The sequence below is a fragment of the Dasypus novemcinctus genome (genome assembly GCF_030445035.2).
Source record: "Dasypus novemcinctus isolate mDasNov1 chromosome 12 unlocalized genomic scaffold, mDasNov1.1.hap2 SUPER_12_unloc_1, whole genome shotgun sequence".
NCBI classification, from domain to species: domain Eukaryota; kingdom Metazoa; phylum Chordata; class Mammalia; order Cingulata; family Dasypodidae; genus Dasypus; species Dasypus novemcinctus.
Genome location: NW_026688129.1, coordinates 726,503 through 798,591, shown reverse-complemented (window position 1 = coordinate 798,591; position 72,089 = coordinate 726,503). Strand labels below are relative to the sequence as shown.

The window sequence follows — 72,089 nt, the reverse complement described above, 5'->3', positions numbered from 1 at the left end:
GTGCGGGGTGCCTTTCCCGCATCGCGGGCAAGGAGTGGAGGGCGCGCGGGGAGCGGGGGCTGCTGATGGCGGCTCCATGCCCCGAGGGGCCGGGCGCGGCGGTGCCGGGAGGTTAGGGCACTCCCGTGCGAAGTGGCCTAGCTCACCACAACGGAAACATGTATTGGTGGTTTGGACGGCGGCAACAAGGGCGGCAGCGAGGGCGGTGGTTTGGCCGGAGACTCCGGAGCAAGCAAGGACCCAGTCTTGGAGGGGCCTGTCATGAAGGGGACGGATAATGGCCTTGCAGGCTGGATTAGCTCCCTCTTGTAGGAGATCTTTGACGAAGGACTCCTTAGCAGCGGCGCCAGTGACGCGCCTTTCGGCTGCGCCTTGCACACGTGCGACAAACTCGTTGAAGGGCTCGTCAGGCTTTTGGAAGAGTTTGGCGAGGGGTTCAGGGGCGGCTGCGGCACAAGAGCGGAAGGCTTTGAAGACACAATCGCGAAGCTGGATGAAAAATCCGGGAGTAGCTGTGTAAGCGCTGGGGTCGCCGTAGGGGCCGAGGCCGAGGAAGGCGTTTGCAGGGTAGTGCACACCCTGACGAGCATTGTCAGCAATCTGATTGTCGATTAGGACACCGAGATGGGCTCGCCAGTCAATGAATTGCCTGGGGGAGAGAACCGCTCGGGCTAGGGAGATCCAATCGTAAGGGATGCAGCGAGGGATGGCCATACGCTCGAGAATGTCTTGGGCATGAGGGCTGGCAAGGCCATCCTCTTTGATCGCGTTGTGGAGCATTTGGATGTCTTTGGGGGAAAAGGGGATCCATGCTTGTGGGTTTTGCGGAGTGCGAGCAGGATTGAGGGGGAACATCTGAGCCAGAGGCAGAGTGGGAGGGGTGAGAAAGGCGGTGTCGTACGCTGGTGGAGGAGGATTCACGACGCTCCCGCTATTGCTGGGGCAGGCGGGAGGTGAAGCGGGCCATGGAGGTGAAGCATTGGCGGTGCCACCGGGCGCCGGCCAGGAGGGCGCGGCGGCAACGGTGTTTCTGATTGGCCAAGATGGCGGCACGGTGACGTCACGCCTGACATCACTTCTGGCCTCGGGCCAAGATGGTGGAGTGGCCACGTCACTACCGGGCACAGGCCAAGATGGCACCGGAGGCTCTGCCGGTTTAGCCGAAAATGGTGGCCGGCAGGCATCCGGGACGGGACCGGATGGCGACGAGACAGGAAGAGGTGGGTAAGGGCGGGAAGAGGGCGCCGAGGAAGAAGAAGGAGGAGGTGTGCCATGTTGGCATTGTTTGCAGGGCGTGGTGGGGGGGGAGAATGCGGAGGGTCGCCATGTCGGTTGGGGTCCGGATCGGAGGCTGTGGGGGGATCCAGTTCGAGCGCGGCCTCTAGCTGGGCGGACAGAGAACGAGTATCGTCGTCTCCATCAGGATCGCAGGTGAGAGGGTGGCTAGGCTCACAGGCGAGAGCGGAGGCAGGGGAGGGCACACCTTGGAGACAGGCGCGGATAGCGACGAGGGTCGGGATAAGGCTGGGGGGAAACTGCTTGCGATCGCGCTCCATAGCGGACGTCACCCGCTGAATTAAACGTTCATAGGTCTCTGGACTCCAGAGAGCACAGGTGACGAGCCAAGGGTTAAAGGGTAGGAGAAGGTCCCAATACCGCTGTAGCTGACGGAGAGAGACCTTGACGTGGTGAGTTTCTAAAAGGGCCGCGAGTAAACGTACTTGAGGGACTTGGCGGGACGAGAGAGAGGCTCCCATTGTGACGGAGGGTTCAGGAGGGGGGTAGACTCGCTGTTGCTGAGGGCCGGGTTAGGTTTACGGATGGGCTGGGATGGCAGAGAGGAAGGGAACAGCGCCGGAGAGTCCCTACCTTGAGCGGCGGCACGGGAGGACGGCGATGGGTCCCGTGCGGGAGATTGAGCGGCTGGCCAGCCAAACAGGAACGCGAAGATGTCGCTCCACCGCATACAGAAGGGAGCGGTGGTCCCTGTGCGGTGGTCCCTGTTCGGGCGCCACCTGTGGCCGCCGCTGCGGTACCGCGGGCGGGTCGCTGCCGGGAGTCGGGCCGAGCCCACGGCCGGACTGGGGCGACAGCGGGCGGCTCAAGGCTTGGTGGGGACGCGCGGTTCGATGGAAGAAAAACCACGGAGACGAGGTCTATGCGCAGGTCTGATTTTATTAGGGAAGTACATGGGGTTTTATAGTCTCATGGAGGCGGGGAGGTTGTGGGAGGGGCATGTCCGCGGGGCAGCTGAGGATTGGCTGCAGAGGCAAGGGCGGACCTGCGGTTTAGGACGTAAGCCATTGATGGCAGAGGGGGTTGTGCCGGGGCGGATGCGGGATGAGGGCGGTTGGAATGAGGCGGGAAGAACAGCGATCGGCTGGGAGGGGGAAGATAACAGTGGCTGGGAGGAGGGGCGGAGGGAGGCAGCAGCACAAGCTGCTGCTGAGAAGGGCCATAATACAGAGAGGTTACGAAGAACAGGCGGGTAAAGTATAAGGAAGTGAAAAGCAGGGTGGGAACAGGGGACAGTGGGGCAACCTGAAACTATAATGTAAACTATGGTCACAGTTAGTAGCAGTGCTTCAGTATGTGTTCATCAGGTGTAACAAATGTACCACACTAATGGAAGGTATTGTTCACATGGGAAAGTGTGTGAGGGGGTGGGGCATATGGGAATCTCCTCTATTTTTTATATAACATTTATGTAATCTAAAGCTTCTTGAAAAATTGAAAGATAGAAAGAATCAAGCTTCCATAGTTTTAGCATTGCAGAGAAATAACAGCGTGAGAGACAGGTTTGTGAGGTTGAGAAAGCTATCCTGAATCATACTAAGGTCCAGAATTTCAAGAAAAATTACATATATAATGACGATAATAATACATATTCAGGCCTATTCCTGTCGAAAAGTAATATAGGGGAAGAGGAATGAGTAATATCTCTGCAAATAAATGAAAGCCCTTGATCTTGATACATTTTGTAAACTGGAATATACTTTTTCAAAAGTAATGTAAATGAAAGTAGATATAAAAGGTTACAATAAATCAGATAAGAAACATTAAAATTCTGCATGATGTTGCAGTAATGGATTAAGGCCGTGTTAAATTTTATCACATTTTATAAAAATATATAGTCCAAATTGTAAACCATAAGGTGAATCATTGACAGTGGTTAGTTAACTATGTTTAGATATAAATTTGTGTATCAATTGTATGAAGTGTACTTTCCACACACAAAATCCTATCGTTGTGGGAAAGAGAAAAAGGGGAAGAACGTTGGTTATGTGGGAATCCCCTATATTCTGTATGTGACTCTACTATGTCCTAAAATTTCTTTGAAGAAAAAATGAAAGAAAATATAAGACACTGGGTGCATAAATTGAAGAAAATGTCACTGTACATACAGAATAACTGTCTTACCATGATGAAAGGCAAAATGCAAAAAAAGTTACTTTTTCTTCAAATATTTTTTCAGTATTTTTTAACATCCCAATTATTAAAAATATTTTTACTTTAAAATTTTTCTTTTATACTTATGTATAAAACTACTTCACTTTCTTAATGATTTTGTTGTAGGAATAATATAGGCCCTTTTTTTCTGAGTATCAGACTTCTTTCTAACAGCTAGAAACTAGAAACAGTCCTAATATATATCAGCAGGTGAGTAGATGAATGCACCGGGGTATATGCATTTATTGTAACACTAGAAATACTACTCAGCAGTAGAGTCATGAATGCTTGGGATTCACAATATGGATGGATTATCAAATTACAGCGAGTGAAGAAGGTGAAGAAATAAAGCACGTACATTATGATTCAATTTTTATAAATTCTGGAAGATGCATAGTAATATAGGGTAAAAAAGATTTGTCCTAGCTGGGGACGTTTTGGGAGGTTGGAAGAAGTATGATGGAGGAATTAGAAAAGGAGAAGAGAACAGTTGTAGGGTTGTTGGATTTGTACACTTTCTTGATTGTGGTGCTGGTTGCATGAGTGTATGCATATCAAAGTACATCAAGAATTTTATAATTTAAATCTATGTCATTTTTGAGATGTCAGTTGTCCCTCAAGAATCTGTTTTAAAAAGTAGATATATTGGTAATGAAGGTGATACGGAGACATAAATGAGGATCCATGATGTGACAGAGACTCCTGAAATACAATTCCTGAACGCTGGTCCTCTGCATGTTACTCAGGTAAACACTAGAAAGCATTCACAACACAATTGATTCCCACTACAGAAAGGCATCTGTCCAGGATGTAAACATCAGTAAGTTTGTCAAACTGCGTCTTGTTTACGTAGGAATTCCAGTCCAGTGTTGTAGATTTGGGGTCACATTTACCAAATATGTGTTCATAGGCATGTCACTTAATTGTCTTTTATTCTTTTTGTAGTTTTACATCTGTGAAGTGGAGGTATATTGATACTTACTTCCATATCTGATGTTCTTTTGTTAAAATGAAATGATTGGTATCAGTTTTAGCTTAGCACAATCATATAATATGAAATCCCATTTTCCTGAATGCTACCTCTACTAACGCCACCAGGACACTCATATCTGCTCTAGGCACTGTCCGGTATCCAACACTAGACCTTGCTTTATGGTGCGAGGAAATGACAACTGGGTCCCTAACCCAGCTGATTGAAACCAGCCCAGTCCTGAACCTACAACTCTGGGAGAGGAGAGCCCCAGCCCTGGGATTCTGAGGTCTTCACATTCATTGAGTAGAACTGAAAAGCAGCAATTTATCATGGGGTTTTAGCTTAGCTAGGTTCATAATATGGCAAGTTTAATAGAATTTTTTTTTGTAGAAAAATAAATATATTGGCTTTGTGAGTGAATGTGATTGAGAGGAAGATTGACATTGTGGGAGCATTTTCTCAAGGTGTTGAATGTTGGGTGCAGATGGTGGAGTCTGGGGGAGAGTTGGGTAATGAGTGGGGAGTCTCTGAGACTCTCCTGTATCCTTTGAGTTCACCCTCAGTAACTAGTAGATGGGCTGTTTCCAGCAGACCCCCTGCTGGGGTGTCTGCTGATTGATTGGGGTTCAGGATTGATGGAATGAAGAAGCACTACACAGACTATGAAGGGCAAGTCCATCATGTCCAAGAAAAATGCCTAGAACCTACCATGTCCTCCAGTGGATAGTCTGAAAGCCAAGAGTATGTCGGTGTATTACTGCATGAGATAAACTGAAGAGAGGTAGTGTGAGCCCAGATTCAACTCTCCCCTGCAGAGGGGCTTTCAGGGGTTGCTCATGGCCCCACAATGCCAGAGTTGTGCAAAGGCAGGAGAGGTTGATTTTGTCATCTGGAATATTCCCTAAGGGTCTGTGTTTCTCCTGTACCCTGGACAGCTCTTCTTTGAAGTAATGAGTAGCTCTGTGGACACCTGTAGGGTCCAGCAGCTGAGAGCAGAGTGTGTAGCTTTGCTGACCAAGGACTGCATTTTAACCAGAGGAGCCTGCCAGGGGCTGCAAAACTTGGCTAGCGATAGTAGCCATACTGACTCACAGCTATAGCTCAGCCATCCCAGTCCAAGATGCCTGCCAAGGACAGTTCTAGCTGTCACCTCCATCCTTCAGCCTGTATGCTCAAAACCAATGAAGATACGCTGTGTGGACACATATTAGAGAGAAGAATATAGGACATCAGACCTACAGCTGTACAGGAACAGCAGGACTGACTGTAAGGTTGTCTCAGTAACACCAAGCCCATAGTTCAAGGCCAGGGTTTGTGCTTGTGGAAGTCAAGAAGATGCACCTCAGGGATCATGTCAAAGAGAAGGTGAGGGGAAGGTCAAGATCACTGAATCAAAGTGCAGGTGCAGGGCAGGTGCAAGGGACCTCAAGATCTTCGAGTCCAGGAATGTGAACTATGGTGAGGTGGAGACCAAGGACCCAAGGATAAGTGCAGGGGACCTCAACATTACTGAGTGCCAGGGCAGGACCTGCTGCAGGTGGAGGGAGCATATGGAACCATGGAGTCCAGCTTCTCTAGTCAAGCAGGTGAAAGGGGGACCCAGCCACATGGATTCCAGGGGCCAGGATTTTATCAGTGCCAGGGGAGTTTAGGAAGACTGAGTCCAAGGCAAGATTCAGGAGAAACTGAGGTCCATGGAACCAAGGGCTCAGAAACAAAGTAGTCGGAAACCAGAAGCATTCATGCCAGGGATGAAATTTTGAAAATCCAGTCGGGAGATGTCATGAAATCACAACTTACAGATTTTTAGGCATACTTGTGCAGCATCTGAATTTTTCTGGAAATTTAGGAATTATCATGAGGAAATATATGGTCCTGTCCTTTAGTCAAATCATCCAATTAGAAATGGGATAAAAGACACAAAACCATAATCACACTTACACATGTACCAATGTACAGCCACATAAACACATAAGAATGTAGACATTAGGATCCATAAATGACATATGTTCATTGCCGTAAACCACTAATACAATCACACGCTAACCCACACTCAGACACCCAGTATAGAAGCACCCCAGCCTAACACGTATGGTAAGATTCATGTATACCACTACACCCAAGTTAATACACACTCTTTCCCACTTAGACACACACAGACACAAACACATCATTTCCCACACAGTATAACGTAGCTACCCACATGCTAATGCAAACACACGAACCCATGAAAATGTGCATAGAATAACCTGTGTTACGTACATATTGATGTAGACTATCAAACACATTATCATATATACTTAGGTTAGCACCTGCAAACATACCCGTACATTTTAGAAAGGTACACGCTATTGGTAAGATGTTTTCTCTCTAAGGAGAGGAAATAACCAGGCTAATTCAAGAAGGTCCTACTTAAGCTCTCTCTGCCCTGGTTCATCAGATGGGCTTTAGTGATTCATGGATCCTTCACTCCACCTAGTGGCCATCCCCATTGTGCCAGCTGTGGTGGGGGGGGCATTGGTGCCTTGATTCCCACTACATTTTTCTCACAGTGATTCTTTTTTTTTTTTTTTAAAGATTTATTTATTTATTTAACTCCCCCCCTCCCCTGGTTGTCTGTTCTTGGTGTCTATTTGCTGCGTCTTGTTTCTTTGTCCGCTTCTGTTGTCGTCAGCGGCACGGGAAGTGTGGGCGGCGCCATTCCTGGGCAGGCTGCTCTTTCTTTTCACGCTGGGCAGCTTTCCTCACGGGCGCACTCCTTGCGCGTGGGGGCCACGCGGGGGACACCCTTGCGTGGCACGGCATTCCTTGCGCGCATCAGCACTGCGCATGGCCAGCTCCACACGGGTCAAGGAGGCCCGGGGTTTGAACCGCGGACCTCCCATATGGTAGATGGACGCCCTAACCACTGGGCCAAAGTCCGTTTCCCTCACAGTGATTCTTAAACAGTGATACACTGCTCTTTCCAAGACAGTCCTGGAGCTCAGCTGAAACAGGAGCTGGTTCTTCGGCGTATCTCTGGCATTGATATTCTGCTCTGGTAGAAAGGTTTGGAGTAGGCAGTAGAAGTGAATGCAGTGCCACTCTTCCACCGTGATGGTATTCTCAGGACTGAAGGATCCAGACTTAGCTGGAACACTGGGCTGTGATGAAGAACCTACCAAAATATGAGGTGACAAAAGGGTCTTTGAGCGTTTCACCTGATGTGGGCCTGACACCCCCTGCTGTACCTGACATAGGACACATGAGGACACGGTTAACCACAGTAAGTGAGATGAAACCTCACCATTCATCCATCCCCACCAATCCCTAAGACACTTGTGAACTCCAAGATTTCCAAGTCCATGAGGTGATCTCCCTGAGGACACACCCAGTTCACAGAGAAGAGAGTCATAAACTTTCCCATTCTGAATCTGTCCTTACCCTGGAAGCAGGGGTCCTCGTGTGCATGTGGGAGAGCCCTTCTTCTAAGCTATGGGGAAGCTCAGTAGGGACATTGTTCCCCATGGGCTGACAGGATATCTACCCACAGTGGGCATACACCAGACTAACAGAGGCCTTCTGCTTCAGAAGGTGCCCTTCCTGTAAGTTCTTAATTATATACTTCCAGATTACAAACATAAAGAACAGCAGTACACTCATTTTGAGAGGCCCAGATGGATCACATGTGTGCCTATGAAAAATGATTTAAACATCAAAGACAAACACACACACACAATAACACACATATTTACTGTCCACTAGAAAATAAGATGACCACTGAGAAGGTAACACCTGAGGATTGGTCCACCAAGGCAATGTATTAGGCTGAATATGTAGCCCCAAATATATCTAGGTCCTTCAACAAGACACTTGCGAATGATGGCTGATATGCATGAGGGTCATTGCAGGTATGATTCAAGATTTTGAGATGAGAATTCCTGGAGTTTTCAGTGGGCCCTATACATATTGACAAGTGTCCTTATTTGAAGATGAGAGGGATATTATGTTGCAGGACAATGAGAAAACAATATAACTACTGAAGTAGACTGATTACATCAGTTTTCAACATGGCCTAAGAGGCGATGAGTGAGAGAATTCAAGAAACCCTACTCTAGAATCTGAAACTAGATTCTCTCCTAGAGTCTGTAGAGGAGATGCATTCCTATAAATACCATGATTTGGCGCAGTGAATCCTATTTCAGACTTAAATACCAGAGTTCTAAGGATGGCAATACGTGTTGCTTTTGTTGTAGAATTAGAGAGAGGTTTAATAATTTGCGTATAGAGAGGCCAGGACTCAGGAATGATTTTGAGAAGGAAAAATTGTTTATTGTTGGCTGGCTGGAGGAACTTTGTGTTTCAATCCCAAGCCCTGAAGAAGATTTTTGAATCCCTTTTATACAGAGAGGAAAGGCTTCAATTAGCATATGTATCTTTCACATCTTAGGTGAGCTTTTAGCATGGGCTTCATACATTCTAGATAAGCTTTTAGCATATTTGGTTTGCATTTACCCTAAATACTTAAAGTTTATAGACCTTGCATTGTTAAACTGTTTCCTGGGACTGGAGTCCTTGCCATTGTTACCAAGGGCAGGACTGCAGCCTCTTACCTTTCCACACCCACAAGTCAAACAGCTTAGGTTATCTCTGAAGAGACAAAGAGCCTCCCACCCATAGCCAACATCATTTCCTCCTTTTGCTAAAGTTTAACTTGCTAAGCTTTGGCATAATTATTGTTGGAGCTATGAGGTGGATGGCTGTTTGTTCTTTTGATTGATTATCAGTTTTTAGTGCAGCATTCAGGACTTTTTAGAAGTTTAGAACTTTTTATTCTGGACAGCAGAATCTTGGTTCAAGGGCTTTCTGGAGTTATTCTGCTGCCACCGGCACTCACGTGGATTTTTAGTCAGGTTCTAAATTTATTTATTATTTTTATTTTATTCTTAAGGAGTTTTTACACCTTTGGGAAACGGACTTGGCCCAGTGGTTAGGGCGTTTGCCTACCACATGGGAGGTCTGCGGTTCAAACCCCGGGCCTCCTTGACCTGTGTGGAGCTGGCCCATGCTCAGTGCTCATGCGCGCAAGGAGTGCCTGCCACGCAGGGGTGTCCCCTGTGTAGGGGAGCCCCACGCACAAGGAGTGCGCCCTGTAAGGAGAGCCGCGGAGGGAAAAAAAGTGCAGCCTGCCCAGGAATGGCGCCGCCCACACTTCTCCTGCCGCTGAGGACAACAGAAGCAGACAAAGAACAAGATGCAGCAAAACAGACACAGAGAACAGACGACCGGGGGAGGGGCGGTAATTAAATAAATAAATCTTTAAAAAATAAAAAAGTTTACACGTTTAATTTAAAAGGGGTGCTGAAGGGAGATGGTTTCTTTTCTGTAACTGTTTCTTGCTGGCCATGGGCTGTAGTCATTGCCTAAAAAGGTGTAAACTTTTTATTTTAACTGGAGGAAGATGGATTCAGCATTCTGTACGAAGTTTGGTGAAGTTTTTATATGGTTAATAAGATGTTCACTCTGAAAGGAACAAACTTAAAAATTTGGAATACCTGTTTCTAAAAGAGGACATTGGATTACAGAGGTAGACAAGGTTAGGTGCCTATAAAGATGGCATTCCTTCTTAAAAGCTGGTGGGAACAGCATATTTATTCTTTTTTAAGTTATTTATCTTTAGAGAGAAATTGCAACAGCACTTAGCTTTGTCTGAAGACACATTCTAAGCTGTTTAATGATTGGCACTCATTCGCTCCGTTAGATGCTTCTGGGGAACTGGCACTCCTTGGGCAACTGGCTTTATTCAGGATTAGAACACTAAGTTAGAAATTTTCTTGGTTTTTAGCTTTGCTACACAGTAGAGTATAGCAGAATATAGTTAAGTTGACTGTGCCTGGCTGAGACTGCCACTTTATTTTATAGACATGTTTATTAACTGTTTAGAAAATGAATTTACTAGGAATTTAACATGTTTAATATACTTCTGCACTTGATAGTATTCTGGTATCATGGCTCCACTTGGCATGTTTTTTAATGCAGTAAGCAAGTTGTAGCATCCTTGATCTTAGAGAGATTTTTTAGTATTTTGCTAGCCTGGTGCATAGTGCTCTCTGGCACTATGAAACAGTGCCAGTTTGGAGGCGATATCCATTGTACACTTGGCTGTACCGAGTTATTATTGGCTGCTGCAGGAGCTTGAAACTGCAACGTAGTTTCCGTCGACTTCAGGAGCAGAACCAGAGGCTGACATAGCAAATATTTTTGAGGGGTTAGTGACTAGCTTAGCCAGTAACTCACATGGAGAAGTCATCTGTAATGTATTCAAGGCTTGGTTTGAAGGCACAAGAGTTTGACAATGTTAAAGTTTATTCCTTGTTTTTATATATATTTTAAACAATTTAATGCAACACATATATTAAATGACTGTTTATTTACACAATTTTACTATGACGATAACAGTAGGTACTTTAGTAATAGAGGAAAAAATGTTATTTTTCTTTGTTAAAATGAAAACAGAATATTTCCAGTAGAATCAAGGTAACTTTTTATTACTGTTTACTTAAATATGTGCCTTGCGGTACCTTTCAGAGAGGTTTTATTATTACGAAGTTATTTTTTTGCAACCAATACCAATCTAAGTTTTAGTTAACAATGACTTTTAGAACTAGAATTATTTAAACGTTTTTAGTTTGGAAGATGTTTTACAAACTCTTTATAATTGACTACAACTACATTGACTAGCTACCTTATGTTTAAATAAACTTATTAAATTACAATTACCAACCAAAGAAATTTACTCTATTTATTTGAGAGAGCATATCTACAATTTTTTTCTTTAGCCTAATTTTACTAATGTGAACTTATAATTTTTATTACTCTAAAGATTTTGTACATATAAGGTTAATTTAGTTTATAAATTAACTATGGGAGATTACACTCAAGTTAAATAAAATTAAACTATTATAGTTTACGCAAGGAATGTTCTCTCTTTTTTTTTTTACAGGAAGCTAAAAACTTCTTTAAGTTATGAAAATGAATAATTTAAAAGCATACTGACTACCAGGTTTTAAAACACATTACACAATTACTTAATTTGTTTAATTATAACCCAGGAAAGATTTCTCTGTAGTTTTTATGGACTTTCCTTTACATACTGAAATTTGTTAATAGAGCCACTAATTACCTTTGTTTTGATGGAAGGAAATATTTTGGAAGAAAATAAGGCTCATTAGGTTGTGGAGAAGAATTTATTCTTAATCGTGCAAGAAGGGGCACAGAGGCAGATCTGGCTGGTGCCCCGAACAAAAAAAAAGGACACAATTTATACCTTTAAGCCTAGCACGCAAGCTTTTCCTCTGTTTTTCCATAGATTGGATACTTTAGAAGTTACAGCTTATCTGAGATTTAACTTTCCCACGCAAAAGTTTGTGATTTAACTGCTTCCTCTATTATATTCTAACTATTTTCGTTTTTACCTGCTCCCCTTAGTCAAATAAGGAATAGAATTTAGTGCTGAAATGGCACCGACTTAGCTTTTTTTTGGGCATCTTTTTACTGCCCATAGGACTGGCCTAAGCAGGTTTCTTCCACTGCTGTCTAACTCTGGAGTGGGAGACTGGGGCAGCAGGCTGCCAGGTTACAATAATCAACTTTTTTTTTCTCTTTATGTGAAAACTAACTTAATCTTTGTTTTTTTTTACATTAATGGCTGACAAAAGGTTTAAAGTGGGAAATTACCGGGCAAACTGATTTTTAATTCCCTAGCCTAGTAGATAGGTTTAATCTGCTACACCTCGTCTTGCCTTTAAAGCTCTTGCAAAGAGGAGGCCCTTTCCCAATTGTTTCAATAATCAGATTTTTATATGACTTTTTTATTCTGCTTAGTTTAATTTGGGCTTTAAGAATATTTACATATATAACTGCATATTTAATTTTTAACAATTTGAATAGAGCTTTTTTAAGAATTTTGATTTGTTAATTTGATATTATTATTCTGATGTATGAAGATATACACTGAGCAAATGGGCAGACACAAAGAGTTAGACACAGAAAGACAACTTACTGATATTACTTATAGTTTGCATTATTTTATATACTATTTAGCTTAATTTGGGGTTCAGAAATATATATTACTTATATAACTGCGTATTTAACTTCAACAATTTGAATAAATAGGCAGACATGAATAGTTTAATACAAAAACATAACTCTAGTTACTTTAAACTTTTAATTTTTACAAAACAAGTGTGAATGCAAAACATTTCAAAGACTCTTGAAACTTCTTAATTTGCACTATGGCTGTGCAGTTTTACACAAGAATTTTTTTTTTAATTAATCGATTGTAACTAAAATGTTCTCAATGCTTTAGCAATATTTTTTGTTTTAGAACTTTGTATTTTACTTTGAATTTAGCAGAATTTTGGATAAGAAACGAGATTAATTTTATATATATTTACTGAGGCTATTTGAAGCCTCAGGGAGACAGACTGGTTTCTCTCATGAATTGCCACTCTTAGGAACTCTGACTGTTAAGGCAGGAGACTTCTCCCCTTCCACACCCTTTTTTGATTTTGGAGATAAAACTCTAGTGGTCATTTAACCTTATTCCACCAGGCAGCAATTTATTTAGTTTACACTTGAATTCATGAGAGAAAAGGTTGCTAATACCAGGACAGGAGACAGCTATGTCCCAGCTCTTCTCTGGCCTGTAGGGGCAGAAGCTATTATGAAATAACTATAGGCAAAGGCAAGGGGTGAGGTTAGGCTTGAAGTAACCATAAACAAAGGAAAGGTTAGTTTAGAATTTACACTTAAATAATAGTTCAGGCTAAATTCACCTAGCTATAATTTCAGTTATTATCTTTTCACTGTTTTATAATATAAATGCATTTATAAGTGATTTTAACTCTTAGTTACAGTTTTTCTTAATTTTTTTAAAAACACATTTATTTTTTAATACTTTTAAACACTTTTCATTCGACTTATGACATTTTAAATGAACTCAACCATTACTTTAATTTTTCTTTTAAGGTAAAAGAATAAATCTCTTGTAGTTAGTTTGAAATAAAAAGCTACTTTTCAGGATTTGATTTCTAGAACATAAGTTTTTTTAAAAGAGGTAAGACTCTTCTTCAAACACTGAGCAAATGATGAGGTTAATGCAGAAGAGGCTATTTTGATAAAACGGATTTTCTTTGTATACTGATTTTACTTAATTTTAATCAAAAAATTTTCCTTCCACAAACCTTCTACACTTTCAGTATTCATGCAGGTTTTGTCCCACACTCTACTCTTTCCAATAATCAATTATTTTATCTTAGGACAAAATCATCTTCTGTTTCTTTAACAATAAAAACACATTCCATATATCCCACATACTAAGTTACCAGGCAAACTTCTTACAACATATAATTGCCATTAATACTAAAGAAGCTTGTTAAAATTATGAACTTTTTTTCACTTTAAATACTTAGTAGCAGCTAATACTAGAAACAGTTTTTTGGAAGCAAGTTGGGAGGGGAGGCTAGCTGCCGACAAGTTTCCTTGTTATAAAATTACTTTTTATTAGTATCAATTTAGTTTTTGTTTAATAATGACTTTCTGCAATTAGCCGTTTAAATACCTTAATTTAAACAATGCTTTGTTAAACTTTCATAATTATTTATATCTTTAAGACAGATTTTACTTTCACAGAACACATTCTCTTACTTAAAGTTACTACAATACCTTCTAAGAACCTGGGCAGAATGCAAATGTATTTTGACTTTGACACCCTATGGAGGGAACTTTACTGCATTTATTCTGATTCTGCTTTGTATCCCCTTTCCAGGCAGTCGGGTATACAACAATCAAACAGGATTGCGGCTTATGAATAGAAGGACTCACTGGAAAGGGGCAAGCCGCTCTCCCCTTTCCAGCTTTCAGGCCAAAATGGGCAGACAGAACTTACTCAAATTCGGCCACTCTCCAGGGGACCCAGCCACCCTGACTGGGGCAGCCCCAACAAACTTGGGTGTGTGGCGCAGACACAGATGGCCTTCAAGCCCCGGCAAAGGGCCAGACCAGAGACAAGACAGCACAGCATGCACAAAAATCTAGACTCCGCAAACACCCAGACTCCTCAGTTTTGCCCCATAATCATTTCACTCCCTTGCCAATGGCAAGGGAGGGTTCTAGCTCTACTGCATTCTACTTTACATAACAACACAACTCCAACACTAGCATTGAGCTGACACAGACAGAAACACAAAGGTTACTAATTTGACCCACAAGTTCTGTATATATTTTTTCAGCATGGCTGCCTCCACAGCCATCAGAAACCTTAGAACACTTAACATTTGGTATAAAGCGAATTCATTCACAATGTAGCACCATAAGAAAAGATTTCAGCTAGACTTTTTCCACTGTTTAACTTTACACCCAGACCAAGCTCCACTAGAAAAGCCAATTCATTTTCCTGTAACCAAGTTTTTGTTCTTTTTAATCCAGACCAATTTCCAGGATGTCAGGACTCGAACCTATAAATAGCCCTTCATATTAATATCAAGCCTCCACTCCTTTAGTGTATATAAAACTAGTACCAGATTCTAACATGCAGTTAGACAAACCCAAAACACCAGGGCTTTTTCCCAGTTTTTCTCCAGGACATTAGGACTCGAACCTATAAAGAGCCCTTCCTATGAAAATCAAGACTCCACTCCTTTAGTGGATGTGAGGCTAGTACCAGCTTTTAACATGCAGTTAAGACAAACCTAAAGCACCAGGGCTTTTTCCTGGTTTTTCTCCTTTTACTAGGCCTAGAGAGAACGGCTTCCCCCCAATTTTCTGGGGCTACTAGGGTTCTCTTGTGAGGTGATCAGCCTCCCCTTCCTAGCAATTAAAGTTAGGCCTTTCCAGACTGTGCTCACCCAGGGAGTCTTACCTTCTTCCATTTCAGAGTTCTTTTTCATCCAGAATCTTTCTCTTCAGATCTTCCATTGCCCTTGACTTTTGTCGGGAAGATTCTGGTGGAGCCCACATCTTTTCTGGATTAAATTTAATCCAGGGGCACCCAGATTTGGGGTTCACCCGAGTCCTCCCATCTTCCTCGGGGATTTGGAAGGGGCAGCAAAATGCTACCATCTCTGGCCTTCGTTTGCTGTCCTGGCAGAGTCGCCAAAAATGTTGTAGAATTTGAGAGAGGTTCAATTATTTGCGTATAGAGAGGCCAGGACTCAGGAATGATTTTGAGAAGGAAAAATGGTTTATTGATGGCCGGCTGGACTCGGGAGCTTTCTGTTTCAATCCCGTGCCCCCCCCCCCAACAAGATTTTTGAATCCCTTTTATACAGAGAGGAAAGGCCAAATGGTCCCTTTGTTTCAGTTTTCCATAGGCTTCAATTAGCATATATATCTTTCACATCTTAAGTAATCTTTTAGCTTGGGCTTCATACATTCTAGATAAGCTTTTAGCATATTTCATTTGCATTTCCCCTAAATACTTAAAGTTTATAAACCTTGCATTGTTAAACTGTTTCCTGAAACTGGAGTCCTTGCCATTGTTACTAAGGTTAGTACTGCAGCCTCTTACCGTTCCACACCCACAAGTCAGAGAGCTTAGGTTATCTCTAAAGAGACAAAGAGCCTCCCACCCATAGCCCACATCACTTTGATTCCAAAATATATCCTCTTCAAAACAGCCATAGGAATCTCATGCCTCCAGGGACGTGTATGTCCATCAGGACAACCCTAATAACAGGTCTGTGGCACATGGGTATTTCTGTATTCAGGTATTTCTGTCAAGGAAAGGACTGAAGGAGGGGGTGCTGATCAGGGCTGTGCTTGAACCTAGCCCGCCTGTGAGGCCCTGGCTGGGAGGCCAGTTACTAATGATTTCCCTGTCAGAGCCTTAGGGCTTTGGAGATTGGAAATGAGCTGGAAACAGAAAAACTGTCTTGGTTTTAATAATGGCTAGCTTCCCTTCTAGTTCATTTATTTAAAATTCACATACAAAAGTTGTGAGGAGGATTGGCTGCCCTTATTGGGGAATGGTGAAAACAAGACTGAGATGCATTGTTTGTAGCAGAGCACACTGACTGCAGAGCTCTGGAGAAAAGGTGGTTTTCCTTGCAAACTGATGTGTAAAACACAAGATGGAAGTTGTCAGAGACTAGTAGATTCATCCCATGTCGATTATTTATGACCATGCTTACCAGCACATGATATTTTCCAGATGTATGAAAATTCAATTTTTAACACATTGGGAACAGCCAAAATATTCTGAAATACGGTTGGCCAGTTCACAACACCAGTTATTTCTGAGTATTCTCATTTTTCACACTCTAACTAATCCATATGTTTGTTAATATGAAAAAAAATGAGACTACAGCTGTAGTAGTCAGCTAACCGGGTGCTGATGCAAAGTGCCAGAAGTCTGTTGGCTTTTATAAAGGTACTTATTTGTGGTAAAAGTTTACAGTTACAAGGCCCTAAGAGTCCTGCTGAATGTTTTCTCACCAGAGTCAGTTGCCCCGAGTGGAAGCCGGAGGGAGGAGACCTCTGCCTGGTCTCCCAGGGCTTCCTGCCTCAGTCTCTGTCATAGGGCTCGTTCCTTCCAGGCCTGCTCAGCTGCTCAGCTGCTCTGTTCTCTTCAGCTGCAAAGTGACAGGTGAGTGACTCCTCTCTCCCCATGGCCCCAGGATGAAATGAAACAGAGCTCCCTCCTCTTCCATGTGTCTTCTTCAGTAAAAGCTTTTGTATCAGTCCACCAAGGGGACAGCTCTCAATATAACCTACCTGTCTGCCTCTCCCATTTCCCCTATGAATACTTTCTTCCATTTGTATGTTACATTTGTTAGAATTGATGAATATTGGCGCACTGCTACTCCTATGCTCTATAGTTTTCATTATAGTTTACACTTTTCAGCATGCAATTGTATAGATATTGGGAGAATGTATATTGGCCCATAACCATCAGGACAATGTCATGCAGAACAATTCAGTTGCCCTAAAAATATCCTGATTTCCACCTTCTCTTCTCTCCCCCTCCCAAAAGAAAGTCTGGTAACCACTTCCTTTAAATCAGCATTTAAAAGTTTTCTGTTATTTGAGTGATAACAAGATCTACTTTGGTGCATGGTTGCATCCTTGCTTATGTTTGTTCATTCCTCTATCTTGAGTGTGAAATAGTGATGCTTGTTCTCCTTCAGATAGCATGGAGGCTTAGATCTTATAGGGCAGATGAAGGAAATGTTTTGCTTGCAGGTGTAGATACTCCTTGCCTTTTGGGATCATTTTGTTAGTTGCTCTGGGCAAATTCAATGATCTGGAGAGGAGGTGTTCTTGCACCTCTGCTGAGATTCAGGGCTCAAGCAGGATATGAAAAGCCTCAAGATTTAAGTCTCTACTTTGCCCATTTTCAGCTGGTGTAATGGGTAGACTTTGTCAGCTCAATCAGGTAAAGTGAGCATTTGTTTGGTCAAGAAAGCACTGAGCTAATTTCAATACAAGGGTCTTTCCTGGACTTTAATCGGTGAGTTGATGACATAGATGGCAGAATTCTTCTACAATCAATGAGGAGACTGCTGTCAGCAATGAGTGACATCTCATCCTTTTGTTTGAAATTCTTAAAAGGAGAATGATCTCATCATTCAGAAAGAGAATCCCCATGTCTATGTAAGATAGCTAGATTCTCCGGTGGGAGTTGTAAAGCTGACTCTGCCCTCTGATTATTTTCAAGGACCTTAAGAACCCTCTGTTTCCACTAATCAAGAGGCTACTGACAGTTCATGGCATTGTTACCAGATTTTGTCTAGGTTCTTGACTGACCTGCAGAAATGAATTTCAAGAGCACATCGAGGGGAAAAAAGAAGAGCACATCTGTTGAGTTAGGCCAGTAATGGGAGAAAATGGGAGAGGAGAAATGGGAGAAAATGACAGATCACAGGTCCCAGGTAGAGAGAAAGATGCTGAGAAGTGACCAAGCAGGCTGAGTTAGAGACTACAGTTTCCTACTATAGATTATAAATGTCCAGGTTTTACTTGCATGTTGATCCATGTGGTAGAACTCAGCGGGAGAAGGGTGCAGAAGGCAGGAGCAGGGCACCCCAGCGCTGGGACTGAGGGTGAAGGCAAGAGAGCAAGAGAGCTTGGCGCTTGCTTTCAAACTATAAATTATTCCACACTTTGCTAATGGCAGGATACGTGTTGCAGCTGTTTGTTGTTTTGATTGATTTCCTCTCCCATCAATCCCCCAGGAGGGCCCAATTATTAAGTCCTCGAGGAATATCCTGGGCTTCTCCTGGCTTCTGGAGGAAATTGTCTTCTGGGTGGCAGTACCGTTTGTGGGGTCCCACAGCCATCTAGAGGTTACTGATGTCCCCGTGGACTCTTTGCCAGGTTCCAGATCTGACCCATGCCTCTCTGTCTTACTAGCTGGATTCAGCATGAGTTGGCAATAATGATAGCAAAATACCATCCCATGGTATGACTCTTTCAATGTTCATAAGAGGCAGGGATCTGGACTAGAGTGTTTTTAACCCTTAAAGTTTTTTGTGGAGAGAGAAGATTTTGTTCTTGAAGCTACAGTTTTGAGATCTCTGAAAAGAAATATGGGTCAGGATGAATTTATTGATTTGGGCCTGTTTGAGAAAAAAGTGGCACTCACTTGGGCTCAGAAACTGAGGCTTGCAGGCAGGCAGAAGTTTATTATTGGGAAGCTCTCTGAATTGAGGGGATCTGAAGAGACTTTGGCCCCTCGTGGAAGGTGCAGGTGTGAATTTATACAGTACCTCAATAGGCAGGAAATGCTAGCTCAAGGGAAGGGGATTAGAATTAGACCTGAGTATAGCCTAGTTAAAAGCAATTTCTTCTGGTGCTTGGCCTGGGGGTAGTGGCCTAGGAGGTGGGTAAGCATTGCCTGGGAGGAGGGCTGGGACACTTGGATCATGTTCCCAGCACTGTCCATCCCCCTCATGTCCCAGCCTCTCCCCAGGAACCTGGGAATCAGAAAGCCAGCAGCCTGAAGCCTGTTCTGGAAGGGGGTTCCTATCTTTTCCTTTGTGCTTGGCACTGAAGGAACACGTGGGCCTTCACTACCAGTAAGAGGAACTCTTACTCCTCAAGCACAAGTCACACTGATGAGGAAGCCTTTTCTGGCTGGGCAAGCAGGGCAAGGTGCAGGCAGTGGGAGCTTGCTGGACTCCACCCACATGCGTCTCTGAGGAGGTCTGGCCTCTCTGAGGACTGTCAGCCAAGCTCAGCCTTGAGAAACCTGTGGCTTGCAGCACGCAGGAGGAGGGGGACACAATCTTTTTCCTCATCTACTGGCATCACAGTCCACTATAATGGGGAGCTTGATGATGCATTTATATTATAAACATTGTCTATTTTAGGGAAAAATAATATGCTAACGAATACTGATACATGCCTGAAATATTGTTTCTAAATTAACGTATCACGAGTGCAGTTTGCATGAGAAAAATCATGCATTATTCTGTTTTAGCATTTATATCTACTATATATTTTTGACGCTCTGTACATATGTGTGTGTTTAACAAATGTGATATTTAGAGGCCTTTGCATTGAATCATAATTTATAACCGTCTTTAAGTGTACAGGCCTATTACTTGATGCCACATGAGATGGAGAAAAGAAAGTAGGTTTTTTAGATGATACCCCTATGTCCATGCCAGGATTACCCACTTCCTCCTTTTCCTTGAGAACACGGGTCTCTACAGAGTGGTCACAATTTTGTCTTGAAATTCTCAGACTGAGACCTTTACAGAGATGCTCAATGCATGTTCTGTTCACAGTTTCAAGCACATTCTGCAGCAGAAAAAAATCCCACAGTATACATGTAGTATTTTATAATATGTAGGAATGTATATATGCATGTTCATCCAAAGGGAATAGCAATAAAAACATGTTTTGAGCTTGAAACGTGGATACATAAAAGCAGTTCCTAGAACTGATGGACTTCAATGTAAAATATTTTAAGATGGTTATTCAATAATATTAATTGAATTGACAGGAAAGAGATACAGGTTAGATATCTTGGGTGACTGAAAACTCTTTCTTTGGTGGCAGAGTTTGGGAAGTAAAGAGAACATGTGGAGGCAGGTGATAATCATGGAAGCCTAGGAGAGAAGGTAGTGAGATAGAAGGAGAGTGAAGGAGGAACATAACTGCTCAGGGTAAGCCAAGATTTTACCCTAGAGACAATTGGGTATCAGATTTACATTTTGTAGTTGCTGCAGAAAGCATGAGAGAATGAATTCTACCAATTCCATCTGTAGCAAAGGGCAGAACATAATTTCTTTTGAGTAATTTGATCAGAATCAGAAAAAAGACTTGAAGGATATACAAAGTTTCTTAATCATGTAAGTGGTTTCTAGAATTACAAATACTTTCAGTTAATGAGGGAAGATCATGGTACAGGATTACCTTGGGGAGAAGCAAGAGGATGGCACAGTGAGAGCATGGAAGGACTGGAAAGTTGACCCTAGGAGGACGTGCTGGTTCCTGAGGTTGCCATGAGAATCCTCAATTGTGGAGTGCTGTGTAGTCAAAGGTACCCCTAGAGTTCAGGCCTATTATGCAGACCTACAAGCTGTGACCATGGTCTCACCTCTGCTTAAATTCATGCCCACCAGTGGGAAGTCACCGACAGTCACAGGTCCAGAGATCCGTGGTAGAGAGTGGGAGAAGCAGTGATTTCATGAGTAATCCAGAAACCTGGATCTGTTCTCTGTGATAGGAATCATGTTTTCTCCAAGATGTGTCACCAAAGGAAGCTCCAGGTAGACACACACCTTCCAGGTGAACCTTAATGATGCAGTATGTAGTGCACATCTAACTTTTCCTTTCAAATTGAGCAATTAGACATGGATGGGACATTTCTACTGATGATGTTCCAATACCAGCCCAGGTATCACTGAATTGAGCAGCCTGGTGTGTGTCTGTTTGGTGAATGCGTTATTGTCTCTCAGTGGAAAGGATTCACCAGTCAGCGATTTTCTAGAAGTCAGTTGGACAGAAACAGTTTTCTGAGTTGATCCTCATGCTTTAAGTCCTCCTTGTCCCACAGGACTAACACCACTGTCCTCCGCTGAATACCATCCAGGATTAGGTTGCCTAATACCTGACAGTTCATTAGATTAGCTATTTGTCTATTAAAAATTGCCTGCATTGTTAATTAATTAGCAATTGTAGCACTAGGCAGTTGAAAGGTGTGAAAAATACGACTATAGGAAACTGAAAAGTGATCTCAAACCTCCTTTTTTAAGAAAAAATGTATAAATATTCGTGTCAAGATTGCTAAGATTTTTATAACACTTGAATCAGTAATAATAACATAATGAAGTTTTGAGGCACTAGTCAATGAGAATATTGAAAATTCATTTTGTTGAGCAGCCATTTTGCTACTAGTTCTGTCAAGGTCTTCCATATTTCTACCTTGAATAAATTGTTGAAAAAATAACTTTCTGTTGAAATGGAGGCCATTTCATTGTATGCTGGGATTGTGTCACCATTATTTAGTCTTTCCTGCATTACATTACATCTGTTTAAAATCTTTACATTCTTTAAGACTTTTCAGAATTATTTATACTGCTATAACATTGGTATGTTTTCATTCTCAGAACCAATCTTTACAAAATAACATTGACTTGTATGACAGCCGAGTTCAACATGCTTGGTTCTGGAAGTGGAGTGCTGGATAAATCTCATTCCTTCCCAGGCGCTCAGTATTTATTAAATTTAGGTGGTGATGAAGTAGTGTCATAGTCTATGGGATAGGAGCAACCAATGGAACCCTACAACAAATACTTTGCATGAAAAAAGAGAATCTATACTGACAAGGTAATAGGGAAATTCTGGAGAATGCAAGGAAAATTTCAGGTAAAGCATTACTTGACAATAGAAAATGATCAATGAATAAACTTCATAGGCATAATTTTCAGAAATTTGGGGGGGGGGGAATGTCCACACTTTGACCAAGTTCATTACCATGCAGAAATTCCAGGTAAATGGGTCAAGTTAACTCGAGGATTTTGGAAGGAACCCTGAGAACAGCAGAGGTGCAAGAGAGTTTTCACCTACTCAAACACTCCCTTGGTGAGAACATTAGAGTTCAAAATTAATTAAAATCTATTCCTTTTCCTGAGAATAATTTACTGAAATAAAAAATACAGGGATTATATATACATATATCTGTATAACTATTACTACAAAGTGGATAGTGAATGTCCCCAGTTTTTCTCTTCCAACTTTGTAATTCTTAACTCAAGCCCCTTCTCTTTTCTTCTGGCAATGTTTGATCTCCCTGTTCAACTCGTTTCCTTGAATTATACCTTAAACTTCGAACATTTCTAGTGTAAAATTCAAAGGTATTCATTTTATTCAATTATATGTATCACCATCACAGTGTCAATATTAGAAAGTAGTCATCACTATTTTAACTTGTATACCTTCTCTTCATTCTCTCCTTAATCCGATTAAACCCTGTGTTGGCCTTTCCCTCATATCTCTGCTGAGTCAGATGTGGACAGTCACTGGGGTCCATGCTGGGGCTCCCAAAGCACATAGCCAAGGCAAAAGGGAAAGCCATGATGTCTTCCACCATCCTCAGTGCCAGCCTAGCCTCTGCCCACATCTGATGGGCATGTCTCTAAGAATATAACTTGTGATTTTCAGAGTAGGGAAGGAGCCAGAAACTTGAAGCTGGAGGTGAGATGAGAGAGGAAGCCCAGGACCCTGGCAGGAAGGCCCTTCCTGCCTCCACTCCCTGGTCCTGGGAAGAGCTTCAGCTCGTTGGTCCTGATCCCACTCAGTCCAGCCCCCTCCTGGGTTCCCTGAAGGGCAGAACTCATTCTGGCCTCATCTTACCTCCCTCACTGCCTTTGCCTTCTCTTCTTAGGACTACTGAGCCCTCAATCTCAGGTGTTTCTGTCATAGAGTCGCATTCATTAGGTTTTCTTGGGAAGGGCACTCAGCTTTCACCTGTCCCATGGAGTATCCATGACTCTTGATGAAATACTTTGAGCTTCACTTCTGTGTGTGATTTCAGCATTTTCCAAGAGAGAGGAACTCACTTGGCCTGCATCCCTGCAAATGCACAGACACAGGACCCTGGGACCCATTATCTCTATATCTCTGTGTGTACATATAAAATATGGCCAGAAGAGCTACAGATCAATACCTACAAGAAATTCCAAGGCATTCAGATTAGTTGGTCTTTTGTGCATTAGTGATATTACTCCATGATAAAACATAATTTATTTTAATATTGTCATCACTTAGAGTTACTACTTACACAGATAATAATGATATTAATGAGAGAAACCCATTTGGTACAATGAAGGGTAGGAATGGAGTAGTTTCTGTATGTCAATCCCATCATTTTGCATGTGAGTATCACTGTGTGAGACAGGAAGGTCTTAGAGGCTTTGAAGTTGGGTGACCTGAACCTCCTGAATCCGGCATAGATTTCCAACAAGCAGATGGGGTGGAGAGAGAGGAAAAGGTTGAGTCATAAAGCCAATTTATAAAGCAGATGCTAGTGTTTCAGCAGTGGGCTCTTGGAATGGACTTTCTGGATAGGGGAAGCTGGGTGAGATGACCTGGGTGGACTGCAAAGGGGTGGCACATGGAATCGGGAAGGGGATCGAGAGGCTATGACAGCAGCAAGGCAGGCGTGTCTTCCTGGAGCCAAGACAGAATTTGTCTTAGTCGAGAGGGTGGTGGCAGTGGCCGTGCAGTCCCTGGGAAGGGGCCCAGGGGGAGAGGAGCCCAGGAGTGAGAGTCAGGAGAGGAAGGACCATGGGTTTGGGGATCCCTGTGCTAATTCTGTGGGGAGCAATTTCAGAAGCAGGTTCTTACATCCACTTGCCTGGGCTTCATCAAGTTACTGAGTATGTATCGATCAGAGTGAGAACAGTGATGTGGGGTGTTCCTCGGAGAAGAAACAGGGTCCTGCCGGTAATCCCTCCTCCTCATCCCACTCTTCCCTCTGTCCTCCCTGACCTGTAGCCTGGATGTCAGCACCCTTGTCCTGCACTGGAAGCCAGGTCCAATGCATAGAATTCTCAGGAATTCTTCCTATACTTTTAATTCAACCAAGTAAGTCATAATAGAGATTTATGTAGCATAAAACTTACATTTCTGAGGATATGAACTGCCCAATTCGGTGCACCAGCAGAGATGCTTTCTCACATTGTCAACCCCTGGTGATCCTCAGGTCCTGCCCCATGGCACAGCTGGCTGCCTGTCTCTGCCGAGAGCCCGGCCTTCCCCTCCAGAATCTACTGTGTCCTGGAGATGTGCTGTGAGCAACCAGTCACAGGGCTTGTCGCTTATAAAATAATCAGAGAAGGAAATGAAGAGCTACTTTATGGCTATTTGCATTTTTTTTTTTTAGTAAATTATGGTCAAATATACATGATTTAGTTTAAAAGGGTTTACATCAGAGGGGAAAAAGGGAAATTATATGGCACACTTGTTCTATGACACCTGCAATTTCTAAAAGTATAAAAATAGTTTTATTAAGTATAACGATAGTACAGGTACAAACGAACACCTGACTTCTTCTAGAAGGTGACATTGTGATAAAATATATACATATATACACATAATGGTTATGGGTGGCTTGCTTGTTTCACAGTGGTACAGTCGTTTCTGTCTTAATTGTTGCTTTAGAGTCTTTCAGTATAACTGCAGTGGTGTTGTTAGGTAGCATGGCAGATCTGTAAATGGCAACACATCTGAGTTGGGTTTCAAAAGAAGATTCCCAGGCCCACCAGTTCCGAGTCTAGCAAGGCTAGATTAGAGCCACCGCTCTAATGATTAGAGGCACCGCTGCAGAGCAGGGAGCGAAGAATGGATTCTCAGGTACTCTTGTACTGGTTCTGGACGCTGCTGTATATTTAAAATGTGGTGGCACATTTGTGGCTCGTTGAGTCCTTTCTGGTGGATCTTGGAGATTCATATCATGAGCAGAAAGTTTTGGTGGTGGCACAGATGGATGAGACTCTTTTTGTAGAAATTTCAGAAAATGTTCTGAGAAAGAACTACTAAGTACACGCTGTCGACTAGGTTTCAGAGATGTATTGGGAACACTCTTTGATCCTCCAAGCCACCCACTCATCCACCTCGTAACTGCAACCTGGTTATCAGTGAACAACTCTTCCATTTCCTCCTTTTTCATACCCAGACTGCTTCCCATTAATCTTAATACCTCATGAAGCTTGGTTTTTGGTCTCTGAAAGTATCTAATAAAGAGCTTTCACATTAGGACTTTGCCCACTTTTCCTTCTGTGCTCTTTAGTACATTCATCAGTTTCTTTTGTACCTCATCCAGCATTTGTTGTTGGCATGCATTTTGTTTTTTAAGATTTTTAACTTGTTCCTCCTTCCCATCTAACTGTTCTCTCAGTCTCGTTGCTGAGTGTAATGCAATATTCACCTCATCCAAATGTTCCTGTAGAGATGAAAGTTTTCCTCCCAGATTTTCTGCCTTTGTCTTCCATTCCCCTACAAGGTGGTTTTGCTTTGCTGGTTCAGCAGAATACATCGCTTTTTCCTCTTCCTGTTAACGGTCTAGTGCCCCCTGCAGGTTGGCTAGTGAGAGAGCATACCGCTTTACTTGTTCTTGTGAGATGGAAAGCTGCTGTGCAGTTTCATCTCTCTGTGCGGAGACTGCATTGAGTTCGACCAGCAATGATGCTACCTGCAAACTGGCTTGACACCTTGCATCCTTCATTGCATCAGAGGATGAAAGTAGCTTCTCCTCCAGTGCTGTGACTTTCTTTCTTAGGCTGTTCTCCCTGTCTTCTGCAGCCAAAGCTTCACGAGTAGAAGAGTCTTGTGATTCTAAAACATGCTTATGCAGGCTCTCTAGCTCCCAGTTTAAGTGTAATTCCTTGTTATGTATATGTTGTACCTCATTCTGCAGGGCACCGTTTTCCATTTGTTGCTCTTTCAGGGCCAACAGGACTTGATCTGTCTCCTGTTGAAACACAGCTGCCTTCTCCTACATGGATTTCACTGCATTTAAAAGCTGATCTAACTCCCCAGTCTTGTCCTGTTCTTTTCCTTTGAGTAGTTGTTCCAAAACAAGAGCCTTCTCCTTCATTGCCTGGCACTCAAACTCCCTTTCTTGCAGCATGATTGAAATCATGGTATTAGCCTCTTGTAATGCTTGATGTTCTGTTTCCTTTACCCTGGATGTTTCTGCTATTTTTTCATTTTCCTCTTTCAGTTTAGAAATGTCCATTTCTAAAATTAATATTCTCTCCTTCAGGTTTGTCACTGCCTGTGTTGAAAGTTCATTTTCCTTCACTTTGTTAGTGAAATTCTCATTTAACGAAAGGAACTTGGCACTGTTGGCTTCGATTAAGAGGTCTTTTTCCTTAAGTAACTTTTTAAAAACATCTTGTTTGTCCTTTATCTCCTTAACTTCTGGATCATTTTGTTCATGTTCTTTTCCTTCTAGCTTTGGGGTGGCAGCAATTAAATGACATAATCTGTGATTCTTTTCCTGTAGAGTTCTGATTGTTCCATCTTTTTCCTGCAGTGATTTTCTTAACTCTTGTAACTCTTGTTGATGTAATTTAGAAGGCTCCCTCAGTACATCAGATTTAGTGTCCCTAAGAGATTCTGCTGACTGTGAAACAGGTGATGGTCCAGAGGAGAGCTGTGGTAAAATAATATCAAGTTTTCCTAAAAGAAGATCCTTGGTGTTGCAAAACTGCCCTAGGCTGTGCTGAACTTGTACTATATATGCCAAGTGAAAGTGCCAGATGGAAAATACTATATATCTCAGAATTTCATTTTTTAGATACACACATTTATTAAAACTTTCAAGATGTTTAACAATTTATTGAAATGAAAGAAATATGTAAATTCTTAATATATTAATTCTAGAAAGCTAAAAGTGTCAAGAATTATATTAAGGGATTTTAAAATATTGACTCCTTATAAAAGATTTTCTTATTACATTCTTTGCTAAACTGGGACTTGGAGGATTTTTGGTAACTTCTTTTGACCCTGAACCATTGTCACAATAAATTAATCAGCAACACATGAAATTGTGGAGAGATGACAGGCTCATATTCACTCTTTTCCAAATATAGCAAAAAGTTCCAAAGGAAATGTGACCAAGGGAAAATGTCCAGAATAAGTGAATTTACAGAGACAGAAACATAGTAGTAGTTGCAAGGGATGGGGTGGGAGTGGGGGTTGATTGCAAATGGGTGCAAAGTAGCTTTTTAAGGAGATAGAAATATGCTAACACTGGATTGATGGTTGTGCAACTTTATATATTTACAAAAACCAATGTATCATGGGGCAAATTCATCGTGTGTAATATATACCTCGATAAAACTGTTTTCAATTTGTAAAAAATCAAATACATAAAAATGCCAAGGGTATATAGACTTGGAGAAATCCTTGTGCAGGTGTGAGCAATAAATCTTCTCTTCGGTATATGGCATTTTGTCTATAAAAAGTGAAAACTCAATACAAAAAAGCAATATGAAAATAGACAAAAGACTTGAACAGGCACTTTACAGAAGATAGTATCTAAATGGTGAATATGCATATGGAAATGGGCTCAATCTCAGTACTTACCAGAGACATACAAATTAAAACCACAATGACAGACCTTTATACTCACATTTGAAATTTTAAAGTCTGATCAAATCGTATTATATTTGAAGATAACTAACATTTGGAAATTTTTGTATACTTTTGGTGGGGGTGTAAATTTGTACTATCTCTCTATTGTTTTACCTATTTTACAAGTTGAAAATTCTCAAAAGACTTGTCCCTAGAGACATGCATAAGAATTTTGCATAATATCATTATTAGAAATAGTGAAAACTGGATAAAAAGCAGATGTTCCTAAATGTTAGAATTGGATAAACCTCTCTCTCCCTTCCTCCCTCCCTCCCTCTGTCTCTGTCTTTCTCTCTCTCTTTCAGTGGACTACTCTCCAGCAATGAACACAAATAAATTACTGGAACATACAATAATAAGATCAAGTCATAGAACTGTCAAGCACAAGAAGATATATATTGTATGATTCTACTTCAGAAGTTAAGAAAAGTATACCATAAGGTTCAAGATAAAAGTGTAGGCAGTAAAATTATAGAGGCGTAGGTGGTAAATAAAACTCGGTGTTTGAGAGGTGAACATGGGGTGGTGATTGTGAAGAGTCTAAGATGGCTTCTGACCATTGGTAGAGTTTTAATTCATGTCTTGTTTGGTGTTTGCTTCAATGTTAGCTTTGTGAGAAATTATTGAGTTGCACATTGAATTTTTGTGCCTTTTTTGTCCTCTTCCATCTATATATGTGACAACTAATGAAAAGAATAAAACAGGAACTTTGAAAGTATAATACTTACAGTGAAGCAGGTTAATTTTGCAGAAAATTATGTATTTCTAAAGAGAAAGCAATTATTTCTGGTCATGGTGGCACAAGAAAACTTTCTAGAAAATTGTAATCACAGTTACAACCATAAGATTAATATAGTTCTCAAAATTATCATGTGTTACCATAATCCTTTGGGAGAAAGTGGGTTCTGAAACAAGAACAAAAAAATTTCTTGGTCAATCACCTCTATCATGTGTTAATCCATGCTTCCATACTTTTGTAGCTTGTGGTATTCCTATTGGGGAGAAATGGTTATGGGAAAACAACATCACCACGTTTTGCTCGCATTATTAAGTTTTAGCTTAAGTAATATATATCATGTTGCTGCCAGTCAATATATGCTGGAAGTTCTATGAGTTAGAATCATGTTAGTTTACTGTGCTTTAGGGAACATCCCTCAATCTTTTAGGCTTAATAATGTGATTTTCTCCAGACCTCTTTCCCTAACTCTTGACAAGCTGACACCTCCATCGCATATGAAATAATACCCAATTACTCTAACAGAGCCCTCTTCTTGTCCTTCAGAAAATCTATCAAAATCTGTAATTATTCATGTACACATGTGTTTCTTTATAACTGTCTTTCTCCCCAAAACCGTAAGGTCCATCGAAGACCATACACGTATAGCTCACCACTCTATTCGATGTGGTGACCGCACACAGTAGTGATGGAAATATTTGTGAAGTGAATAATTTAATCTCAGTATCCCTCCTCTACCTAGGGCTGAATAAAATGCATCACAATAAAAATAGACAGTTGTAAATGTTCACATTGGATTTAACACTGATAGCATCAAACTATCCTCTGACGGTGCTGTGTTGCCTGAGAAGCTTGTAAAACATTTTGTTCTCTTGGTTTATGTCAAGGATGACCTTTAATAAGAAGTTGCTAAACCGGTGTGTATAGTAGATATGACTGCAAGCAGCTGGTAATTTATTCAGCCATTTTAACAACCTCCATTTCAGTAACATAACCAGCTAGCTGTATTTTATCAGTGCACGTAAAATCCTAAGTTTTGAAGAAGGAATACATATACGGGGAAAGAGAGACACACATTTTGTCCTCAGCATGTCCACAACTCCTATGTGGCAAAGTTAGCAGTGAGTCAGAAATTCTTTATTTTATAGCAGCAAAATAATTAACTCTTTTGTCTCCCCATCAAATACTTCAGAAAGACCCAAATCCATGGATGATAGAATAGAGGGAAATTTACACCCAAAACAGAGGCAATTTAACATCTCAAATAAAGATAAACCTATATTTAGGATTTTGAAAAAAAAATCCCACTGAATAAATTTTCCAGTAATTTAGTCGTGTGTAGCTGATTGGCAATCCCCCAAAAGTGGATAGTTTTGAAAAAAAATTAAAACTTTCCCATAAATATGCCTCCTGTTAGAGGCAATGTGGGATTATCTGCCTTCAGTCTTTGGTGGCAGTGTGGCTTTTTGCATGCATTATTCTGAAAGGCTAAATATCCATCTTGAACTTCTTGCTCACAGATACATGTTCTTCTATCATTTGTCTTTCCAGGCATGCAGAAGGTTTCTTTTCCCTAATACCCTTGAATTCAATCATGTGCATGTTACTTATAATGGCAAGTGGAGTGTGGATGTCACTTTTGGTAACATTTAATTTCCAGCCTTTGTTTCTCCAGCTCACTTTTTCCTTGCTGGAGCAAATGTGCAAGCACAGATTGGTATAAATTAAAACCTGGATCCATCACATGGAGACAAATGCTTTGTCAATCACACAAAACCTGAAGTGACTTTGCATGAGCAAAAAATAAACTTGGAAGCTTTAAGCACTATGATTTAGGACTTGTGTTAAAAAAAAAAATCACTGCATTCCCTAGCCTTTTCTGACTAATACAACTAAATAAAAATGCATATCATGCAATCAAACATTTAAATATTTGATAGTATTAGATGTGAGGAAAGTTAGTAGGAAAAGGGTGAATCCTCCCATATTCTAATGTGGCAAAACAAATAAATAGACAAATAGATGTTGAGTGATTGAGATACTTTATTATGAATTTTTAAATGCAAATATTTCATCAATGAGTTATTCCTCATCTTAGTATGTAACCCAGAGAAGCACTCCACATGCATGTAGATGTGCATACAAAGATGCTCGAGGTAGCACTGTTTTTAACAATGACCCATTAGAGATACACTAAACATCTATTAATAAGACAACAACAGAAGCAGACAAAGAGGAAGACGCAGCAAATAGACACAGAGAACAGATAACCAGGGTGAAGGGGGGAGAGAAATAAATAAATAAATAAATCTTTAAAAAACATAAAGCATTGAATTGTAAAAAATTATGATTTATTGATACTATAAAATACTATGCCACTACTTAAAAAGCATAAAATAACTTTGTTTACAGACATAAAAAATAGTTTCAAGATATGGCACTGATGAGTTTCATAGTAATTTTAACTTGGTGATACAATTTATGTACAACCAAATTCAAATTCTAGATATTTAACAAGAACACACGGAAACCGTTTCAGAACCAGTCTAGGGAGGGACATACCAAGATGTCTTCAATACTAACATCAGTGAGGGATACAGGAATTAGAAGTTGTGCAAAGGGGATCTTGGCTTTTTCAACAATGCTTCATTTATTATGACAAAAGTCTATTCACATATTCCTTGTGTATTAGCAATGTATTACTTTTGTGCTCATCTTTTAGAAATGGAAGACTAATTCAGGTTAACAAGGGCTCCAAAACAATTAGGAAATTAAAAAGGAGGACCTCTTCTGGAAATTGTCAGCGAGCTATATGGAAATGGAGACATGTGGTCAAGATGTAGGAAGAGCAAAGCAAGGACGTGAGCTGGGCCTTCAGGAACACTTCCCTCAAGGGGTACCTGTTGATTCAAGAAGCTTACAAAAACCTGAGCAGGATTTGGCAGCTAGCCAACACATTGGAGTTCAAGACTCACCATTTTAGGAATGTCTTGGAAACCCTGTATTCTTCAGATTGAGAACAAGAAGGGCACACCACAAAGAAGATTATCCAAAATATACTGACACTCACAGAAACTAAGAGCTAGCTTTGAAATTCCTTATTGGGTTAAGTTGATATGGGATGACAAATGCATCTTGCGTCCTTCCAGATGTAAACCAACCAAACAAACCTAAGGTCTGGAAAGAATAAAATATGTTGTAAAATATAAACTAGAAAAATAAAATCATTTGATACAAGGAGAATGGTTGTAGTAGAATTCTAGCAGGAAGGAGACAGAATAGAGTAGATGCAATATTTGAAGATGTAATAAAAGTTGAATATATGATAGGGACGTTTTTACAGACAATGGTATAATTTCATCAAATTTAAAATGAAATGCTTGCAAATCTACTATTCTATTCCAAATGAAAGTGTATTTTAAGAATGAAGCTGAAATTTAATAAAAGAAGAACAATAAAATGGTCCTAATTTGTGACAGGAAACTCTGCACTAAGAAATTACTCAAAGGTTTTCTTCAGGCAGAAGAATAACCTCTGTTAAAGAAAATAAAATTTGGTCTTTACTTGAGCTCATACATTAAAAAATAAACTCCAGAAATATTGTAGATCTTAACTTTTGAAAAATAAAATTTAAAACAATAGTATTTCTAAGAGATAATTAAGGAAAATATCCTATGTTACTGGAACTGAGAAGAGTGTCTTTACATAAAAAGTGTTAATCATAAAGGAAAATTGATTACATTTAAGAATATGTATGCACACAAACATATGGCAAAGGGCTTGTTTATTGAATAGATAGTTCTTATAAATGAGTTAAAAACAAAAGAAAACATGAAGAAAAAAACTGAGACGTCACAACCAGGCGTTTGCAAAGGCTCTCCGTGGTAGGTGGGTTCCGAGATGGCTTCCAATGACCCCTACCTCCTGGTGTTTACACCCTCATGTCAATTTTTTATTATTTATTTCCATTTGAGTGTGGGCTGGGCCTAGATGCTTACTCCTAACTAACAGAATACAGGAGAAATGATGGGAAATCGCTTCCACAATTAGGTCACAAAGAGACTCCAGCTTCCATGTAGGGTGCCCACTCTCTGCCTTTTGCTCGAAGGCGACCCAGCAGCCGTGCTGTGGACTGCCCTATGGAGACAGCCACATGGCAGCAGCCAGTGGACCTGAGGGCAGGGAACAGCCCGAGCCTGGGACTGGATCACTTTCCCATGGAGCCTGGAGTTGACTGTATGTCCAGTGGACCTGATCAAGGGTGTATTAGTCAGCCAAAGGGGCGCTGATGCAAAATACCAGAAATTGGTTGGGTTTTATAAAGGGTATTTATTTGGGGTAGGAGCTTACAGATACCAGGCCATAAGCATCAGTTACTTCCCCCACCAAAGTCTATGTTCACGTGTGGGAGCAAGATGGCTGCCGGCACCTGTGAGGGTTCAGGCTTCCTTGGCTCCTCTGGGCTCAGCTCCTATGTTTCCTCCATAAGGTCAGCTGTAGACTATGAGGCTCTCTAGGTTTTGCCTCTCTCCACAGGGTCAGCTGTAGACTATCTGGCGAATAGCTCTGTCTCTCTCCCTGGGGCTCCAGCTAAAGGCTTCCATCTCCAACATCAAAACTCCAACATCAAAAGCCCTCAGCTCTGTCCTTTGCCATGCCTCTTATCTATGAGTCCCCACCCCTCGGTGGGGTGCTCTAATAACATGACCCGATCAAAGCCCTAGTCAGAACTCAGTCATGCCCAGGTGCAGACCAGATGACAAACATAATCCAACATCTATTTTTGGAGTTCATAACCATATCAAACTGCTACAGATGCCTTGTGAGAAACCCAGCAAAATCACTAAGCCTTAAAATTATTGAAAATTAATATTGAAGGGGAAAAAACTGAATGAAAATAAGATTCCATTATTGTCTATATATTGTAAAATATTCTTAAAAGTATGCCTATTTCGATAAGATTCAAAAGTGGATTATATTTATAATTTAGTGTTGCCAATATAAATTGGTAGAGCACTTTGGATGAAAAAAAATTAAGGAATAAAATAAAAATACCTTTCACAAAATGTAAATTTGAGAAATTCATCCTGAGAAAATAATAATAATATGAACAAAGATAATTCAGAGGCAACTCAATTTTAACAAATTAGTAAGTGGCCCAATAAATTAATTACTTTCAGAAATTGAGACATGAGCAGCAGTCTAAAGAGAAGTGTGGAAAATGTTTAGCTATCATTTGTCAAATGAAAGCTTATGAGTCCAATACCAATGGACAGAATTATTAAATTTCATAAAAAATGAATGGAGAAAATTATTTTTAGAAACAAAGAAGTGTTGTTGAAAAAAAGACGTGAATACATTATTGTGGTTTGATATTTGTTTCTCTTGTGAACGTTCCAAATTAAAAGTTTAGGTATTGCATTTATAATGCAAACAAAATGCCACCAGGCAGTTTAAATGACAGTGGCCATTGGTAGGTCCAGTGCATATCCCTGCTGTGGCTGTGTTGAGGATAGAAAGATTGAGAAATGGGGATTGTTTGGGACTACATTCAACCCCAAAGTACTTTTGTTATTACTAAAAATACATTGTGAAAATTCCTTAGTTTGTTCTCAACTTGGAGCCTTATGCCTTTATGTGACTGGCCAAAGGAATAACCATCTTGCCAACATTCCTGCTGAAATAGATGTAATCCCACTCTCAGTTTCTTTTCAAACAGGGACAGATAAAGACATTTGTGTTTTCATTCCAGACTGATCACATTCTGGTTGTGTGGCTTTGAGGACATTATGTTAACTCTTGACTTGTTCCTTTACTCCCTGAAAAATGAGCAGATTGAAATGGTTCCTGTCTAAGGCACCTTCACATTTGCACTGTTGCTAGACCGCAGTAACATTTCACTGCCAAATAACTACTCTGTCTATTGCAATTATCGAGGCTTAAATAAAACTTTAGTTCTTTCCATTTATTACTTAAAAAATTCTCATTCCAATGTAAACGTTTGTCTTCTAGGTAATCAAACCACAATTGATCATTCTCTAAAAAGTTAACTGATTTGCTAAGATTTTGATGATTTACCTTCATTCTGTGAAATGAACGAAAGCAGCTTGTCCAGGCTCATTCAATAATATCTTTACGAATTGTGTAAACTAAGTCTCTGTGGAGCTAATGGCTGGAGGTTAAAATGTTTCCATACCCCAGATGGGGGTAGGACCTTAGAACATTAGGTTCTTTCAGGAGCGAACGCTGCTCTGAACAACGTGTGCCTTCTACAGAGAGAAACATTTAAACTGTGCAGGGCATACAGGGGGAAAACGCGGACATGATTGCTCTGGCAAAATGTTATCTAAAAGAATAAAAAGTAACTTTACTCCCATCCCTGAGATATTCAGTAAATACGACGTGGAAGCGTGGGTCGAGGCCCTTCGTCCTTGAGGCTCTGAGTCCCCCGTTCCCATCTTTTCCTACTTGTGTCTCTTTCTTAAGTTCTGTGGTGCCTCCTGGTCCAGCTGTTCCTTATGTGGAGCTGGTCTCAACTCTCAACTTCAAGGTATTTAGGTGTAATTCCATAGTAATGCAGGATTTTTTAAAAAAAACAATTCTCTAGTTAACCTAATGGAGCATGTTTTGATTTTAAGCATAACTGATTGAGATAACTATTATAATAATTCATATGCAGAGGAGTCCTCTAAAATACGCTAGTGTATCCTGTTTGCAATTCCGTTTAGATTCCATTTTTGCTTGGTAGTTTATACTGAGGTATACAAAAAATTCATATTCATATGTATTTATTTTTTATTATTAAAAAAAAGGACACACACATAATGTTCTATGAAGTCATTCCTTTCCAGAAATGTGCTGTCGTAGCAGGGCAGGGACTAACGTTAGTTGACACACTTTTGTAATACACTTGACAATATACTCTAAAAGAATAACCTGTTGTTTGGGAAGTTGTGAACTCAGCATCCTATTCTGTCCTTTTAGACTCCCATGTGTATTAAAAATTGCTTTAAAATACAAATTAAAGTACTAATTACCCAATTTTATGCCATTTTTAGGACTCCTACATAGATTCTCCTATTATAGAGTGATTAGGAAAACCTGCCCAACACAAAAGCATAAAGATAGAGGTGTTGAGTGAGGCTCCAGGGCTTGTAAGGGGCAGAGTAGCCTTCACACCCAGGACTCAAAATCCAGGGCAAACACACAATTTCTGCATGGGAATACAACATCGTAGGAAGACATCGCAGGGGCTAGAAAACACTGATGAGTTCATTCCTTCTAGAAACGTTCCTTCATGTATTAATTCATCCAGGAGTATCATGCTTTCCAAAAAATTAAGTGGAAAATTTTACCTGACAGTTACTTGTACATTCATCATTAATTCTTTCAGAATAGGGCATCACTTAGGGTTTCTAAGCCCTGCGTGGGAGACTGCTGATAAAGAGACACTGAAGACCCAGCTTATTCCTGAACAAGCTTTGGAGACAGAGGGGGACAAAGATAAGTTGTCAGTATTTCTCCACGACAGCACCACGGGAAACAGGGCACAAAATGAAAAGCTATTCTGCTCTGCCAGCTCTGTGGGAGCTTGGTGGCCCTGCAGGCTCGGCTTCTGCAATCAGGGAGAACGACACAATTTCTCAACCTACCCTTTGGTGCCTAAAAGTGGGGGGAGAGGGGAATTAGGCCACGTCTGCCTGGGGTAACCAAAATAATATAACTAAATTACTATTTGTGGCTCCCTACCTTAAAAAATGTGTTTGCTGGAAAAATATCCAAACGTGTTTGACTGTTCTTTAAGGAACAGCCATTAGATAAAATAAGGGATTGCTTAAAAAGAATGGACTTTATGAATACAATTGAACACTTGCTAGAAAAGCTAATATTACTCAGAGAAGTTTATAAACAATGCCAGACTGCCTGGTTCGAATCTTTTCTCTGCCACTTCCCACTGTATGATCCTAGGCATGTTACTTAATCCATTTTTGCTTGAGTTTTCTAATTAATAAAATGGACATAACAATACTGCAACCATCAGGTATCAGTCAGAAAGGGAGGAACCATTCCAGGCATATTAAGATTTGGAAATCTAGCATGGAAAATTGATTTTGTGGTTGCTGAACAAATGAAAGAGCAATAAGTCAGGGTTGAAGTAACCCTGACATTAATAACCTCTGGAAGCATCTTTGACCCCTAGAACAGGGGGAGTAGAAGTGCCTGCTACTGGGAGAAAGCAACGGGCAGCCAACAGGTACAGGAGCACGGGGAATGCAGCTTTCGTGCTCTCAGGACCAGTATCACAGCACAGACTCTACCAGGATGACCTTGAAGCTGAGAGACAGATAAACAGCACAAGTGTACCTCGTAGGGCTGACGTGAGGATATAGGAACTTGTATCATGGCTATAAAGGCAGTGGCCTCTAGAGTTCTGAGGAGGGAGAAGGAAGAATAGATGTAACAAGGGGCACTTGGGGGGCAGTGCAATGGTCCTGCAAGACATTGCAATGATGGGTACAGGCCATTATACATTTTGTCAAAACCTATAAAATTAAGTGGTGCAAAGTGTAAACTGTAATGTAAACTATAGTCCATGGTTAGTAGCAATGCTTCAATATGTGTTTACCAATTGTAACAGATGTACCACACAAAAGAAAGATGTTGTTAAGGGGGAAAGTGTTGGAGGGAGAGGTTGTGGGGTATATGGGAATCCCCTATATTTTTAATGTAATATTTATATAATCTAAAACTTCTTAAAAAACAAAAATGACATTAAGCATACAGAGTAAAGCCTGGCAGAGAGTGCTAGGTAAAAAGTAATGAATACTTTTGTTATTACCTAATTAATTAAAACACCAATCTCTCACGTTCTTTTTTCTTGGTAGTCTTCTATATTCCAAAACCCTGTAAAGAATGAGCCAAAGAAAAATGTGGGCAATGTGGTGCAGGGACTCCAGTAGTCATTGAAATGGTCTTTTCCCTTTCTCCTGTAAGGATCTGCTCCCTTATAAAGTTTCTTCATCTAACCACCTTTCTTTATAAGGATTTTCTTCTCTCTGTGGGTTAAATGCTTTTTTCCTCTGAGATGGCTCATAGTTCTGAATCAACACTTAAGGAAACAATAGATGTGGCCCTTGCTTTTAATCCCTGTCAGGTATTAATTGTGTAGAAAGGAGTCTGGAAACATACATTCCCAACTGATGACAGAGTCAGATATTAGAGGTGGAAAACGGGTATTGAGGAAACCAAGTCAGCACCAGCCCCCTAGAGCATTTGGAGATTTAAACAGGCCCTGAGTTTATTTGATTTATACTTATAAAAGATTACAATGACTTCTGTTTGCAGACTGATTGGACAAGGACAAGAGAGGAATCAGGGTGGAGATTTACGCAGCTATTGAAATAGTTTAGTTGAGAAATGTCTGTGGCCCAGATTAGGTTGATGTCAATGCAGCTGAATGGAAGGGACAGATTAAAGATATATTTTAGAGAAAGAAATGGCATACAATAAATAATATGTGCTCCAGAAGAGAAAGGAAATAATCCTTCTGTGCTTCAATTTTATATAATTTAATTGCATATTTTATATTGAAAGTTCACTTTTATTGGCCATTATTTAAGAGAAGCAAATGTGGACTTTGATTTTAGAAATAATAACACATAAAATACTTTAGTTCTTGAATGTTTCCGAATTTATGTTTGTATATTCCCAAGTATCTACAAGCTATGCTACTGTATATACTGAAAGATCTTTTGTTTCATGATTGGTTAGACATGTTCACCAGATAATCTTGCAGCTTGGTTGGTTAAGAGTCTATTTAAATACATTAAAAGAACAGTCAAAGTATGTTATCCAGCTTTTATTAAGTGTTCATGAAGCCTTGTATGAAAAAAAAGGAGAGGTGAATTCTGAATCTTTCATTTTGATCTCACTGCAGCATATATTTTACAAAAAAAAAATCACCGATTTTAACTCATTTCAGTACATTTCTATGCTGACAGATTCAAGGGGAGAAATATGTATTAGAGACATTTAATAACCAAGGTATACAGAATCAGAAAACATTGAAAAGAAATGTTTGTTTCTGCATAGTGACTGCTACTTCTGGTTGGAAGACAGGAATTTTCTGAAATGTACTGTCCTTAAGCATGCTGGATACTCAAGATTTAAGGAATATTGTTGAAAGACACCACGGAACTCTTATTTAAACAATAGGGGATTGTTTTTTACTTCTGGAGCTGCCAGCAAACCAGAATTATGCTAATGTAGCCAGAAATATAACTGCAATTTATTTTACCTTCAGTCTATGTATCGGGAATGCTGAGTGATAAGTAGTCTCTGGAATGTCACACTGCTGGTGCACCTGCTGACCAGAAAGCTAGAATAAAGTAACTTGCTTAAAAAGGACTGAAGGTGAGTCACTGATCTCTTCTGACATGTGTGTAAACAAGGAAAGAAGAGCAACAACAGTGGTTTCTACCACCTATGAGTTTTAAGGAAAAAAAGGAAGGATGCAGCGCCCAATAGTATTCCTTTCAAGAAGTGTGTATATTAGTTTATTTTCAGGTTCTACCATTCTAAAGGACATTATAAGTACTAACATTTCATATGATTCATTGTCTATGAATGCCAAAGAAGAATAAAAACTCAGCTAATCCAGGTCAATCCATTGCATTAAGTAATGATTATATTATAATTTGTATATCATCATAGGGATAAATTGATACAATGACTGAAATTCCAACTTGAAGGAAAATGCAAACAAGCTGCTATAAACTTGAAAATAGAAACCAATGTTAAAACAATGTATTATAGATTCACTTTCAATAACAGTAGATTAACTGAACCAGCTTTTCAGTGGAGATTTATTCAAAAAGCTATACAAAATACTACAGAAGATATTATTTGGAAGATAGATGAGGATGGATTTGGGCACCTTTTCTCCTGGCCCATCTGAGGATTTCAGGAGTGAATACTAAGAAGCTTTGAGAACAGCAGAACTTTTGACAGACATACACTGGAGTTCAGAGCTGCAGGAGGGCAACCAGCTAATCCTTCTACTCCCTGGTAGGTAGGCTCATAATACAAGGATTGGATTAAAATACCTATTTTGATTGGCTTAAAGTCATTTGAGTTTACTAAAGTACCTAACAAATTGTCAAAAGGAAATTTAAATCGTGTGTAGAAGAACATAGCATTTTCTCAGGTGATGGCTACAGTGATGTTAGCAATATAATTTTTCTTGAAGGTGTGCCTATAGTTGTACATACTTTCTCTATGTAGACTATATCTCACAACAGGGATAAACACTAAAAATTCCAAAAGGCCTTCAGTCAAGTGTAGATATTTATTATCTTGACACTAATATTAGAAATATTGTTAGAAAATTAAGCTTTCACAAACAACTGATTATCTTTAAAAGACCAAAAAAATTAGATTAACACCTGACTTTATAACATAAATAATGAAAGCCTGAAGCAATGGCATTGAAATCCTCAGACAGCAGGTCAGAGATGTTAAAAGGAATAAAAAAAAAGAGAGAACAAAACATAGCAATGATATCATATGTGTCAAAAGTATGTAAATGTAGTCAAAGTGATCATAGGGCCTTGAGTTTTCCAGGAAGAGGCAAAAGACTTAATGTATATTTAAAATGTAAGTAAAGGGTACATGTTGTAATGTCTAGGATTGCAAATAAAACGAGAAAAAGAGCACGTAACAAGCAATATACTAAAAAGTAAACATTGGAATAATAAACAACACCCTTTCCTCCAAGAAGAAAGGAATAAGAACTGAAAATAGACATAGAATAAGTGGAAGAAGTAGAAAACAAGGTGAAGAAGTTATATTAAGCCCAAAAATATTGACATCATGTCTCATAATAAATATAAACATACTATAGAGATGAAGATACGCAGTCTGGATTTTAAAAATTTATATGCTTCTTGAAATAAATACCTAAATTATGAAGACATAGAAATGTTAGAAGTAAAGCAATAGAAATAGATATATCATAAAAACATAAATCAAAAAAGAAAAGAAGCCTAGAAGAACTACACTAATATACTCTACTAATATCAAAGTAGACTTTAAGTTTAAAGAATTATGAGATACAAAAGTAAATTTTCATAATGATAAAGCTTCAAATCACTGTGAACATAAAACAATTCTAAATTTTATGTGCACATAAAGAGAAGAGAAAGAAAAAAGAAAATAGAGTGCCCCCCTCCCCCATTTTCCCCCTTAATCTTTTCTCACATCCAACTCCCTGGAAGCAACTGATCAAAAAAAGCTTGTAACAATTTTTTTTACATAGTTAGATTGGTTCTTTTGTGAATAGGGTCTTGGAAAATCCTATTTAGATGATGCCAAACTGGATCAGTGTGAGCCTTATTCCACATGACTGGAAACCTTATAAGGAAGAGGAAATCTGATACAGTCAGTAGCACCGAGAGACTGAAGAGACCAACTGAGGCAGAGATGCAAGTCTAGGAAATCCAGCCCCAGCAAGCCACAGACCCTAGGTGAAAACACGGCCTGTGGAGACATTGATTTTGAACTATCAGTCTCCCAAATTTTGAGGCAAGACATTCCTGTTACTCATGAAAGCAGTGTGTGGTATTTGTCATAGAAGCTCTGGAAAACAAGACGCCTTCTTTTCCTCAGGCACCTAGAGAGGTAACTCCACCACATAGCAAGCTTCCTGGTATACTTTTTTCCTACATCCCCATGTTTCTTACATTTTACCTAAGCATCTATGTTGCTCATTTTTTACTCCCTCTTTCAATGAAGCATACCTCAGTAGTAGGTTGAATTATGTACCCCAACAAACTGTGCTCTACATCTTAACCAGCATTCCTGTGGGCGGTGTGAACTCCTGTGTAAATAGGACCTTGGGAAGATTATTTTTAATCATGTTTTGATTCAACTGAAACACGGTGAATCTGTTTTATGGGAGGTCTTATAAAAAGAAGAGAAAACCAAAGGGGGGAGAAAGAAGCTGGAAGTCAGTGGAAAACTAGAAGAGAAGATGGGGCCGTGAGGGGGGGGGCAGGGAGAGGGGGGAGAGAGAGAGAGAGTGAGAGAGATGACCATGCAGTGGAGGCAGATATGCAGTCAAGGAACTCCCAGGATTGCAATAAGCCAGTGCCAGTATGCGACAGATGTTGGGATTTTAGCTTCCAAAGCTAAGAACAAATAAATTCTTGTAGCTTAAGTCAGTTTATTGTGTAGTATTTGTCATTGCAGACTGGCAAACTAAGACACCCTCTGTGATGTTTCTAGGAAAGAATGCATGTAAAGTTGGATGGCCATATCATTATTCATATAAACTACAGCACTTTAGAGAGGGAAAGGGGGCACTGGTAAATAACCCAGGAAAACGGGGGTAACAGGGATTTTTCTAGGCATATTTCCATGTTAAATCATGCTCATGTAAAGTCACTATGTATCTGAAAATGCTTTTGCTGTATTTCTACATTTGATGCTTTGCTTAAGTAGAAAATTCTAGGGTAAAAAAAATCCTGCAGAATTTTGAAGTCAGTCCCCCTTTGTCTTAGCGTTTACAGTGCCACTTTTGAGAATGAGCATGACTTTTCTCTCTTGACCTGTTGTATGTAAATGATAACCCACCCTTCTCCTTCTCAGGAGGAAAGTTGACACTCACAGTTGTTAATAGTCAAGAGTGAATATCTTACCATGGCCTGAAAATGAACATAGTGAAAAGTTATTCCAGGATTAATTTGAAGTCAGGATGCTTCTGTTATTATTACCAAATATTTGCAACTAGGAAAAAATTTGGATGGCAATTCATTTACTCCATTCATGGGAACACTTTATTCTTCCAAAGGATTTTAGCATTTGTCTTAGACTGCCAAAAGGGTGCTGATGCAAGGTGCGAGAAATCTATTGGCTTTTATCAATGGTATTTATTTGGAATAAATGCTTACAGTTACAAGACTCTGAAAAGTCCAGCTTGAGGCAACATAAGAACATTCTCAACAAAGTCAGCAGCCGTGTGTTGAAGCAAGATGGCAGGCGATCTCTACTTGGTCTCTCCTTCCCCTCCATGTGTTCTCTCTCAGGCTCAGTTGCTCTGCTTTATTCCCAATTTCATCTCCAAGCTTTTCTCTTTCTGGGCCTCCTGTACCAGTCTCAGCTGTCTGTTCTCTTCCCAAGTTCAGCTGTGAGCTATCAAGCAAATAGCTCATCTCTTCCCAGGGCCTCAGCTGTTTGAGCCTTTCCTTTCTGTCACATGGCAGGCTCAAACATGGCAGAGCTCTCTCTCTGTCTGTTTGTTTATATCAGACTCAGCTAGGTGGTAGGGACTTAACCTGAGTCACCGCTCATTGCTGTAGTATAATAAAGATCCCCACAGCAATCTTATAGATACTCTAATCAAAGGTTCCTCAGCTGCGTTTAGTACAATCTAAGGGTTTCATACCCAGACAGATTAGTTTACAAACATCATCTTTCTCTTTTTGGTATGTATAAAATAATCTCAAACTGCCAGAGCATTTATGAATTTGGGGCATAGAGTAGGTATTCTAGACATCATTTATTTCTGAGAAGGCCATCACCTGAAACTGATGGTCACAATAAGACACTTGATATCTCATAGGACAGGGCCATTGCAGAAATAAGGCCAGCAGGCCATTTGGACAAGGGGAAAAAAGCACAACACTGAGTGCATTAATTAACATTTCAGTGCTTCAGTTTTAATTTTTTTAATCTTTGAAATGTCTGAATTCTTTCCAAAGAAACTTGATAAAGCCATGTAGGAATTTATGGAATTTGAGTAATGGATTTCTATTCTTTCCCATGTCTTAGAAAATGATTTTTCAGATTAAAAAGAGCATTTTGTCAAACCTAAAAAGCCTGACAGGTGACTGTAGAGCTAATGGAGTTTGAAATTAACTGGTATTGAGTATTCATAATGTCCTTTCTTTTCAGTTCTTACCTCAGAAATAAATGCCTTTCAGAAAATAGCATCCATTTGTGTATGGCATTTTTTATTTAGGTAACACCGCCAATAATTGTTTTTAGTGATGTGGAATTGCACATGTATTAGTTGATAAGGCTGGAAATTGAATTGTAGAGACAGAGGAAAAAAGAGTGGTAGAGACAGAGAGACAGCAAGAGGAAGAAGAGAGGGAGAGGGGGAAGAGAAATAGGCAAGGGAGGTGAGAGAAGATAGGGAGAGGAGAGGAGAGGAGAGAATCGGGCTCTGTGGAGGCCTTGATGGGCAGCTCCCTTCAAAGTCACGATTGTTAGAGAATAGAACCTTTTCCTTGTGTTCAGTCACCTTCACTGAAATAACCCTACAGGTTGCTATTGTATTTATTTCTAAAGTTTCATAGGCCATAATGGGCACACAGGATTTAACTGTAGGAGTTAAGTTTCATTGTAACAAGAACAGGACTGAACATTCTGTGCCCAATTCTTTTACTTCCTCCCTTCCTGTCCTCTTCCCTCTTTTCCCCAACAACTTCAGTAGCAAAATAAGTAAGGATTAATATTTTTGAGAATACAGAGAATATAACAAATCCTTACGATTTTGTACTAATATAAATAAGTAATGGAATGAATTGGAAATGTAGGTAAAGGGATAAATCTTATTTACAGAGGAATTCCACATAATAATTATAAAAGAAATAAGGGAAATAGAAAATTACCATTAGAATGCCACAATAATAACTGTTACAAGCAAATTCACAGATTGTTTTAGTTCCTTGGCTGCTCAAAGAAAATACTATCAAATGGGCCAGGTTACACAACAGGAATTCAGGGAAACGGACTTTGGCCCAGTGGTTAGGGCGTCCGTCTACCACATGGGAGGCCCGCGGTTCAAGCCCCGGGCCTCCTTGACCCTTGTGGAGCTGGCCCATGCGCAGTGCTGATGCGCGCAAGGAGTGCCACGCCACGCAGGGTGTCCCCCGCGTAGGGGAGCCCCACGCGCAAGGAGTGCACCCATAAGGAGAGCCGCCCAGCGTGAAGGAGGGAGCAGCCTGCCCAGGAATGGCGCCGCCCACACTTCCCGTGCCGCTGACGACAACAGAAGCAGACAAAGAAACAAGAAACAAGACGCAGCAAAAAGACACAGAAAACAGACAACCGGGGGAGGGGAGGGGAAATAAATAAATAAATCTTTAAAAAAAAAAAAAAAACAGGAATTCATTTGCCCCTGGCTTTGGGGCTGAGAAAATGTCCAAATCAAGGCATCATCAAGGCAATGCTTTCTTCCCAAAGACCTGGCAATCCATCGCTCCTCTGCCACATGGCAAGGTACTTGGTGGCATCTCCTGATCTTTCCCTTCTCTTCCAGGTTTCACTGATTTCAGCTTCTTGCTTCCATCCATTTCCCTCTGTCTGAATTTCATTTTCTCTTATAAAGGACTCCAGTAATAGGGTTAGGACCCATCCTGACTGAGTCGGGCCACACTCTAATGGAAGTAACCTCATCAGAAGGTCTACTGACAATGGGCTTGCACCCACAGGAATGCATTAACTTTAAGAACATGTTTTTCTGGGGTACAAACAGCTTCAGCCAACACACAGATGAATGCAAAAAATAGTGGTAAAAGTTTAGGAATCAGGATTGTTGTAGAGCCGCAAGGTATCTCATTTGACACATCTGTACATTTAAAATGGAGGTTTTAACCTATGTCCCCAAGGTATGTTATTCTCCAGAGGGTTGGACATCGTGAATCCCTTCTAACAAATGGAGCAGGGAAGGAAAATACTAACTTGACTGTGGGAAACCTGGCAGTCAGCATTTTAACCTAGTGGTCAAAGTGAATATCACCAGGAATAGGTGGTGTTGACATCAGATACCCCAATCTGATGCCATCAGAAGGCTACTGCAGCTCTGCAGTCATTTTAGCCAAAAGCTATACCTCTAGTCTAGTCACGAGAATACATCTAACAAACCCAAACTGAGAGACATTCTCTACAATATCTGAGCATTACTCTTCAAAAGTGTCAAGATTGTGAATGACAAGGAAAGACTGAGAAACCGTCACAAGTGGGAGGAGACAAAGAAAGATTTAATTACTAAAGGCAATGTCATGCCTTGTAGCCTCCTGGAATGGAAATAGGGGCCATTATTGGGAAAACTGGTGAAATGAGGAGACAAACAGTTTAGTAAATAATATTGTACCAGGTTAATTGCTTAGTTTTGGTAAGTATGCCATAGTTATTTAAAATGTAAACATTAGAGAAAGTTAAGTAAGGGGTGTACAAGAACTGTTTGTCCTACATTTATTAAACTTCTATAAACATGAAATTATTTCAAAGTAAAATGTTTTATAACAAAACATCAATAAATAGAGGATTGTCCAATGGCAACATCAAATTGATATCTTGTAAGGATACCAGTATTTTCACATTAAGGGTCTGTCTTTGGAATATCTGGTTAGGTTTTAATTCCTCTCATGGCCTGTGTTTTTGGGCCCATCCTCTTGCTGAGATCTCCAGACAAAACTGGACTGAATATACTGCCACATTTACATGCCTCATGTTAGTACATGGCATTCATAAACTGGAATTACATTTTTGGTAATTTATTTTAAATGATAATTTGTGAAAATGACATTAATGGATTTATAATATGAAATGTCACGTATTGTGATGAGAAAATATGAATGTGCTTATATATTTAGATAATTAAAACATAAATGAAATATTATCTCCTATAATCCCTCATTTGCATGTGCCAACATGTTATGAATACGTTTACGGATATATGTTGTACAGTGGAATAACCTATTCATTTTAAATGCCTATTCATATTACTTATATCACAGATTTTCTGCAGGTACTCAGAGAATATATTTGCAATGTCATATTTAAATCAATGAATTGTCCTCTCCAATCTGTTTCTGCAGTTGAAAATAGAACTTAACTATTGATCCTTATATATATAAAGTTTGTTTATGGGTTTAAAACTCAGGTTACTTTCTTAACTATATTTGGAAAAAACTCTCCATTTTAATATTAATTAAATTGAAATAATTTCACATATAAAGAGGGAGATTTTTTCTATTTATCAAAACCCAGTAACAAAATGAAATGTACAGTCTTTCTTTCTTTTTAGGAGGTACCAGGGATTAAACCTCATGCAGATGGAGCGTGCACTCAGCCACTGAGCTACGTTTGCTTCCATAATGTATATTCTGAGGTCTATAAAGATAAACAGGTGAATTTATTCTTTTTGGAGGGATATGTTTGAAACCCATTATTTTCTCTTCAATTAGGAATAATAGCTTACATACTGAATATTATGTAAATCAAGTATAAAACACTTCCAATCACATGGACAACATTTCAGTATCACATTATTATAAGTGTTTTTCGGGTGATGGCTACTACAGTGATGCTTAGCAATCTACTTTTTCTTGAAAATGTTTATATAGGTTGTACATACTTTCCGTATGTAAGCTTTATCTCACAATAGAGTAAAACACTCAAAATTCCAAAATGCCTTCAAAACCAGATGAAGATATTTATTATCTTGATACTGTATTAGAATATTGTTAGAAGTCAGTTCAGTAGGTCAGTAATGAAATTGCACATTAAGAATCACTAAATCTTTTAAAATATGGTTCTATTTTATCTTAATAGAGCAGTTGTAGGTTTACAGAAAGATTATGCAAAACATAATAGACTTCCTGTATCCCCACCCCCATTTTTAATATTGTGCATTAGCATGGTACTGTTTTTAATAATGGGAGAGAATATTATAATAATTGTATTATTAACTGAAGTTCATAGTTTACACTAAGGTTCACTGTTTGTATTATAAAGTCCTATTTTTAAATTTTATTTTATTTTAGCAACATAAACACACTTTTTATGTCCCCCTTTCACCACATTCAGATATATAATTCTGTGGTTTTATTACATCCACAATGTTGTGTTACCATCACTAACACTCATCAAAACTTTTCCATCATCCTTAACAGAAACTCCGCACCAAGTAAGAATTAACTTGCCATTCTTTACTCTCCCTTGACTCTTCGTAAAGTATTCTAATTTCTGACTCCTTGAGTTTGCTTATTTTAATTATTTTGTCTAAATGAGATCATGCAGTGTTTGTCCTTTTGTGTCTGATTTATTTCACCAAACACGATGTCTTCAAGGTTCATCCATGTTGTCACATGTGTCAGAACTTCATTCTTTTTTATGGCTGAATAATATTCCATTGTTTGAATATACCACATGTTGCTTATTCATCCATCATCTAATTTTTAATTGTGATATTTCTGAGGGGCCATGTTTTCCAAAATATGCAAACACATACACCACAAGCACACAGAAACTAGGATGTTTCAGTTGGTTGCTTATGTTTACCTTTATATTATTTTTAAGATAACCTCTAATATTCATCTTTTCCTGATAACGTGGGTATCACTCCCAAAGATTTAACTTTTCAATATATTGGAAAATGTGTTAAGTTATCGCTGAGAAGGCTTCAACACAGACATTCAACTACGAGGGTGACTTAAAAGGCCACGTTTTGGCAGTTTTGCATTCTGTAGATTATGCTCCATAAGCACAGCGGTGAGCCACAAAGGCCCTCATCTGAGGGCTTTGCTGGCTGAAAATTCCTAAAAGCATGACTGTGGTCAGGGCACATGCCATGTTGCCATAGAATAGCAGGCAGCTCTGATGTATGGTTTCAATCGTTTCTAATTAGAGCCATGGTTCTTTTTAAAATGTTACATCAAAAATATAAGGGCTTCCCTTATGCACCCCTCCCCTCCCCTCACACTTCCCTACATTAACAACATCTTTCATTAGTGTGGCATATTTGCTACAACTGATGAACACATACCGAAGCATTCCTACTAACCATGGAATATAGTTTACATTGTAGTTCACACTCTGCCCCACACAATTTTACAGGTTTTGACAAAATGTATAATGGCCTGTATCCAACTTTGCCATGTCATGAGGACAATCCATGTCCCAAAATTGCCCCCATGTTATACCTATTCTTCCCTCTCACTCCCCTTAGAACCTCTGGTGACGACTGTCTTGATATCAATGATACAAGTTCTTCCATTATTAGACTAATAATGTCTCTAACAGAATAACAGTAAGTCTACTTGAGTCCATTGCTCATTCCCCAATGCTGAGGATTTGGGGTGGTGATGCCCCCTCTGCCTCTAATTGAGAGGAGGCCTAGACCCCAAGGGCAGATGGATGGGACTGTCTTGCTTGCGTGGTAGACTCTCTGTTCCTTGGGATGGGCTTGTCTATCACCTCCTTGGTAGTTGCCCTGAGTGAGTCCAGTGAACTGGAGAGTAGTTTGTTCCATTTGTTTCATTTGTGTTTAACTGTTTTGGGTTGATTAGAGGGAAGCTTCTCATGTCATCTTGGAAACTAAAATGCAGAAGTCTTTGCGAGGAGTTATCAGCAGCAGTAGTTGCACTTTGCAGGCGCTGCTTGTGCTGTATTGAACAGCGGGCAGGAAGGCTGAAGGCTCCAGGGCTCCATCACTTGTCTCCCTGGAGTCAGCTTCAAGGAGAGCACTTGGCACCTCCAGTAAGGTCACCCCCTCCTGACCTGCACCTAAGGTCTGGTTTTCAGAAGGGGCTTAGCCAGTCCTCGGAGGGACTGGTGTTGTGGAGAAATGCTCGTTGTGAGATTGGTTCCTACTCCTCACGTTTTGTCAGTCTCTGCATACCACATCCTCTCCAGATGTGCAGTCTAGAGGGGTAGACTTCAAGTAAACAGAACACGGGACAGGAGGAATCTTCAGCACTCCCACCACAGCCCATTCTTCCTCACCACTCCTCTCCATAGTTTCCAGTGCCCAGGTCCTTGGTGGTAAATCCACTGTGAAGGGTTCTTTTTGTTCGCTTGTTTTGTTTTGTTTGGGAGGCACCAGATACCAAACTGGGACCTCCCATGCAGGAAGCAGGCGCTCAATCTTTTAAGCCCCATCCAGCTCCCTCAGATTGTTTTTGTTTGTTTTTAAATTAATTTATTGAAGTGTATCACCTCCACACAAACATATGTAAACAGTAAGTGTATAGTAATAGTTGAGAACTTACACAGCAAACATACATAACATCATACAGGACTCTCATAACTCACCCTACCACCAACACCTTACATTGCTGCTAAACTTTTTAAACTAATGATTAAATAATGTTAAATGTTAAAATATTACTACTAAACAAAGTATTTTCCCTCAACCCTCCCTATTATTATCTTTATATCATTTATATATGAACATACATAAACAATTAAGTGTATAGTAAAAGTTATGACCTTACAAAACAAACATGCATAACGTCATACAGGGGTCCCATACATCAACCCTCCACCAAAACCTTGCATTGCCATGAGACATTTGTTACAAATTATGAAAGAATATTGTCAAAATCTTATTACTAATCATGGTCCTTATCTTATATTTGGTGTGTTTTTCCCATAACCTAACCTGTTATTATTGTTGAAATATGTTTTTTATGACAGGAGTTGTAAACTTATGAAACAATCATGCACATGTGCAGAATTCCCAAACAACACCCCTCCATCAACACACCACATTGTAGTGGAACATTTGCTACAGATAGGACCATATCATCTGATTGTTGCCATGTCCACAGTGTACATTTGGTTAACATTTTCCATACTGCCTCATTATCAACGCAGTACGTCTTTCACATAGATGCAAGAATATTATGTTATTAATGCTAACTGTAGTTATATCTTTCCCATGTTTCTCCACATTCCCAACACCCTGCGGTAGTGGTGTACATTTGCTCTAGCTCACAAAGGACACTCTTGCATCTGTACCATCAACCACAATTTTCATCCACCTCTTGGTTTACTGTGCTATGCAGTTCCTAGATTATTCTCTAGCATTCTGTCAATTGGCATTTACACACCTATACTACCATTTTCAGCTGCATCCCATTTATAAAATAGCTGTTACTCACTATACACTCACCGTTCACTCTAATACATTTCCACACTTTCACAGTAAAGCTAATTAAAACTTCTATATACATTAAACATCAATAGTTCATCTCAGTCCTCCTCTTATCTTCTTTAAGAATCCACCACCTACCACCAGGTCTTGAATATTTTCCTGCAATTTTTACTAGAAGTTTTATGGTTCTTGCTTTTATTTTTAGGTTTTTGATCCATTTTGGGTTAATTTTTGGATAAGGTGTGAGATAGGGATCCTCTTCTTTCAGCCATGGATATCCAATTCTTTCAACACCATTTGTTGAATGCACTTTTCTGCCCAACAGCCTGTGTCAGTTTGACAGGCTAGTCAAAAACCACTTTACCATATGTGTGAGGGTCTGTTTCTGAGCCATCATTTTGGTTCCATATGGTTTATGTGCTTGTCTTTATGCCAGTACCATGCTGTTTCTACCACTATAGCTAGGTACTATGACTTAAAGTCCAGAGATGAGTGTTTACTTTTCCTTTTCATGATGTTTCTGGCTATTCAGGATCCCTTACCCTTCCAAATAAATTTGATAATCATGTTTTCAAGTATTTTTTTTAATGCTGGTGAAATTTTTATCAAGGTTGCATTGAAACTTTATATCAATTTGAGTGGTACTCACATCTTAATGATATTTAGTCTTCCAATCCATGAGCATGGAATGTTCTTCCAGTTATTTAGGCCTTTTTTGATTTCTTTTAACATTGGCTTGCAGTTTTCTGAATACAAGTGCTTTATATTCTTGGTTAAGTTTATTCCTATTTGAGTTTTATCTGTCATATTTTGTTTTCACCACTCTTTTTGACACCTTTAGTTACAAATATTGATATAATCTTCATTTCTAGACTCTCTTCCAGGCCTCTCTCTCCCATATTTTCTTTTCAGGCTCTAGCACACCCTTTAGTATTTCCTGAAAATCTGGACTCTTGCTTAGAAATTCTCTCAGTTTCTGTTTATCCATGAATATTCTAATCTTGCCCTCATTTTTGAAAGACAGTTTGCTGGATGTAAGATTCTTGGCTGGAAGTTTTTCTCTCATAGTATCTTAAATATATCATCACAGTCTTCTTGACTCCATGGTTTCTGGTGAAAAATCAGCACTTACTCTTATTAAGTATCTCTTATATGTTATAAATTGGTTTTCTCTTGCTGTTCCCAAAATTCTCTGTCTTTGACCTTTTGTGGGCATGCCCCTGGGGCCGTTAGCTAGATGGCTTTTGCCTTGGTGAGGCAAACTTCTCGGATGGGTTGTGAGTGACGATGGGGCCCCAGTATCACACAGCCAGGTTAAACACACAGTAACCACCCCGGAGACGCAGGCTCATGGCGCAGGTCTAGTTTATTGGGGAAGTGGTACAGCTTATATAGTCAGGGGTGGGGGTTTGAGGTGACGTGTCAATTATAGATAGGCTAAAGGGACTGTGGTAATTTGAAGCAGCTACTGATTGGATGAGGCAGGTTTAAAGTTGGTGCACGCAGGCTTCTCTGGCGGGAAAATGGCTAGGAAGAAGGGAGGTGCCGTTTGTGATAGCCATTGTGTATGCTTAGTGGCCATTTTGGCTACATGTTGTTTGCCAGCAAGCTCACCAACAATACCTCCGTTTTTGTTTTATTTCAAGACTCCAATAACTGTGCCTGTCTTAGGTTGTTCTCCCTTGAGAATCTTACCCGTCCTTGGCTACCAGTTACGAGTCATTTATGCCACACAGTTGCGCCTGTCTTAGGTTGCCTCCCTCTGGAGGTCTTACCTATCTCTGGCTGCGAACTGAGCTTTGTGGCTGGAGGGAAGGTGGCTGTGTGCTAGCTACACAGCTACACGGCAGTGGTGGCTTCAGTTTCTTCTTGCGCAAGCGTTTGGTACTGGCGGCGCTGCATGGAGAAAATAGTGAGGGCAGAAATGTTTTCTATTCGCCTCTGCAACCACTATAAAAGACAAAGTGCTATGGTGAAGAAAATAATGATTAGTATATGAGGACTAATTAATATAAGAGGATTAATCAGGAGAAGAAAACCAATTGAGAAAGGGATTGGCACTGTTTTGATTGGTATATAAGTTTTTACATAGATTATGAAGTTTTTTTAATATTTTGTTCTACAACTCCAGATTCATTAACATAGTAACAGCATTCTTTTTGGAGGAATAAACATGTTCTTCCTTTTTCAGCTGTGAGTCGATCTAAGGCCCTACGGTTTTGTAAGGCTGCTTGGGCGAGGGATGTTAGTTGCCGCTGTAGAGAGTCAAGAGACTGCACCGTGGATTCTAGGCTAATTTGTCGTTGTTGTTCAAAGTATTGCAAGCTGATGAGGCCATGACCAAGAGCACCACCTGCTGTGGCGGCTGCAGCGACTGAACCTGTGAGGCTAATTTTTTACCAATATAGGGAGGAAGGCGGCTCTCTTTGACACAGATGGGGATAGTAAAATTTTTAGTTTGCCTTCTCCATGGTATGTTAGTTGCGGGGTAATGGCTACTAGGATGCAAGGCCTCATTTTTATAGAATAGAGCATTTTTGGGTTATAGTTAATTTTCTGACAATCATAAGTAGGATTCTTGGTTATGATTAAATTGTAAGAGGGAAACAAAGTCACAATAAACTGAGTATTATTATTTTTAAGATAATTATGGCCTGATTTTTAATCTACCTACAGGAAGGATGTTTACTAATGCATAAGGGTTGATAATCAAATGGCAATATGAGATTATCAATTCTTTGTCTTTCTTTATAGGGTTTAATTGGCAATCGATTATCAGTCGGTTTAGGGAATATATGGGTTTTATTCAGATATATATGAAAGAATGGATTTTTCCAGGTTAACATTCTAAGTAAATGGGGGGTTAGGTATATAGGCCTAATAAGTGTAATTACTGGCAGCTTCCTTATTACTTACGATCACCATCAACAGAAGTTGTAGAAGACTCCATCTCTTCATTCTGGGGTTTAATCCTTTTCGCAAAAAACTAAATTTGTTCTCTATTTTCTGAAATGATAAGAGCATGGCCTCACCCCCTTACTTTAATCCTGCCTTTTTTCCCATTCATTGCTTAAAATATCTTTCTAGAATACTGGTTGATCTTCATTTCCTGTGCCTACTGTAGATGTTTGACATTTTCCAGAGTGACATTCTGCAGGTGTTAATGAATTATAAACATTAAGAAAATGTAAAGTAAATAAAGCTTTTGCTAATTAATCTTTTGGTGTTATAATACCATTATCTCACCCTTTTTGTTTTGAAAGCATAGTTTTTAGGGTATGATGGCTGCATTCAACTATGGCTTGACCTGTAGGATTATAAGGAATACTAGCAACATGTTGAATACCGTATTTTAAAAAGATTCAAAGGATTTACTAATGTAAGAAGGTGTATTATTAATTTTTAGAGGGCATCCCATTACAGCAAAAGCAGACTATAGATGTGAACGAACATGATGCAACTGTTCCTTACTTTGAGCAGTAGTCTACATAAAATGAGAATAAGCGTCAATATAAACATGAACATATTGTAGTTTACTAAAGGATGGTATGTGAGTAACATCCATCTGCTATAAATGATTAGGAGTTAGGCCTCTGGGATTAGTTTCAGCCTGAAAAGGCACCGCTGTTAGTGGTCCACAAGTAGGACAAGTGCGAATAATTTCTTGTGCCTGTAGTCTTGTTAACTTTTGATATTTATTTCATAGGCCTTTAGCATTAATGTGAGTTAAAGCATGGTAATCATGAGCACTTTGTAAATACCCTACTAATAAATCAGCTTGAGCATTATTTGCTGTCATAGGACTAGGCAAAGAGGTATGAGAGCGTATGTGAGTAATGTAAGTAGGATGCTGTTTTAACCTGATGAGATGTCGCAAGTCAGTGAAAAGTTGAGATAACTCATCAGTAGCAAAGATATGAGCTGTTTTAATAGGGTTGATAGTAAGACATACATATTTAGAGTCAGAGACAATGTTCAAGGGTTCTTAAAACATTTGTAAAACTTTAATGACGGCTGACAGCTCTGTGCATTGAGCAGATGAATAAGGAGTTTGCTAAACCTGTTCTTTTTGAGAAGTAATGTATGCTGCTTTTTTATTACTATTACTATCAGTAAATATTGTACAAGATGGTTGGGCTATGCACATAGCCTTGAAAAGCACTGCAGAAGTTTATTGTTGGGTTTTTTTACAGATAGAGGAATGCAGCTGGCTTGATTTGTCTAAGAAGACACTAAAGAAAGTCTTAGCAAGTTTTAAAACAAAGCGATAGCAATACTGCTGGACTTTAACTTTTTGCAACAAACTAGCAGTGTTTGGGATTGCTGCATACTAGTGTTGTTACTTTAATCTATGATAAGAGGTTGTTTCTGTGACACACACTCTTTTATAATAATTAAAACCATAAATAACCACATTGTACTTCTCTTTAATATTATGCTGAAATATTGGTAACTTTATACACTTTTAAGCATTCATAGGAACCTTTTATTCATATGACCTTAATTAATAGAGGGTTTAAGGAAAGAAAAATCTTGTTAATTTTATAACACTTTAAAACACCTTTTATTTAACTTATAACATATTAAATGAACTCAATTATTACTTTAATTTTTCTTTCAAGGTAAAAGAACAAATCTCTTATAATTAGTTTGGAATCAAAGGCTACTGTTCAGGATTAGGTTTTGAGAAAGCAGTTTTGAACATTATGTTCCTTTAAAAGAGATAAAACTTTCCTTTTTTGGAACACCGAGGAAATGATGAGCACAAGAAGCACAAGAAGCTATTTTGATAAAACAAACTTTCTTTGTATACTGATTGTTGATGATAAAACTTTTACTAAAACGGATTGATTTGAGAGGCCTTGAGAAAGAACAAAATTTTTAACTTTGCATTAGCATAGTACTTGATACTAAAGCCTTTAAAATTTTATAGATAGACCCATTAAATTTTATTTAACTATAAAAATTCCTTTTCCACCAACCTTCTGCACTTTCAGTATTCACTCAGATTTTGTCCCACACTCTACTCTTTCCAATAATCAATCATTTTATCTTAGGACAAAATTATCTTCTGTTTCCTTAACAATAAAAACACATTCCATGTAGCCTACATACAAAGTTATCAAGCAAACTTCTTATAACATAATACCATGAACACTAAACAAGCTTATTAAAATAATGAACTTTTCTTTAAATACTTAGTAGCATGCAATATCAGAAACAGTTTTCTAGAAGCAAGTTGTGAAGGGAGGCTGGCTGCAGCCAAGCTTTTTTGTTATAAAATTACTTTTTATTATTATTATTATTATTATTAATTCAGGTTTGTTTAAACACTTGAATTTAAACAATGCTTTATAAAACTTCTTATAATTATTTATAACCATATAGACTATAATTATGATTTTAAGACAAATTTTACCTTTACAGAACACATTTCTTTACTTAAAGTTACCACAAAACTTTCTATAACTTGCCACATGCATTTAAGTTCCAAGAGTTTATGAAAATTAGCCATCCTACTTTAGGAGAAAACACACCTTTTTGCAAATCTTATTAAATTTCAGTTAGCATTTTCACAAACTTTTAACCAAATATTCATTTAAGTTTTACATCCTTCATATTATCCTGTGAAGAAAAATAAGTTATTTATTTCAATCTAGGCAAGAACAACTTTTTATAAAAAGGCTTATAGTAATTTTGTTAATCAAGACTTATGATTTTTATCATTGTAGAGATTTTATTAACATTTAAACTTAAGTATTAATATAAGTGCTTATTTAATTTTTGGCCGTATGAATAGAGCTCTTTTATAAATTTTTATTAATTTATATTACCATCCGGAGGTATCAAAATATACACTGACATTGAACGAACAGACAAACACAGAACAATCACAACACAGTAACAGAAACATACAGTTCACAATTAACTCATAGTTTTTACTTTCTTGGTATACCTGCTTTTAAGCTCTCCATTATATGACATTTTAAATATCACTTAAGATTTCTTCTGGAATCCATGTTGCCTGTAATATGCAAGCTGGTACTTGGAAACATTGTTATAAGTTTAGTTACGGTTAAACATTGTTCAAGGTAGGGGGAGGGGACAGCTAGCCTGAACTTTTGGAAGGGTTTATTGCTCCTCACGTTTCAAAATGCTTGGGGGAAAGACTGTTATTCCGTTAGTAATGTGCGGGTACTTACACATTTGGCTTTATTATAATAGAGAGCTTTCTAGGTAATATAATGTTCGGGAGTTAAAATAGGAAGGGCTAGATTTTTCTAATCAGTAGGTGTATTGTGAGCATGAGAAATGCTGTTTAATAACACGTGAGCACAGGGGCTATTAAGACTATAGTTTTGAACAGCTTTAGGAAGGTGAGCAATGGTTTTATGATGCCAAGGAGCCTAAAAGGGAGGAGAATCTCATTGTGGTAATTTATTGGAAAGAAGTGAGGAGGAGTGAATGGGTGGTGATTAAGGACAATTGCAGTAAGTGGAGCAGAAAGAGGAGGTGTAGAAGATGTGGCAGTGAAAGAGTTAGTAGGTGGAGCTGACAAGGGAGGTGTAGTAGGCGTGGCAGTGAGAGAGTTAAGGTCCAGCGGTTTTAGCTAGTGTCTAGCGGGGCACCTGTAAGGCAGCCGTGAATAGCTAAAAGAGTGGGTATGAGACTAAGAGGGAAGGCTTTGCCTTCGTGGACCTTAGTGGATTTGACTCGCCTGAGCAATTTAGCCCAAGTGGCAGGATTCCATATTGCAGCAGTGGAAAGCCACGGGTTAAAATGGACAAGAAGGCCCGAATACTGATAGAGGTATTTTTTACCTCTATTTTTAAGGTGGCGGCTAGCTAATAGGGCACGTAATGCCCGTGCTTGTAGTGCGTTCTCAGAAGAGGCTAAGTTCCCCATTCTGAGCTTCACTCACCAATACGAAGAGGATCGCTTCAGATCCCGCTGGTGGCTGCCCGGACGAAGTGGGGGGTCCCTGAGTTCGGGCGCCAGTTGTGGGCATGCCCCTGGGGCCGTTAGCTAGATGGCTTTCACCTCGGTGAGGTGAACTTCTCGAATGGGTTGTGAGTGACGACGGGACCCCGGTATCACACAGCCAGGTTAAACACACAGTAACCACCCCGGAGACGCAGGCTCGTGGCACAGGTCTAGTTTATTGGGGAAGTGGTACAGCTTATATAGTCAGGGGTGGGGGCTTGAGGTGATGTGTCAATTATAGATAGGCTAAAGGGACTGTGGTAATTTGAAGTGGCTACTGATTGGATGAGGCAGGTTTTTTGAAGTTCGTGCGTGCGGGCTTCTCTGGCGGGAAAATGGCTAGGAAGAAGGGAGGTGCCATTTGTGATAGCCATCGTGTATGCTTAGCGGCCACTTTGGCTACATGTTGTTTGCCAGCAAGCTCACCAACACCTTTGACATTTTGATGAGTAGGTTTCTTGGAGTTCGTCTATTTGGATTTTTTTGGATGGGAGCAGGTGGTGCCTCTTGGACATGGATATCTATGTCTTTCAATAGGGCTGGGAAATTTTCTGCCATTGTTTCTTCAAATATTCCTTCTGCCCCTTTACACTCCTCCTTCTGGGACACCCATGACATGTATGTTTGCATGCCTTTTGCTGTCATTTATTTCTTTGACACCTTGTTCAATTTTTTCCATTCTTCATTCGTTCTTTTGTGTGTTCACTGCAGAGGCCATTTCTTCAAGCTCACCAATCCCTTTCTTCTGCCTCCTCAAGTATGCTATTTTATGATTCCAATGTTTATTAAATTTCATTTATCGTGCCTTTTATTCCCAAAAGATTTGCTATTTTTCTTTGTATGGTTTTAAATTCTTCTTTGTGCTCATCCAATATCTTCTTAATACTCTTAATCTCTTTAGCCACCTTATTCAAAATATTAAGGAGATTTGTTTGAACATCTATGATTAGTTGTCTCAACTCCTTTATGTCATCTGGAGGCTCATCTTGTTCCTTTAACTGGGCCATAGCTTCCTGTTTCTTGATGTGGATTGTAATTTTTGGGGGGGGTCTTGGCATCTGGCCTCCTAGATTTTTTACTCTGGGTACAGTTTTTCTCTTTAGTTTAGGACTTCATGCCCTTTCTCCCTTGCTGGTTGTGCAATAGGAGACAAGGATGTAACTGGTGCTATAAGCTGTGGAGGCTCAAGCTGGCCCCATTGTCCCAGGTATCGAAGAAGCTTCTCCCAACTTTCTCCTTTCCCAGAGGTAAGGACAGATTCACAGCTGTGTGGCATAATCCAAGTTGTCCAGGCCTAGACTGTAGTTGCCCAGAGAGACTGATGAAGCTTCACACCCCTTTCTCCCCTGCCTGAGACAGGGATGGAGCTGCAGGTCTGGGCAGCAATCTATGTTGTGTGGGTCCAAGATGACGGCAGTTGCCCTGGTAGACTCCTGATTATTTAGTTTGAGCCAGCGAAAGGTACCCACAGTTATCTGGATAGGCTGGTGCAGGGCCCACCAGCTTTCTCCCTGCCAGAGTTGGGGCTGAAGCCTAACCTAGGGCTGCAGGCTGATCTGGGTGAAAGAAACTGGTTCCTACCATCGCTTTGATTTTCAGTCAGCCCAGCTTCCCCTCATGCTGGGGGTGGAGTTAAAATCGTGGCCACTGGTCTCTTTCTGATATGAACAGATTCACACCCCAGCTGTTCACAGGGTTCTCTCTTAGCCATCTGAGTCTACCAATCAGTAGCTGAAATCGGCAGCCAACCGTCTCCTCCTCCCCTGTTCTGGGGAAATGGAGCTTCCAATTCCAGCCACAGAACAACTCCTGGGGCAGCTTGCACTGCCAGAGGAGGACAATCACTGGCCTCCGTGGCATGACAGGTAATTTCCCAGAGAGGCTGGCTCAGGTCCCCGCAGCCTCCTCCCTGCTGGAGGCAGCACTGGGGCCTAGGCTAGAGTTGCAATATGATCTGGATGGAAAGAAGCCGGTCCCCACCAGCACTGGAATTTTCAGTCTGCTCCGTTTCCCCTCATGCCAGGTGCAGAGTTAAAATTGCGGCTTCTGGCCTCTTTCTGACCTGGACAGGCTCAAACTTTGGCTATTTTCAGGATTATACATTAGTCTGATGAATTTACTCATCAGTACCTGAAGTTGGTGCCCAGTTGCCTCTTCCTTCCCCATTTTTGGGAAGTGGAGCTTTCAATTCCAGCTGCAGAACAGCTCCCAAGATGACCTGTGCTTCCAGTGGAGGATGGGCGCCGGCCTCTGGGGTGTGGAGCCTCTACTTATGAATCTTCTCTGCAGACAGGCATCTCCTCCTTTCACTCCTTCAAGGATGTTGCAGGATGCTCTTCTGGCCTCACAGACAGGTGCTTCCGCTGGCTTCAGAGAGCTCTGGGTGTATGTTTACTGCCCTGTAGCAGGAGTGGACTCTAGGAGCTCCTTAGTCTGCCACCATCTTGCTGGTAGTCCCAGATTGTTTTAATATCTTCAAATCACCCTCCACCCAATGATTATGTTTTATTAACAGGAGTGGGAATCTAGAGACACCCTAGCTCAACTACTCTTATCTCAGAAACACCAAGTCCAGATTCCAGAATTGAGCTGAACAATTATTTTAGGACGTGAACCTTTGAGAAGTCTGAGTAACAGAACCAAATTCCATTTATCTTATTCTAAGAATCCCTTTTTAACCTAAACTGCCATTACTCCTGAAGTAGAAAAGGCAGTTATTTAATACTTTAATTACATTGTTTCAATGTATTAGTGCAGTATATCTAGGAAATATGCATCATCATGAAGTTGATAATGATAAAATGTATTTTGATAATAGTACCTGCTATAATAGCATATTTGCTAAAAATATTTACCAGTTTAAATGACGAGTCCACATGTAGAAAAATGATTTTTAAAAATGCTTTCATTATGCACTTTAATAATAAAGGTCTAATGATAAAAATAAGTTTTAAATGAATACTTTCATATTCTTTACAAATAAAATTTTTAAGTCTATCTTCCTTTTAATTTTCTTCCTGGTGGACCTCTGATCTATGAAGATGATAACTTTTATATTTCTGCAACTAAGCAGCATTTTAAAACTCAACTGAGTTGTAAGAAGAAAATTGAGAGTTTCAGGAGATACTTGTAAAAGAAATATTTAGAGTACACAATTTAAAAGATTTGCTAATTTATGTTAATTCCATATGAACAAACATAAGCAAAAATTTTTTTCTTAATTTGCCTCCTTTTTAAAGAGATGCTGTTTATCACTGCCTTGCCTTTTATCAGGTATACCAGTTTTTCAGGTATACCAGTTTTTCAGGTATACCAGTTTTTCATTTCTATCCATAATCTAAAAAACTATTTTGGCCACATTGTTATAACATGCAAACTAATAGTTATTTCTAATGTTATTAGCATACTTATAAAGAATATTATTTAATATACTTCTTATCCTGGCCCATAAGTCTTTAACTTTACTCAACATATGAGTTCAGCTTTGCAACCCTGGACAAGTTACCCAAACTCTTACTCAGTTTGTCTAAAGGAGGGAAGACAGAATTACCTGCTTCAAAAGGCCACAATTAGGAAAGAGGAGTCAAACATGAAAAACACCAAGAAGCACAGAATCTGACACATAGCAGGCCAAGAGAAATGCCTTGCTTTATCATCATCATCATCATCATGTCATCATCTGCAGTCATCTATTCCTGTGAATTGATATATTCTTAGCCTAAATTTTATTTTTTAATATGGAATCATTCCAATTCCTGAAAGCACTAAGTTATAAATTCCATGTTTTATTTTCTCATGCTACAAACTTTTCTTTTCTCTTTGAAATTAGTTAATAAACCTTATTAAAATAGTCTTCTTTAAAAGAATTATTTAGTAAAGGCCATGGGCATATTTTAAAAGTTGTTCAGACATTTCCCCCTTCATTCCTCCTGGAATAGGCTATAAATCATGATAAAGAAATTTCCTATCTTACAGAGATTTTAAAATTTATACTCTGTATGTCACTAAATCTTTTATCAGAATTGATTTCTCCAAACAGTTATACATTGATTTTGCTTATCTTTTCACAAGTCTGTTTTTTCCAATTATTTCCAATATTTAAGAAAATGTGGCATTGGTGTGGAGAAAGTGGCCATGGTGGCTGCTGGGTGTGGGGAATGGGAGGAAGAGATGAGATGTGGAGGCGTTTTCGGGACTTGGAGTTGTCCTGGGTGGTGCTGCAGGGTCAATTACCAGACATTGTAGGTACTCTCATGGCCCGCTGGATGGAACGTGGGAGAGTGTGGGCTATGATGTGGACCATTGACCATGAGGTGCAGCAATGCTCAGAGATGTATTCACCAAATGCAGTGAATGTCTCATGATGGAGGAGAATGTCGCTATGGGGGAAGGAGTGGGGTGAGGGGGGCGGGGATATATGGGGACCTCATATTTTTTAAATGTAATATTAAAAAAATGAATAAAGACAAAAAATAAAAATAAAAATAAACATACTTAAATAAATGTATTTGCTGTGGTATAGCAGTGCTCCAAAATGTATTCACCAAATGCAATGAATGTGCCTCAGTGAAGAAAGAGGTTGTTGATGTGGGAGGAGTGGGGTGAGGGGGGTGGGGTATATGGGAACCTCATATTTTTTAATGTAACATTTTTTGCGATCTATGTATCTTCAAAAATACCATTAAAAATAAATGAATACAAATTTAAAAATAAATATAAGACATACAATGATGTATTAAAATAAATTATTCAGGGAAGTAGGTATAGCTCAGTGGTTGAGTGCCTGCTTTTAATAGACTAGGTGCTGGGTTCAATCTCCAGTATCTTCAAAGAAATAAAATTTTAAAAATGAATTACTTGCAAAAGCTTAAATATGTATATATTTTTCTTTGCTTTACTTTACTTTTCATGAGAATTTAGACTAAGAAAACTAAAGCTTTTGGAAGTTCCATTTCCAGCTTCTTCCACAGTTATAAAATTCTGAATTATTTAAAATTCTTTTTGTTTTAAAGCCAGCTAGTTAATATTATAGGAGATGACAGTCATGAGGCAAGCTGACACGAGCTCCCAGGGATTTCGAGAAACTGGTCACTTTAGTTGAGTTGAATGATCCAATTCATGGGGATTTTAATCTGGAATTACCCCACGTAAAAAATTTGTGTTCTTTAAGGACTTGAAATTATGATTGCATTGTGACTCATGCTTGGAGCTCTTATTTCATCTTTTCCCCCAATTTCTTTCTTTTTTAATCATTTTTTATATAGCAACATTCAGGCTGTGAAAAAGCAACAAGACCCAGAAACTCAGATTCATAAATAATTTGAAAAGAAAACAGAAGTATGCATGGAAGGGTAAGGGGACACCAGAGGCCAAGCACACAGCCTCATGAAATCAACACTCCCTAAGCAGGCCTTATTTGGGAATATAGGATAATCTATTTCCCCAATATAGCAGCTTTACTCCTTCATATTAAGAATTCTCTACTCAGGACTCTTGTACTCATTTTATTTAAACTTATAATTTTCAATGCACCCATTAAATATATCTCTCAGAGACTTCAATCTTTTGACTGTTCATATGCTATTTAAGCCCTGAGTCCCGACAGAGTTGCAGCCAATTCCTACTCTCCAATTCTTTGCGCTTGCCCTGGACAACCAACAAAATGATGGACAAGCTCCGTCCCAAAGCACAAGATGTATAACTGCAAACAGAAGAATTCCTTCCATCTGTCCCGTAATATCTAAGTCCCTTCTCAACCCGAAGCGATCGGAATGGACATCGTTCCAAATCCCTCACAACTGAGGAATGAGCAAACGTAAGGGGAGTGGGCAACCACGGATCAAATTAGATTTATTGTTATTGGAGTTATTATCTTGTGTTAACAGAAGTTAAAACATTGATATAAAGATAGTGCGTGCCAGGGGTCCAGACGTAGGGGAGGGATGAATGGGTGTAACACAGGGCCTTTTCAGGGCAGTGGCATTGTGGTGTATAAGACTGCACCGATGGACACATGACATTATGCATTCACCAAAGCCTGTAAAACTGTACAGCACAAAGTAAACCATATTGGAAACTACAGACTTTGGTTAGGAGCAGTGCCTCAATATTGCTTCATCAATTGTAATAAATATACCACAGTAATGTAATATGTTAATAATAGGGGAAACCATATGTGTATGTATGTGAAGGTTATAAGGGAATTCCACATACATTTGGTGTAATTTTTCTGTAAATCTAAAGCTTCTATAAAAATAATAAGTTTATTATTACAAAGAAATTTGTAGGGGAAATGCATTTTATATATATGGTACTAAAATAAAATTCTTTTTTAACAATCCATGATCATCACAACACAGAGAATCCCAAGTTAAACTATAGACTAAAGTTAATAGTTCATTTATAAAAAATGTGCTTTCATTAATTGTAATAAATGTATCACACCTATGCAAGGTGTTAATAAAAGGGTGGTTTATAGGAATTTTGTATTTTATATATGATTAGTCCATAAAGTCATAACTTCTAAATAAGAAATAAAAATCATTAAGACACATATCACCCAATTTTAACATGTAAACCTCACTTTCATTAATGCTTGGTTCAAACAAACTGTGAAAAGAAATATGAGACAAATTGGAAAATTTGAAAAGGTGCAATGATATTAAGGAAATATTGTTAGCATTTAGATGAAATACTGGTATTTTAGTTAAGTTTAAAATTTGTCTTATATTTTGAAGTATATTTGGAAAGGCGTACCAATAAAACAATTTGGTGGCATGTTCCCTATAGTTAGAAAATCCAAAAAAAAAAAAAAAATCTAAACAGTTACTAGACCTGATAGATGAGTTCAGAAAAGTAGCAGGACAGAAGATTAATAACCAAAAATCAGTAGTGGTTCTGTACAATTCTGTTGAGAAATCTGAGGAGGAAATTTTTTAAAAATTAATTTTAAGGGCAACTAAGAGAACTATATATTTAGGAACTGAATATTTAGGACACAAAGGACCTGTATTCAGAAAACTACAACAAAATATTGCTAAAAGAAACTGAAGAAGGCTTAAACAAATGGAAGAACATTCTGTGGTCATGAATTAGAAAACTAAGTATCTTTAAGATGTCAATTCTACCCAAATTGATTTACAAATTCAGTGTAATCCCAATAAAAAATTTTTTGCAGATGTGGAAAAACCAATTATCAAATTTATTTAAAAGGATAAAGGGTACCAAATAGACAAAAAAAAAATCTTAAAAAAGAAAAATCAAGTTGATGGACTCTCATTCTAGACTTTAAAACATATTATTTAGTTACAGTGGTAAAAACAGCATGGTACTGGCTTAAGGAAAGACAAACAAATTGACCAACTGAACCAAATAAAGAACTCAGAAATAGACCCTCACATCTACATTCCGGTGATTTTTGACAAGCCAGCTGGGCAGAACAGTCTATTCAACAACTGATGCTGCGAGAACTGGATAGCCATATCCAAAAGAAAGAAAGAGGACCCCGATCTCACACCTTATATAAAAATTAACTCAAAATGGATCAAGGACCTAAATATAAAAGCTATAGCCATAAAACTAGAAGAAAATGTAGAAAAACATATTCAAGATCTTGTGGTAAGCAATAATTAAACCTTACACCCAAAGCTTGAACACTGAAAGACAGGCAAATAAATGGGACCTTCTCAAAATTAAACACTTTTGTTCTTCCAAAGACTACCAAGAAAGTAAAAAGGTAGCCTACTCAGTGGGAAAAAAACATTTGGAAACCATGTATCTGATAAGGGTTTGATATTCATGTTGTATAAAGAAATCAAACAACCCAGTAATAAAAAGAATAGCAACCCACGAGGACCTGCTGGTGTGTTATGGGGTGCCACCTGGGATCCCGCAGGGCAGGAGGGACATGTGGTCGGACGTGGGCATGGGGTGGCTGCAGGAGCACTGGGCCCAGCACCCAGGGACTCCCTGTGTCCCCGCCCCATGGGAGTGTTTTGGCTGCCAGGCACTTGCCCTGGGAATCATTGCATGGACACAATTTAATTTGTCTTGGCTATATTTCTTGGAGTAGAATTAGCAAGAATTACGGTTCAAGTGCATGGATGCTAAGGCCATTCATTTTGGGTGAAGGATGAACATGGTAGGATGATGGGCACAAGTTCAAATTAAAAAGACACAAAAAAACCACATTCCAACATTTTAAAGACTGAAATTGCGAAGTGCGATTTCTGAACAAGCACCAGAGATGGCTGAACCTATGGTGAGGTCAGAGAGGTGGAGAGAAGCACAGAGGAAAGAGGGGGCCACCCTGCCTCCCCCTGCTCTGGACCTCACGTCCTCCTGCGTGGCCGTCCCTAATGCTCAAGGCACAGGCTTCAGAAGCCAGGCAGGCCATGTGGTCATAAGGTGTGGCCACTTCCACGTCCTCCTCACTGCCCACAGAAAACAAAATAGTTAAGTCTGGCTCAACACGTCACCACTCCTGCAACACAGTTCTTCCTCCGTCCTTGAGTCGAAGAGCAAAGACATACAAGCAGAGACAAACAAACAAGTTTATTTATAACGATCCGCATATATATAAGCTACATACATCATATAGGGAAGATAGAGAAGGGCCCGTTCAGGCAAATGGGTATGGGGACAGGAGTCATTTGTAGGTAACAGGAGGGCTTCCTGCCATTTCCAAGAAAAAAGGCCCAGAGTGTGGGTCTGCCCTGTCATCACCCAAGCCAGGGAAAGCAGTTGATACACACGTAGGTCTCTCTCCTACTCCCTATGTGGAAGTCTTCGATCCCATGCAGTGAACTCTTGCCAGCCTCCAACACACACACTCACACACACACACACGCTGGGCCTCCAGCTTGCTGACAGTGAAGAGGTTGAGCTGGACCTGTCCAACACTTTTTTCCAGATGTTCAAAGACCCTTCATGACGAGACTGGCTGCACACCGTTTCTGGAGGCCACTTTTTCTCTTTACTGGTGGAGACTGGGTCTTTTGTGCTGGAAGAAATACCTCTTATGAAGCCCTGGGTAGGTGATGGGGTGCCCAAAAGGAAAAGCTGCTACTTACCTTGCCCATACCAGAGGCACAGTTGCTTTAACCCAAGGGGCAGCAAAAGTGCCTCCAAACACAAGTATTTTCCCAGTGGCACTGGCTCCTCTAAAGCCAAAGGGGAACCCTGGCTGGAGGGGCCTCAGGTGTTTTGACTTAAAGGGAGAAGGGAAGTTTTCCCCTAGAAATGTTCTGACTTTGGCCAGGAGGGCCACAGGTGCCTTGCTGGAAGGAGAGAACACAAGGGCCCTCAAGCACAGGGGTGGTGCTGTCCCCTCCCGTTACACCACACCTGTGCCCTGGCCAGGTGGACCACAGGTGCCCTAGTCAAAGGTGGAATTAAAAGGCCCCCCAGCTCTGGATAGTGTTGTCCCCTCCTGTTGTCCCACCTGTTTTCTTGTCAGGTGGACTCCGAGTGCCTTGCATGGAGGTGGAAGCAGAGGTGTCTTGAACTACAGGCATGACACTGGTTCCTCCTGCAAGAAGTATGCTCTGGCCAGTGGGACCCTGTGGAGCAGAAGTGGTGCTGGATCTTCCACTTGGTCCTGCTCCAAAGGTGAGAGCTCCGGAAGAGCAACTGGGTCCCGGGGCAGACGCGCTGACCGCACATCTACTACTTCCCTTCAGGGTGCTGACTGGGATGCCAAATCTGGAACCTGGCGATGTCAAGCCCACAAATGCTGGTGGTGGAACACCACCACTGGGTGGCTGGGCTGTGGGAGAACTGAAGCCTGCAGCTTGTGCTGGGGAGGGCGACTTTCCCAACCGGAAGGAGGGGTTAAAGCTGTTGGCTCCCGGCTGCTGCCCGTTGGGGACCCCAAATGTGGGCTGAGGCATGGTTCCTGGGTAAAAGGGAAGATTGTGTGTTGGAGGTGGGCCATGGACCAACGGTGCAGGCAAGCCAGTGGAGACTTGGTTTGAGGCAATGCTGCCATTGCATGGTGTGTTGTCAGTACCAGGACATGCCGCATAAAAGGGGAAGACGTTCTTCCTGGAGACAGGAGCAGCCTGGAGAGACCCCACAGCCTGGGGAGGAGGCGTGGTGTCCATATCCTCAGGATCAGAGGTAAGCCTGGCTGCTGAGCATGCAGAGGGGCTGCCTGCTGGGGTTTCGGTGGCCACAGGAGAGATGGGCAGGCCAGCGGAGACAGGAGCAGCCTGGAGAGAGCCTGCAGCCTGGGGAGGAGGCGTGGTGTCCATATCCTCAGGATCAGAGGTAAGCCTGGTTGCTGAGCATGCAGAGGGGCTTCCTGCTGGTGTGTCGGTGGCCACAGGAGAGATGGGCAGGCCAGTGGAGACAGGAGCAGCCTGGAGAGACCCCACAGCCTGGGAAGGAGGCGTGGTGTCCATGTCCTCAGGATCAGAGGTAAGCCTGGTTGCTGAGCGTGCAGAGGGGCTGGCTGCTGGGGTGTCGGTGGTCACAGGAAAGATGGGCAGGCCAGCGGAGACAGGAGCAGCCTGGAGAGAGCCCGCAGCCTGGGAAGGAGGCATGGTGTCCATGTCCTCAGGATCAGAGGTAAGCCTGGTTGCTGAGCATGCAGAGGGGCTGCCTGCTGGGGTGTCGGCGGCCACAGGAGAGATGGGCAGGCCAGCGGAGACAGGAGCAGTGGGAAAAGTGGCTCCCGGCTGCTGCCCACCAGGGCCCCCAAATGTGGGCTGAGGGGTGGCTGCTGGACCCAAGGGGAGGATGAAAACTGGGGTGGGTGTAGTGTCCACTGGTACAGGCAGGTTGGTGGAATCTGGGGCATTTGCAAGAGGTGTTTGTTTCATATAACAGTGAGCACGTTGGAAATGGAGGGAAGGCACAACAGGGCTGGGAGGATGCAAGAAAATAACAGCGTGGGAAGGGGGAGTGGTGTCCATGTCACTTTCACTGGGGACCAAGGCAGGCTGGGAGGTCCCATGTGCAGATGTGCTGGCTGGGATGGTGGGTGTGAGCAGGGGAGCCGCTAGGGGCTGGCTGGTGAGGACAGGGATACGGGTGGAAGGGAAGGTGGGAGGGGTTGGTGAGAACAGAGGAGGAGGATCTATGTACATGGGTGTGGGTGATGGCTTTGCAGGAGTGGTGTGCTGGAAGGAGAGGGCTATGGCGTTAGCAGGAGTGGGGAGGTCAGAAATAGATGTTGCAGCCCTGAGTGAATGTGAAGGTGTGGCAGCCTCGAGAGGATGAGGTGCTGTGGCTGCCGTGGGCGGACGAGAAGCTGAAGGTACAGGGGCAGAGAGGATTGGTGGCCTGGCAGGCAGGTCTGCCAAGGCAGTGGCCGCTGTGGCGGTGGTAGCCGGGATTGGCCCAGTGACTGGGGCTTGGTGCAAGGCGTCTGTAGTCTCCCCCAAAGGCAGAGAGGGAGAACTGGCAGGCTCGGGGACACTGCTCTCTGCAGAGGCCTCTCTTCCACCTTCCTCCATGATGCCATGGCCCTGTTTTTGCTCAGCCTTCTCTTCCCAGCATGGGTCTCCAGCTGCGGCTCTCCGAGGAAACTTCAGGGCTGGGGGCCGCTCACCTCCACCCCACGACAGTGGCAGCAGCAGTGGCAATGGTAGTGGCCTCGGTCTTTTCCATTTACGGGGCCTGACGCTGGCTGGTGTGAGGAGAGGAGCGCTCCTTGATGGCTCAGCTGGGCGGTGCTCTTCCTGCGTCTCCTCCCCTGGCTGTGAGCCTGGAGAGCTGCGGCCGTGGCTCCCCTCCAGCACCGCCTGGGGTGGTCTCTCTGACGGCAGCGAGCAGGAGGAGGATGCACCAGGGAGCCCTGCTGCCCCTGGACCGCCCCTTCCAGGAGGCAGGATGCTTCCTGCAGGCCTGTCCAAGCCCAGGATGGCCCAGCCGCTGACAGAGGAGCTCACAGACACCTGGGCCTCCTGACACCGTCTCTCTCCTTGTCTGTCCCTACAATGGAGATGCTTGTTCAGAGGTCCAGGACCACCCTGGAAGGACGTGACCACCTCCTCGGGCTCCAGGGGCCTGGATGGGGCCCGGATGCTTCCTCTGGTGTGGAGATCCCTCCTCTGCCCATCCTGCCCTCTGGTATCTCTGCAATCCTCCTCCTCCTTTTCCTCTGCTCGCTCTTCTCTGCCCTCTTCTGGGGCCCTCGGTCCACTTTCCTTTAGGTGAAGGGGTGGGAGGTGTCTGGATGGCTCCAGCCTCCTAGGGATGACCTGCTCAGGGGCCAAATCCAGAAGGGACAGTTTGCACCCTGTACGAGGGATCCTCACCACCCCAGAAGAGTAGCCAAACATCTTGGAGTTCCACGATGACAGCACTGGCTTCAGACTCTCCCTCCCGAACGCCGACGGCAGGACCCCCAGAGAGGAGCAGTGAGGGTTCCAGATGGGATATCTCCTCTTAGGGGCGATGTAAATCCCAGAACGTAACTTCATGGCATCCGGGCCAGACAACCTGTGGGCAGGGCCAGGGAGGGGTGCTGGGGCAGCGGGGCCATCTGGATGAGCCCCAGGAGAACTGTGGAGGGGATAAACAGGCGGGTGACTGCTGGGCCCTGAGCAGCAGCTGCAGGGCTGCGACTGAAGTCGGCTCAGGAAATTGCCCATGAAGAGCTACCTGTGCGCTGTCCAATCGAGGGAGTGGAGTGAGAAACTAGAGAGGTCAACTAGCTCCCAGCTCCTCCGAGGCAAGGACCGCACTGGCACTGTTGAGCTCCTGGCTTGAGGTAGAATCTGGACGTGTCACAGAGGGAGGGAATGTGAGGGGTGGGGAATGGGCAAGAGGAGAAGGAAGGGCAGTTGGAACAGGTGCTGCAGTGCAAACTGCTAGGCCCAGTGACCCAGCCTCGGTGGTCCTCTCTAACACCCCGGCATGGTCTGCAGCTTGGCACGCCTTCTCTGTGGCCATCCCGTCAATGAACGTCACCAGTAGCGCGTCAGACTTTTCTGGAGAGGGCTCGCAATGCCTGACTTGCCCAGATGCTGCACCCCACAACATCCCTTCCTGGCCTAGCTAGGTTTTCTTTGCTTCTTTTGATCAATTGGGTGAAAACAATGCTGAAGCCTTGGAACCTTCCTTGGGTCACGCAAGTGTTAATGCCCAACCCAGGATTTGAACCCCAGCCTCTGTGATTCCAGAGTTCATTCATTTAACCACCAGGCGCTAGGGCCTCCTCCTCATATAGTGATTATGTATTACCATTTTAAAAAACAGTATTTAAGGTCTTTAGCACCAGGGCACGCCTATAATGAGCACATGCACTGGTGTACTAGGAGCAATTATTTGATTCACTTCAAGTTCACCTTCATCCATACTGGGCTACTTACGTCTCCTTAGGTGTGGGGTAGGAACAATGAGTTATCAGTGTAGCACTATTGGGTATTTCTCTTCTATTTGATCCTTGCTGCACCATTTACAAGGGAATATTCCATATGGATAAGAGGCCAGTTTCTCTGGCTCTCCTAGAATATGCCCAGCAAGGCATCTCATCCATGTTTCAGAAGCAAATAGGTCATTTCACGTTAATAGCCAAGCAGTGTATTGGATTAAAGTAGGATCAACACAGTTTGATCATTGTGAGCAAGCCAGTTGGTCCACTCTTCACTACACATTATTGGCCCCACATGTAACTTTAGAGATTCCTCTGCCCAAGAGAGGAGACTTGCACATTATTTTTAGTTAAGGTGTAGCCAACTGGATCAGGATAGGTTTTGACCCTCTTACTGTTGGCCATATAAAGAGATAGTCATGGAGGAGCTGGAAACCAAGGTCAGTGGGAACCCAGAAGAGAAAGGAAAGGATATCACCACATGTTGGGATAGTCAAGGAACCCAGGTATGCCGGGCAACCAAAATGCTCCCAACCAGGGAGAAAGCAAGCCTTGTAGCATCTGTATGGGGGCGTTTTGGGGACGTGGAGTTGTCCTGAATGATATTGCAGGGACTGATGCAGGACATTATATATTCTGCCATAACTCACTGAATGGACTGGGGGAGAGTGTAAAGTACAATGTAAACTATAATCCATGTACTGTAGCAGTGCTTCAAAATGTATTCACCAAATGCAATGAATGTGCCACACTGATGAAAGAGGTTGTTGATGTGGGAGAGTGGGGGTGTTGGGGTGGGGAGTCGGGTACAAAGGTAGCTCTTATATTTTTTAACATAACATTTTGTTTGATCTGTGTATCTTTAAAAAAAAGGACAATAAAAAAGTTTAAAAAAAAAAAGACAAGCAACCCAAATTAAAAATGGGCAAAAGATTTGAATAGATATTTCTCCAAAGAAGAAATACAAATGGCAAAAAAAAAAAAAAACCCATGAGACAGAAATGGTAATTTCACTAGAGTGTTTAAATGGCAGATTATATCAGGCAGA

General features: G+C 40.8%; 2 protein-coding genes across 2 annotated transcripts in view; both read right to left on the bottom strand.

Moving 5' to 3' along the window:
* LOC131277395 (endogenous retrovirus group K member 5 Gag polyprotein-like) overlaps positions 1-756 on the bottom strand; it is a 1,236-nt gene extending 480 nt beyond the window's left edge. The window contains exon 1 of the mRNA XM_058292427.1: positions 147-756. Within this exon, the coding sequence (XP_058148410.1) occupies positions 147-714 (568 nt within the window). The 5' untranslated portion in view covers positions 715-756. The remainder of the gene's footprint in view (positions 1-146) is intronic.
* A 25,652-nt stretch (positions 757-26,408) lies between these two features.
* LOC131277399 (nuclear pore-associated protein 1-like) lies at positions 26,409-70,319 on the bottom strand. The gene is made up of 2 exons (XM_058292428.2): positions 67,163-70,319; positions 26,409-27,097 (listed from the first exon to the last, which is right to left on the bottom strand). The coding sequence occupies exons 1-2, from the start codon at positions 70,317-70,319 to the stop codon at positions 26,409-26,411; spliced, it is 3,846 nt and encodes a 1,281-aa protein (XP_058148411.2).
* Between the last annotated feature and the right edge of the window lie 1,770 nt (positions 70,320-72,089).

Excerpts from the sequence above, each read along its gene's own strand:
- LOC131277399 (XM_058292428.2), bottom strand. The coding sequence starts at position 70,319 with ATGGGCAATTTCCTGAGCCGACTTCAGTCGCAGCCCTGCAGCTGCTGC. Across the intron at positions 27,098-67,162 it reads TCCACCTGACAAGAAAACAG|GAAAACTTGATATTATTTTA; the intron begins GTGGGACAACAG and ends ATCTTCTTTTAG.